The following is a 72,089-nucleotide window of genomic DNA, read 5'->3' as shown; positions in this document are numbered from 1 at the left end:
CATGATATGATGCATAAAGAGATCGAAGTCTATGTTGATGATATGACTGCTAAATTCAGTGATGGAGAAGAGCATGTTGACCATTTGTTGAAGTTATTCCAACGTTTGAGGAAGTACAAACTCCGCTTGAATCCCAATAAGTGTACATTTGGTGTTCGTTCTTGTAAGTTGTTAGGCTTTATTGTCAATGAGAAGGCTATTGAAGTTGATCCTTCCAAGGTCAAAGCAATACAAGAAATGCCTGCACCCAAAGTTGAGAAGCAATTCAGAGGTTTTCTCGACTGCTTGAATTATATTTCAAGATTCATTTCGTACATGACTGCCACGTGTGCACCTATATTCAAGCTTCTTCAGAAAGATCAGTCTTGTGATTGGACCGAAGATTTCCAGAAAGCTTTTGAGAGTATCAAAGAATATCTGCTTGAACCTTCGATTCTGTCTCTGCCTGTTGAAGGAAGACCGTTGATCATGTATTTGACCGTGCTTGAAGAAAGTATGGGTTGTCTTCTAGGCCAGCAAGACGAAACTGGAAAGAAAGAGTATGTTATTTACTACCTCAGTAAGAAGTTCACCGACTGTGAGACTCGGTATTCTATGCTTGAAAAAACTTGTTGAGCATTGGCTTGGGTTGCTAAGCGTCTGCGTCAGTATATGTTGAATCATACTACTTGGTTGATATCCAAAATGGATCCAATCAAGTATATTTTTGAGAAGCCTGCTTTAACTAGGAGGATTTCCCGTTGGCAAACGTTGTTATCTGAGTATGATATTGAATACCGATCTCAAAAAGAAATTAAAGGTAGTGTCTTGGCTGACCATTTGGCTCACCAACCAATTGAAGACTATCAGTCAGTGCAATATGATTTCCCTTATGAAGAGATCTTGTACTTGAAAATGAAAGATTGTGATGAACCATTGCTTGAAGAAGGGCCAGAACCTGGTTCCCGTTGGGGCATGGTATTTGATGGAGCTGTTAATCAGTATGGTAATGGCATTGGGGAAGTAATTATTACTCCTCAAGGCACTTATTTTCCATTTACAGCTAGATTGACTTTCAAGTCTACAAATAACATGGCTGAGTATGAAGCTTGCATTATGGGGCTTGAAGAGGTCATTGATCTTAGAATCAAATATCTTTACGTCTATGGAGATTCGGCTTTGGTTGTGAATCAAATCAAAGGTGAATGGGAGACAAATCAACCCGGTTTGATACCATATAGAGATTATGCAAGGAGGATATCAACTTTCTTCACATAGGTTGAGTTTCATCATATCCCTCGAGAGGAAAACCGGATGGCAGATGCTCTTGCAACTTTGGCTTCAATGATTGTGGTGAAATTATGGAATGAAGTTCCTAATTTGACTATGATGTGTCTTGATAGGCCAACTCATGTGTTTGCTGTTGAAGAAGTTAAAGATGAGAAGCAGTGGTATTTTGATATCAAATGTTTCCTCCAAAGTCAGATTTACCCACCTTGGGCATCTTTGAAAGATAAGAAGACTTTGAGGAGATTAGCTGGCAACTTCTACCTGAATGGTGATGTGCTTTACAAGAGAAACTTCGATATGGTTTTGCTCAGATGCGTGGATAGACACGAAGCAGACCTGTTGATGACTGAAGTCCATGAAGGTTCCTTTGGTACTCATTCCAATGGATATGCTATGGATAAAAAGATATTGAGAACAAGTTTCTATTGGCTGACAATGGAATCTGACTGTTGCAAGTTTGTGAAGAAATGCCACAAGTGTCAAATATATGCAGATAAGGTTCATGTTCCTCCGACGCTGTTGAATGTCATTTCCTCTCCATGGCCCTTCTCCATGTGAGGAATTGATATGATTGGCATGATTGAGCCTAAAGCTTCGAACGAACATCACTTCATTTTGGTGGCTATTGATTACTTCACGAAGTGGGTTGAAGCGGAATCGTATGCAAATGTAACCAAGCAAGTTGTTGTGAGGTTTATCAAGAATAAGATTATATGCCGGTATGGTGTGCCAAGTAAGATCAGTACTGATAATCAATCGAACTTGAATAATAATATGGTGGAAGCTCTTTGCAAAGACTTCAAGATTGCACATCATAATTCTTCTCCCTACAGACCTAAGATGAATGAGGTTGTTGAAGCTGCTAACAAGAACATTAAGAAGATCATTCAGAAAATGGTTGTGACGTATAAAGACTGGCACGGGATGCTCTCAGTTGCCTTACATGGGTATCGTACATCCGTTCACACTTCAATAGGGGAAACCCCATTCTCACTTGTTTATGGTATGGAAGTTGTGCTCCCAGTAGAGGTTGAGATCCCATCATTGCGTGTTTTGATGGAAGCCGAGTTGACTGAAGCTGAATGGTGTCAGACCAGGTATGATCAACTGAATTAGATTGAAGAGAAAAGGCTGACTGCCATGTGTCATGGTCAGTTGTATCAACAGAGAATGAAGAGGGCTTTTGATAAGAAGGTCAAGCCTCGTGTGTTTAGAGAAGGTGACCTTGTGCTCAAGAAGATTTTATCTTTTAAACCAGATGCTAGGGGTAAATGGACTCCTAATTATGAAGGCCCATATGTTGTTAAGAGAGCCTTTTCAGGTGGCGCCTTAATTCTTACAACTATGGATGGTGAAGAGTTCACTCGTCTTGTGAATGCTGATGCAGTCAAGAAATACTTCGCCTAGAAAATGAAAATAACATCTCGCTAAATTGAAAACCCGAAAGGGCGGCTTAAGCAAAAATGAGCGTCTCAGTGGGTTGAAAACCTGAAAGGGCGATCCAGGCGAAAATTAGAGACATAAAACAGAAAAATTTATCCCGATAGATTGAATACTCTACATTGGGGCAATTTATGCAAAATTAGGGATTATGGAAAGTAACTTCATTCGGTTGATCTTCAGTCTTGAAGACATTCTTGAGCATGTCATTTGATTCTGATTCGTCATCTTCAACCAAAGCTGAGAGCATAGTGGATATTGAAGTTGGTAGAAGGATTAGTGATCATTGTACTTAATGTAGCCCTTTTCCATGTAAATTACCATTTATCAACTTTTGTAAAGATCTATGGAGTCTTGTCATTTACAGACTACCATTCTATTAAATAAAGTTGGGCTTTTTATCCAATTGTTTCTACTCTTATGTTTCAACTAAATAGCATTGAATTTTATGATGATCATTTTGAAATTGAATTTAAAAAACCAAAATCTTTTTTCTTAAAATAATAAAGGCAATTAATTTTAAAGAGCAATCGATTTCATTTAGGAATATCAACATCAGTCTGAGAATAGGTAAGTCCTGAAATGCAAAGCATTGTTGTTCTGCCCCAAGCAGTTAGTTCAGCAAGTTGGTTTCCCCAACCGAGTTTTAAGATCGCTTCCTTAGCTGATTTATAGGCGCGTATTCTCAACAGTTTGCATATATTCAGTACAAAATTTTATTCTCCTCAAGTCGCCAGCAAAGTTCTCTCCTGATCCTCGCCGGTAATGTTGATTCTTGAGCAGTATTTTTGTTCCTCTCCGAGGTTGTCTCCCATTTGATATGATGTTGACCTAAAATTCCTAGCAGGGTTGACGATTCAAATCCTCAGCAAATATGTTCTCTTTCCCCATCTAGGGTCAAGCCCTTGATATGGATGGTTTATGACCATCCCTAACTCTTCTTCTCCAGTCGATGCCTACATCCTGTCGAGATTAGCCGAGTGTTGTATCAATGATTCATACTGTTGACATTTGTATCCTTCGTGATTATCTTTGTCAGCATAATCATATACATATACATATACATATACATATACATATACATTCATCAATTTCATCATTGCATTATTATGGCACTTTGTGATTCATTATTTTTCTAATCCTCTGCTATGGTGATATCATTTCCCCGTAAAGATTTGGTGTGTCTGTCCTCCCTCAATTGTAGAGTGTCATCCCCCTTAAGCAGAAAGAATTTGACCTTTCTCATTCCCCATTGAGTTATTTCCTCGTGGATGATTATTATTTCAGCTTCCTCCCCAGTCGATTATCTGGATGGAACTACTCCCCTTGAGTTATATCCTCATCGGGTCGAGTCTTTGATTGACCGTTTCTTTCTAGATTTTACTTAGATCGATGCTTTTGGTCCCCTAAGAGTCCATTACCCAGTAACTAGTAATATTCTTCTCAATTTGCAAGTACTTTACTCTTACCCAATACCCGATAATAGTGATCTACTTCCTCTTATTTTCCCTAGCAGATTCGTTTTACGTTTCCCCAAGTAGTTTATCCTTGATATGTTCATCTTAACCGATGACAGATATTCTTCCTTTTGAGTTTATCCTTGATATGTTCATCCTAACCGGTGACAGATATTCTCTTTGTGGTTTTCTTCCCAGTAAAAAGGTAGTTGTAATCCCTATTCCATTCCTTAGAGGGTTAATCCTTGATATGTTCATCCTAACTGATGACGGGTTTCCTTCTCTTTGCGGTCTTCTGCCCAGTAACCGATAGTTGTAAATCCTACTTTCTCCCCTTGGAGTTTATCCTTGATATGTTCATCCTAACCGGTGATGGATATTCTCTCTATTGGTATTCTATCTAGTAACTGATAGATGTAATTCCTACTGTTCCCCGACAGTCTATCCTTGATATGTTCATCTTAACCGATGACAAATTTTCTTCCCTTTGAGTTTATCCTTTATATGTTTACTCTAATAGGTAACGGATATCCTCTTCCTTCGGTCTTTTGCCCAGTAACCGATAGTTGTAAATCCTATTTGGATTTTCCCCAGCAGGTTATTCTTACTCAGTAACTGGTAATGAATACACCTCATATTGCCCTCAACGAGTCATCCTTGATATGTTTAACCTAACCGGTAGATGTCCTCTCTGTCAGATTATGTTATCTCCTTACCCAGTAACCGGTAATGGATAATATACTTCTGTTACTCCTGTGTTGAAGTTCATTTCTTCCCTAGTGAGTTTGAGTGCGTATTTCCTCAGTGAAATCACCGTCCCCTATTTGGATCGAGTATTTTAGTTTTGTCCTGATTTACCCGTTTCCCTTACACTCCACAACAAAATGGAGTCGCAGAAAGGAAGAATAGAACCATCATGAATATGGTTATAAGTATGTTGAAAGTCAAGCATATACCTAAATAATTATGGGGAGAAGTTGTGTCGACTGTGACATATATCTTGAACAGATGTCTGAAGAAGAAGCTAGAAGGAATCACGCAAGAAGAATGTTGGTCTGGTGTCAAGCTTAGCTTGAATCATCTGAAGGTGTTTGGATCTATAGCACATAGACATGTGCCACATCAGTTAAGAAGAAAACTTGATGACAAGTCGAGTCAGATGATCCTAATAGGATACCACTCGAATGGACGATACAAGTTGTTCAACACAGTGAATAAGCAAGTAGTGATCAGCAGTGACGTGATCATAGATGAGCTTAAGGAGTGGGATTGGACTGAGAATGTCAATAAATATTTAGTGAGAATCTTTTTTGATGAACCAGCCACTGAAGTCGAAAGAGAGGTTCGACAGGAAAAAGTCAGAGGTGAAGCAAGTACAAGCAGACCTCAAAGAACAAGACACGTGCCTGCAAGGTTGCAAGAATGTGTGATTACATAATATGATATGGTAAATGGAGAAGGTGAACTGGTACATTATTCTTTCCTCACAGATGTCGAACCTGTCAATGCAGTTGAGGCATTAAAAGATTCAAAGTGGATGAAAGTAATGGACGAAAAGCTAAAGTCAATCAAAGTCAACAACACCTCGTTACTTGTCAAATTTCCCCAAGACAAGAAGGCAATCAATGTGAAGTGGGTATATAAGGTGAAGTTAAATCCCAGAGGAGAAGTGACTCGACACAAGGCAATACTTGTGGCGAAAGGATTTCTTCAGGTTGCTAGGATCGATGAAGTTTTTGCACTTGTTGCTAGGATCGAAAAAATTAGGTTGGTTGTTGGTCTAGAAAACATGAACAACTGGAATATGTGTCAGATGGATGTGAAATTTGCATTCCTTAATGGCCCTTTAGAAGAAGAAGTTTATGTTTCACAATCAACTGGATTTGTGAAACATGGCAAAGTAAGAAAGGTGTACAGGCTGCATAAAGCCTTGTACGGACTTAAACAAGCCTCAAGAGCTTGGAACAAGAAGATAAATGGCTTTCTAAGGGAGAAGGAATTTGTGAAGTGAAAATCTGAACATGGAGTATATGTAAGAAGAAGGAAGAGTGAATTTCTTATAGTATACCTCTATGTCGATGACCTGTTGATAACAGGTAGTTGCAAGAAGGAGATCGAAGACTTCAAAGGTGATCTCAACAAGGAATTCGAAATTTCAGATCTGGGTGACATTTCATATTTCATTGGCATCGAATTCTACAAGAGTGGTAGAGGTTTGATGATGCATCAAAGAAGGTACGCAGGTGAAATACTCAAGAGATTTGAGATGCAAGATTGCAACCCAACTTTGACTCCAGCTGAACCCAGATTACAACTGTCGAAAGATTAAGATGGAGATGATGTCGATCCAACCCAATATAGAAGACTTATTGGGTCACTTCAATACCTTTGTCACACAAGGCCTGACTTAGCATACAGTGTAGGTATGGTGAGTAGGTTCATGCGGAAGCCAAAGGTATCACATCTAGCAGCGGCGAAGAGGATACTAAGGTATCTGAAAGGAAATCGCGATTATGGCATTTTGTTTCCTGCATATGATGAAGGAAAAGAATGAAAATTAGTGGGATACACCGACTCAAGTTGGTGTAGTGATGCTGATGACGAAAGTCCAAAGCTGGCTATGTGTTTATGCAAGGCGGTGCACCGGTTGCTTGGAGTTCGAGAAAAGAGCCAGTAATGGCATTGTTGTCATGCGAAGCAGAGTACATAGTTGCTTCTCTTTGTCCATGTCAAGCAACATGGATGGGGAATCTGTTCGAAGAGATAATAACAAAGAGTCATGGAGCAATTACCATAAAGATTGACGACATGTCAGCTATTAATCTGGCGAAGAATCCGATAGCACATGATCGAAGCAAGCACATCGAAATGAGTTTCCATTATCTTCGAGAACAGGTAGCAGGTGATAAGATGAATGTGGAACACTGCAGAACTGATAATCAGATTGCAGACATCATGACAAAGGGAATGCAGGTCAAAGTGTTCAGAAGACTAAGAGCTACAATGAATGTAGATAACTTAGACACAATGAATTAGGTAGTGTGTTGAATTGTAATTCCTTGTGTCAAAGCAGGTTGCTCGATAGAAGCAGGGAAGTGTCGAACCACCTAGTATGTTGAGTTGTGTTAGTGTGTCGAAGTGTCGAAGCATTTTGCTTCACATAGGATTTCGACTTAGGCCTATTTTAATAGTGTTAACTATTTTGGACTTTTATAGTTTTGGGTTTTGACTTGAGGTCCAAGTTAACCTAAATCTATAAATAGAGGGAGTCACCCTTATTTTTGTAAAGAAGTGAATAGAGAATTCATAACATTGTATTCACAGTATTTTGCAGTTGCAAAGTGAATAAGAAATTTTCCACAGTTTGTGGGCAGAGAAAACTCTGCAGAATTTAATTCTTCTTCTCTTTCATCGTTCTTTACTTTATTTCTTTTTCCATTGTTCTTTTCTTTTATTGTCATTGTGTGGGTGATAACAATCTTGTTCACCAAGATTGATTGAAATTCTTCATAGATTTTGGGGGATTTCCAACAAGAAATTGGCTAATCGTATTTAAAGTTTGGTTAATATAAACCCAAACATTAAATACATAAAAATTGGTAACACAAATTTAGTTAATACAATTCAAGAAGTTGGTTATTTTCGTTTAAAGTTTGACTAATATAGATTCAGATACTAAAACATAACAAAATTGAGTAAAAAATTGATTAAATGAGTGGAAGAAGTTCATTAATGATGTTTAAAGTTTGATTAATATAGACCCAGACATCAAAACACAGAAATATTATATAAAAAAAAATTGATTAATGCATTGCAAGAATTTGGTTAATGGTGTTTAATTGTTTGAGATGCAAATAAAAGAATGATGGGAGAGAGGTCAAAGAATGGTGTAGGAAAAAAATGGTAACAGTAAAAAGATTAATACCCCAATTTTGACCCTAAGATTCCTCATGCTATCTCATCATATACATTAGCATTGGGATCACACCTTGGCATCATCCTTACCCCTCATTCATTGGGTTTGCATTGGTAGATATCATCAAGCACATTTGATTGTATCATACTTCATTTTTCCTTGTTTTCTAACCAAAATACCAAAAATATGTCAATGTATAGTTTGTTGCTTTTGTAGGTAGTGTGTATGCTCACTTATTCTCCATCAAGCTCATATCTAGGGTTTAAGACCCTCAGTACAAGGAGTGTAATCAAGAAATGGTTCACATTGGCTCTAAGAATCATATATGGAACCCCATGATCTTCACATGTTACTTTGAGCAAGAAATCATCAAGAGTTTGGAGTTTGTTTGCCTTGGAAACCCTAATTCTTCTAGGTATCTTGTGTGACTTCTTCAACAAGTTTCTTCAACAATTGATCAAATATTTCAAGGGATACTTCAAATTACATCATCCTACACATGTATGATCCTCCATGAGTCCCAAAAGTCAAGATAATGTCAAGCTAACAAGATGGTTCATGATGGTTGACCAGAGAAAGTCAACTGGTCAAAATTGGGGTTCCCTACACCCTATCTCCTGCAATTTTTGTCATATGAAAATGATTCCAAAAGAAAGGTTACTCAAAATGAAATTACAAACAAATTTCATGTAAAAGTCAAGAGCTTGTTTTGCTTTGAAAGTCATTGTTTATGGTGAAAGATTATAGGTTATTTTGTCTGAACCCTAGTTTGGAGGTCAACTTCCCAAGACCATAACTTGATCAATTGTTATGAGATGAAAGCTATTAAAATTTCATGATCAAATTAAAGATGTCTAATTCAACTTTGATGTTTGGAGGAAGTTGAAATTCAACTTGAAAATGCATGGGCCAAGAGGTAACATTATAGGTCATTTTGAGCCAATACCATTGAACAAGTGATTTTCCTCAACTTCTAAAATGCATAAGTCCTTCATGCCAAATCCAAATGAGGTCAAATTTGTGACCAAATTTAAGTGTTTTTAAATAGATACAACTTTGATGAAGGAACGTTTCTCATTTAAAGTCCATAGAAAAAGTTATTCAAGACGGAAGAAGTGAACATTTGACTTGGGACTTAGAAATTTTTTCAAATATGTTTGATTTCCCAAACTTACACCTCAAAATCCATCATGATCCAAACTCCAAGTTAAAACTAGTTCAATAAGAAAGTTGATCCCCTTGATCTCACCTTTCCAAAAAGTCCAAGATCATCTCATTTGGATCAAAATTGAGGGACATGCACATGGCTCCATTGTGGAAAGTGTATTGGCATGTTTTGAACTCAAATGATCATTCTTCTTTGCATGCTTCCACATGATGAATTCAATACACTTTGCACACTAATTGGAAGTGGATTACATCATTCCTTAGGCCCAAACCATTTCCCATGCACCCATGCAAGAAGGTTTCCATATTTGGCCAAAATTCAAGTGGTGCAAAAATCAAATGCATTTCCTATTTAAAGAAGCTCAAAGCTTCAGAATCAACATCAACACCTTGCCCAAGCTTTGCTAGACTGATTCAAACCCTCACTACCATAGAATTTCTAAAGATTTCTCTTGAAATCGAGCTTGAACTTCATCTTCTGTTTGGATGTTCAAACTCCAGAAATTCACTCCCCTTTTCATCTCAATTGGCTTCTGCAAGCAAGAGGAAGAGAAAGCAATCAAATCCAGATCAAGATCAAGTGGAATTGGATCAACTCGAAGGTGATTTTTCAGAAACTTCATCTCTTCGATTCTCCCTCAATTCTTCACCATTCTTGTTGATTTTTGGTTTTCTGAATCCCTATCAATGTAGGCAAGAAGATTGAGTTGCTTTGAGGTCAAATCAAAGCAACTCAGTTCATGATCCTCACAATTCAAATCCCTGTATCTTTTTATATACTTGAAATTGGAGAAAATTGAGGCCAAATTCGTGCTCCTGAGCATTTTTCCTTCAAATTAGTGTATTCACTTTTCATTTTTCATAAGGTTTTGGTTGGACCAGTCTGGTGGTCCTCACCAGAGAAGATGACCGGAGCTAGGGCTCCGGTGGTGCGCTGGATCAATCCAGACCATATGATCCATTTGAAATGTTTTAATCTCACGTGTCCATTGTGATTACCATGCCTGCAGCGTGTTTGACTCATGTGCATGTGGAACGCTCGCTTTTGGCCATCTGATCTGCCACCTCAATTAATGAGGGAGATCAAATGACCCTTATTTCTTTTATTTTCGGTTTATTTCATTTAATCCCTTATTTTTAATTAATTCATATTAATTTCATTTTTAATCCAAAAAATATGAGACTTTCACAAAAAAAATTCAAATATTTTCCTCTTTCATTTTCTGAATTAAAATTATTTTTTTGGATTAATTTTGATATTTTTCATGATTTAATTGTTTTTGTGCATATTTTTAATTGTTTAAAAATACTTATGACTTTTCAAAAATCATGAATTTTTTTGTCTAAGGTCCTTTGACCTTGTTTGATCTAGGATAAACCTCTTGGCTATTTATTTGGTGTTTTTGAAGAGGTTTTAGGTTTTTGATCAAACATAATTTAATTTAATTGCGTTTTTATTAGGTTTTTAATTGATTAATTGTGTAGAAATTATGTTGAGCTATTTTTATTGTCTTGTGAAGTTTGACTATGTGTTTGGGGCTTGGTCAAGATTGATTTGACTTTTATTGGATTAAAATCATTAGAATTAGGGGATTGATGAAATGTACATTTCATCTCCCAAAATGAATGAATGATTTTAATTTGATAAAATTCTCCCATGACCAATTTGTGTTTGTCTCATCTCCCCTCCCTCTTCATCTTTAATCCCATTCTATCCCATCTCTTCCATTGACCAATGAAGTCTCAATATCCTAAGGCTAATTGGTTCATCAATAACTTTGTGTTAGATGAACCAATACAGGTATGGATGAGATTAGGTCCATCCTTTGATTATTTTCTTTTTTGTGTGTGGTATATTTTAGGAGTATGGTTTATTATACCACATCTCTAACATGCATTAACACCAAAATTTCTATTTCCCGGTCTCAGATAGTTGTGACTTCTACATAAGTCCAATTACGATTTCTTAACATAGCGCTAAATTTTGACCCTAAAGGCATATCATTCTAGTAAGTGAGATTGTAAGTATCCCTCCTTTCATGGTAATGTGTGGAAACTTGACCATTTTTCCTTCCTTTGGAAGATATCTTAATGCAAGGATCCATGATTGTGAATAGAGGGTTGAGTGTTCTCTAAAGAATGACTTAAACAATTGAAAAGCAAAAATATCACTAACATCTAATGAACTAACATTTGACTAACTTTTATTATTCTTGCTTTTAATTCCAAATAATTTACCTTATGTCATTTAAATTCAAGTCATTTACTATTTCATTTTCCATTTACATATCATTTCACTTGTTTATGTTTATGCCATTTTCACTTTGCTCACTTGAGCCATATACTGTGGTTGTATATATTTGTTTGTGTATCTTGTTTGTGTTTGTGGTCTTAGGACCTAAAAATACTTAATAAACAACAAAAGACCTAAAAAATGTTTGTATGGACTATTAGATTTGATCTGAGCTTTGGACTTAGAATTAGGCTACACCTGTGTGTAAAAAGGACATGGCCAATGCCAACATTTCTGAGAACAAGCTATTATGATTTGAGCTCTCATCTGGTGCAAGTATTGGGATCCATATGAATTCATCTGCTACATAGTCTTGATGAAAATGTTAATTTGAACCCGTGTCTAATGCCTTATTCTGAGCCAATCAAGGAGTATGCCATCTGATACATTCGAAGATTAAGAAGAAGACTGTGAAGTTGCTTGCTTGGATGTGGCTATCTTTATTTGATGCCTTGCTCTTCATATTGCAACTTGCTTAATGATATTGCTTGATTTAAAGTCCAAAAGAAAAGTGGGTTTCTATATGACATTCTTGTCTATTGGATTGCTTCACATTGGTCAGATCTTTTCAACTCTTAACTTTTAAATTTTTTCTTAGGATTAGTCTCTTCATCTCCTCCCATTCTCTTAAATTTCAAAATCTCTCCCCCTTTTCAAAAACCTTCTTTGCTTGTGATTTCTAAACTTAGACTTTATTGTAAAGTAGAAACTTTGGCCTTATGCCATTGCATTTTTAAACTCTTTTCTTAAATCACATTTGTAAATGAATCTAACCATATTGACTTAAAATTTCAAAAGACAAAAAGAAATGACACTCATTCAAACTATTTTAGGCCCTTTGTGCCTCTTTTAAATTTAAATTTTGTTTAAAAGCAATCCACTCATTTTGAAATTGATATCATGAACTACGAGGTTTTGATCCCTCATTTTTATGTTGGTACGTAGGCACAAGTCTGAAGGTCTTGTCAAACACAAAAATATAATTAATGAATTCTTTTCTCATCCCCACACTCTATTTATCGCGAACATCTTTTATATCAAAACACATACACATATAAAAAAGGGCTCCCTAGGAGTACCTAGGACACTTTGGGTGCTAACACATTCCCTCTGTGTAACCAACCCCCTTAACTGTAATCTCTGGCATTTTATTAGTTTTGATTTGAAAACTTATTATCTTTGAGTTTTGTTCGTACTTTTCCCTTTTCCTTTGAAAAAAATAAAAGCGCGGTGGCGACTCTGGTTTTATTGACGTTAAGTTTATCTATAGCTTAATGATCATGAACTTACCGCTACAAAACATAAGAGAGAGAGAGAGAGAGAAAAAATTATTACTAAAATTTGGCCCTATTATATTTGATCATAGTATATACGGTGTAGTGTAATTATAGGTGTCAAAATATCATTTCTGTTTTTCAAACCAAAATAGTATACAAAGGTATACCGTATACGCATATAATTTATAATTTAAAATAATAAAATGTAAAAAGTAAAATGTGCTTATTATGTAAGTCAATTTAAGGCCTTGTTTAAAGTGATTGTGAATTTTTTTCAATTTAAAACATTTTCATTTTTTTCACCAAACAATTATCACTTTATTTTAATTTTGACTTTTTTCAAAGTAGTTTTTTTTTTTAATTTTCAATTTTAATTTTATTTTTTAGTTTCAACAATAAAGTTATAATTAATTTAAATTTTCAAAAATTAAAACCAATTTCAATATAAAAATAAAACTAAATATCCATAAAAACAAATTATTATTCTCAACAATTTACTTCATTAAATTTATAAAATAATAAAAAAATCATAATTATATAATATATTTATCTACAAAATTTTAAATAATAATAATTAAAAATTTGAGTTTCCAAAAATAAAAATTATTATAATTAAAAGCACCACAACTTATGTTTTTTTTAAGTTCTTAACAATGTCAACTACAATACTATAAAAAGAATTGTAGGTCATACGCTTTATTTTATACTTGATAAATTTCTTTTAAGTCAAGATATCAAAATCCAAGCACACAATAAACCTAGTAAAAATGAATAAGATCGAATGATGTCAATTTTAAACTTATTTTATTTAAAATTTAAAAACAATATGAAAATCAACATGTTATAAGAGTTGTTGAAATTTAATATATCGATTTTTAATGTACTGATTTCATGAATGCAGAAAATACTAGAACACACTCTGTAGTTTTGTAGAGAGTTAATTCATTCACAAACTCAACAATATTCTTATCAAAATTTCCACCTGTTGGAGCAAGATTTGTTCAAGCTCCTAAAAGATTTTGAAAATAACAAAGTATTTAAAGAACAATACATTTTACTGATGGTTGTTCTAGTGTGCAGGATGAAAAGACATTAACCTTGATATAAATCAAGTTAATCACTCAGAAGAACCATTAAAGAGAAGCAAAGTTATTATGAATATGAAGGATCAGAACCAAGCTTTTAGACTCTGATGAGTCTACTTAAATCTTTCATATGTTGAACTTAAGCTTACTTGATATACAAAGATCAACAAAGCTCTGAGACTGAAGTCATTTGAAGCAAACAGACATTACTTTAAAGGAATGACTCTGCATCTTCTGAACAAGCTTCGTCAGCAATTCTGAAGATACTGCTTCAAAGGCATTTATTTACATCAAGTCATCAACCTTGAAAGTAAACATCCAGACTAGTTATGATCAAGACTCTGATGAAGGAAAGCTCAGAACCGGTGAACTCTAGACTCTGAAGTCTCATTCCAACCAGGTTCTGAAGACATACTTAAACTTCTAATCAAGCTTTAACTAATTATATAAAAAGTCTCTAATTTAAGATGTTAAGTATTAAGATAACAACGACTCTGAACAAGCTTCAACAAATGTCTACAAAAATATTTCAAGTCAGAAGTCATCCAAAGAAGATCACGTGACAATGGTACACTACTTTATGTCTAATCAACATAAAGTTATGTTGTCAGGATCTTATCTCTCCAATTGCTCTGAACTCTGTTATTCTCCTCTGAACTTCTTTATGCTAGCTGAGTTTTTAGCTCACTCTATTGTACAACGGCTAAAGACCTTCAACGACTACTTATAGCATTAGTAGCCTCAATCTTCAAGGAATCTATTATCAACATCTATTTAAAGAAAAATATTGAAAACATTTAAAGTTGCTCAAGAGCTCTGAAGAAGATTTCTCAAGGAAAATGAATGTGAGTTGAAAAATCCATGATTGTGTTCACATAGTTGTGATACCAGTTCCCAAAATGGATTGAGAGAGAGAATATGTGTTTATACAGAAAACACATATGAGAGAAACACATACTAAATAGAAAATATAACCATAAAGGTTAAGTGTGTGAGAGCATAATAAAAATGATCGAGGAGATCATCAGAATAGAAAGGCACAACAAGAAGAAAAGATGTGCAAGGAGGAAAGAATAATGAACATTTCATTCTTCAGCACTTAGGAGAAATCAACTTATATTCTTCTTAACAATGTGTAACCTTTGTGTAGCTTCTTAACCAAGAAGCACTCACATAAAACACAAGGTAAATACCCGACTCTTTTGTTAAGAGAATCTGAAGACTCTAGTTGTTGTGCTCAATGTAAGTCTCTTTCTGACTAGATTGAGAAAACAAGTCTCTTGCTGGGTGCTTGAGCATTTAAGTATCATGCTTGCGGGCAATGCAAAAAGTCCTGAATGGGTTATTCAGGCATTGAAGTCTCATGCTTGTAGGCAGAGCAGGAGGTCTCGATCAGGGTGAATGAGCATTGAAGTCTCATGCTTGCGAGTAAAGTAGGAAGTCTCGATCAAGGTGATTGAGAAATTAAAGTCCCATGCTAGAGGACATAGCAGGAAGTCTCAATCTAGTGTGATTGAGTAGGAAGACTTGAGCTGCTGGCTTATGCAATTGTAATCAGTTTGATTATAGTTAAAAGCTTTTGTGTTGAAACGGGACTGGACTACTCTCAATTTGAGAGGAACCAAGATATATTGCGTGTCTATTTATTTACTTCTGCATTTACATTATGCTGTGCAAATAAACTTTAAAGTCAAACTTAGTTCTGATTTAACCTCTTACTTGTATCATAATTTGAGGTTGACACCTTAGGTTCTGAAATAGAGTTAAGAAAAAGAAGTAAAATTTTCAATGTTGTTACTCACTCTGGTAACAGACTCTAAACGTGGTTCAAAATCTGATGTTCCAGAATCAATATTGAAAAGATATTTTTGGAATACACAATTCAGCCCTCCCTTCTTGTTCATTTTTCTCACCTTCAGTTGGTATTAAAGCTTGGTTGTGCTTATTTCACTTAAGAGTGAAACATAAACGATCTGGTGAGAAAAAGCTACTCAAGCAGTGATTCGACTTTCTTTGAAGTTTCCTCAAATAGTTGCAAAATGGAAACTACCGAAGGTAAAGAAAATTGAGATGAAGGAGATAAAGAAACTTGGTTCTACTCTAAGTCACTTATTTTGTGAGTATGAAAGGATTTTTAATCTTTAAGACTGACTCATAGGACAAGTGTTCTTATTGAAGAAATCAAGAAACCTTTTTTACTTTAAGTCATTTTCTTTATGAGTATGAAGGGATTTCTTAGTTCTTAAGACTGACTCGTGGGGTAAATGTGCTTGCTGCATGAATCAAGGTTAATCTTGATCTGCCTGTTTAAAAGGAAGACTTATCATATTTCAAGTTCCTTAAAAGTTAGGAAAACCAGAAGAAGCTTATGTTTGAGAAAATTCTAATGGAGATTATGACGATAAGGAAACTTTCTTCCTTTTCAAGATACTTCAACAACTAACCAAGAGTAACAAGATACTCTCTGGTAGAATCTCTAACTTTAAAGGCTTATGTTCCAAGAACAGAGAAGATGATCAGAAGATCTGTTACAATTGCAACAAACCTCATCACTTTTGAAATGATTGTCCTAATCTACTAAATGAAAAATCATTGAAGAAAAGCCTTCTGAAGGATGTTTTATAGCAAGTTCAGGAAAGGTCTCATGGAAACATAGGATGAACTTGATGATGAAAAATATGCATACAGAGAAGCTGAAGAATCCAACTTTGCACTAATGACTTTTACACTTTCTGATTCAGAGTCTGAGTTTGGTTCTTGCTCTGAATCTGATGGAGAAGATAAGGTATCTCTAACCTATCTTGTTCTTATATTATTCATGATTTCACGATCCTTTGTCAAGATTAGGCAAGGCACATGAAGACTGTTGAGAAACAACTTGAGTTTCTTAAAGAAGAATTAAAATCTTCTAAAGAAACTATTGAGACATTGGAAAGAAATCCAGTTGCTTCCTGGGCATGTTATGGCTCTCAAAGATTTCTTAACAATAGATCTTAACAAAAATCTTCTTCTCCATGATCTATGGAGTAAGAAAGAGCAAAAGAGATGGTATGGGCTTTCATGAAATGTGTGGTTTTTAGAACCTTGACATGAAAGAACCCTTTAGAACCATCTTCTTCAAGTCATGCCTATGATTGATTGGTGTATGACACTGAAGGGATCTCAGAGTCAATAACAGAAAAGTCAAAGGTTGTGATAGAGCCAGAGACCTCAAGGTCAAAAGTTCTGAAGAAGTCAGGACCCGAGATCTCAAAGTTAGTGATTTTGATTAAACCAAACACTATGATCCAAAAGTCAAAAAGTCAAGGGAATTTAGCACTCAAGACTTCTGAATCCAGGCATCTGAAATGATAAGAAGCTAATGTCAAAGCTTATCAATGACATATTTTATTTAAAAAGAAAGTATGGAATAAGGCTAGACATCACTCAAAGGTAATGGCACTCATTGAGAAAAGTCATAGAGTAACAGACACAAAAGGACTCATAAGATTATGGGTACCAAAATAATAAATTATGTTTGTTGGTATGCTTAAAAGTCAGTTCATCTATCATAATTTCTGGACAACATATGACTACATCCTACTACAATAGGAAAACATATTTTCTTATCCTAACTCTGAAAGAGGAAGGATAATTAAAGTCTGGAGAAAGGAAAAATAAGAGTACTATGGTCACTAGCACTACTTCAAGAATGTGTTGAACAAGGACCAGGTTCAATAACAAGAGTGTTTAATCATCATCAGTAAGAATATTGTTGGAACCAAAAGTTGTTCAGAAGCAACACCGATGTATGTCTAAACTCCTTCTTTCTTATTCAGACAACTTCTATGAAAGAGATATTATTTATTTTAGTCTATGTATCTATCTCATTGATGCATAACTATCTTAGATAATATGTCTGCATAAGAATTTTCAAACACATGGAAAATATCCTTTTATATCCTTATTCTTATTCTTTATTCAGATTCAAATAGTGTGAGCTGAAAAGTGTTGATCAGAAAAGTGTTTTTGTTTAAATCAACTCTTAAATGAGTTGTTTTTTTGTGTTTTACTCGTGTCTTTTAAAGACTCAATTCTTATCTAAGAAAGGGTTTCTAATCTTATTTTAACAAGGCTTGATTCTAAAAATAGAGTATCAAAGACTAATTCTAGTCAGAAGTAGCTTCATCAAAGTCTTGAACAGACTCTGATAACATGTAGCCTTTTAAAAGAATCAGGCTACAAGACTTAGAAAAAGAATAAAGATTATCTATAACTTTTTATAAAAAATCCACGTGTCTGAAAACTGCATGCTAGCTATGAAGCTATTTGAACATAATTTGTAGAGTAGTAATTCTTTACTCCTTGGATTCCATGTGCTCTCTCTCTTTCTCTCTCTCTCTCTCTCTCTCTCTCTCTCTCTCTCTCTCTCTCTCTCTCTCTCTCTCTCTCTATCTATCTATCTATCTGTCTATCTATCTATCTATCTATCTATCTATCTATCTATCTATCTATCTATCTATCTATCTATCTATCTATCTATCTATCTATCTATCTATGAATCTATCTATCTATCTATCTATCTATCTATCTATCTATCTATCTATCTATCTATCTATCTCTATCTCTATCTCGTCATTTCCTAATTTTACTTTGTACTTGCTTATTTGTTTCTATCATTTAATTGTTTGTTTTCTAAAGATAATTTGAATGGTTCTAAAGAAAATAATGGTGTCTTGAATCCCTCTGACAAAATCACCTTCTATATCTCTAGAAACATCTTTCTATTTGTTTGCATATTTTCTTTTTGCATCATTACTTGTCTGAGATGACTTGTTCTAATCTTGGTATGGAAAACCAGTGAGATGTTATCATTGAAGGACAAGTTGATTTTGAAGACACAATGGCTCATGGCCTTGATCTTCAAAGCACTGTTTCCCATAATGTCTGGGATAATTTCTTTGACATTCTTTATGGTCCTTGTTATCCTAACTTGGTCAAGGAGTTTTGGGTAAATGCTTATCTCCAAGATCTGCATCTAGAATATTCCATTCTTTCTGAAGTATATGGTGTTCCTATCACCATCACTCCCACATCTATTGTCAATGAAATAAATTATGAGGAAGAAGGAGTAGTTATGGATATGGTTTTCTGGGATTCTTATTTACCCTCTCATCTTATCTTTAAAGATCTCTCAGACCCATCCAAAGTCTCAAATCTCAATTCCAGGCATTATTCTGGTATCACTTGTTAATTTCAAACTTCTTTCCAAAGAACAAGTGTAAGACCCCAATTTTGACCCTAAGATCCATCATGATATCTCATCATATGCATTAGCATTGGGATCACACCTTGGCATCCTCGTTACCCCTCATTCATTGGGTTTGCATTGGGAGAGATCACAAGGCGCATTCATTTGTATCATACTTTGTTTTTCATTATTTACTAACGAAAATACCAAAAATATGTCAATGTATAGTTTATTGCTTTTGCAGGTGGTATGTGCGCTCACCTATGCTCTATCAAGCTTATATCTAGGGTTTGTGACCCTCAATGCAAGGAGCTCAATCAATAAATGGTTCACATTGGCTCTAAGTATCATATATGGATCCCCATGATCTTCACATGTTATTTTGATCAATAAATCATCAAGAGTTTGGAGTTGGTTTGCCTTGGAAACCCTAATTCATCTTGGTATCTTGTGTGACTTCTTCAACAATTGATCAAATATTTCAAGGGATACTTAATATTTCATCATCTTATGCATATATTATCCTCCAGGAGTCCAAAAAGTCAAGAGAATGTCAAGCTAGCAAGATGGTTCATGGTGATTAATCAGAGAAAGTCAACTGGTCAAAACTAGGGTTCCCTAGACCTTATCACCTACAATTTTTGTCATATGAAAATTATTCCAAGAGCAAAGTTATTAAAAATGACATTACAAACAACTTTCATGTTTAAGTCTAGAGCTAAGTATGCTTGGAAAGTCATTGTTTATGGTGAAAGATTATAGGTTATTTTGTCTGAACCCTAGTTTGGAGGTCAACTTCCCAAGACCATAACTTGCTCAATTTTTATGATATGAAAGCCATTAAAATTGCATGATCAAATTAAAGATGTATAATTCAAATTTTATGTTTAGAGGAGGTTCAAATTCAACTTTAAAATGCATGTGACAAGAGGAAACATTATAGGTCATTTTAGGCCAATGCCATTGAACAAGTGATTTTCCTCAACTTCTAAAATGCATAACTCCTTCATGCCAAATACAAATGAGGTCAAATTTGTGATCAAATTGAAAAGGTTTAAAATATCTACAACTTTGATGAAGGAACGTTTCTCATTTGAAGTCCATAGAAAAAGGCATATGTTTGATTTCCCAAACTTCCACCTCAAACTTCATCATGATCAAAGCTTCAAATGAAGAAGTGTTCAACATGAAAGTTGTTCCCCTTGATCTGACCTTTCCAAAAAGTCTAGAATCATCTCTTTTGGCCAAAGTATGAGGGACTTGCACATGAGTGTAAGTTAAGGGACCATTTGGATAATTTCAACTTCCATTTTTCATACACATTTGCATGGACTTCTAACATGATTTCAGCATGATGAACATTGAACTATGGATCAGATTACATCATCTCATGGGGTTAGTGCACGCCCATGCATCCATGCAAGAGAGAAATTCAAATTTTTCCAAAATTGGAAGTGTGCAAATGTCATTCCCATAGCATATAAATAGAAGTGCATTGTGATCAGAACTTCATCAACACCTTGCCCAAGCTTTGCTAGACCGATTCAAGTCCCCACTGCCATAGAATTTCTGAAGGTTTCTCTTGGAATCGAGCTTGAACTTCATCTTCTGTTTGGAAGTTCAAACTCTAGAAGTTCACTTCCCTCTTCATCTCAATTGACTTCTGCAAGCAAGAGGAAGAGAAAACAATCAAATCCAGATCAAGATCAAGTGGAATTAGATCAACTCGAAGGTGGTTTTTCAAAAACTTCTTCTCTTCGATTCTCCCTTAATTTTTCACCATTCTTTGTGATTTTTGGTTGTCTGAAGTCCTATCAATGTAGGCCAGAAAATTGAGTTGCTTTGAGGTCAAATCGAAGCAACTCAGTTCATGATCTTCAAAATTCAAATCCCTGTATCTTTTTATATACTTGGAATTGGACAAAATTGAGGCCAAATTCGAACTCCTGAGCATTTTCTCTTTAAATCCATGTCTTGCTTTTTCATTTTGGTGATGGTTGATGGTGGACCAGTCCGGTGAGGTTCACCGGAGAAGAAGACCAGAGCCCTGACTCCGGTGGTGTGTGGTCTTGCATCTCAGGCATATGATCCATTTGAATTGTTTTAATCTTGGGCGTTGCTTTTAATTACCACGCGTGTGTTTCAGTTGACCAAGACATATGTGGAACGCACGTTTCTCACCATCTGATCTGCCACCTCAATTAATGAGGGAGATCAGATGGTTCTCATTTTTTTGAATTCTGATTATTTCATTTAATTGCTTATTTTTATTTAATTCATATTAATTTCATTATTAATCTAAAAAATATGGAACTTTCACAAAAAAAATTCAAATATTTTCCTCTTTCATTTTCTAAATTAAAATTATTTTTTGGATTAGTTTTGATATTTTTCATGAATTAATTATTTTTGTGCATTTTTTAATTGTTTAACTATACTTTTGACTTTTCAAAAATTATGAATTTTTTTATCCAAGGTCCTTTGACCTTATTTGACCTATGATAAATCTCTTGGCCATTTATTTGGTGTTTTGAAGAGGTTTTAGGTTTTTGATCAAACATAATTTAATTTAAATGCATTTTAATTTTATATCTAATTGATTAATTATGTAGAAATTATGATGAGCCATTTTTATTGACTTGTGAAGTTTGACTATGTGTTTGGGCCTTGGTCAAGGTTGATTTGACTTTTGTTGGATTAAAATCATTAGATTTAGGGGATTGGTGAAATGTACATTTCATCTCCCAAAATGAATGAATGATTTTAATTTGATAAAATTCCTTCCATGACCAATTTGTGTTTGTCTCATCTCCCATCCCTCTTCATCTTCAATCCCATTCTATCGCATCCCTCTCATTGACCAATGAAGTCTCAATATCCTAAGGCTAGTTGGTTCATCAATAACTTCATGTTAGATGAACAAATACAAGTATGGATGAGATTAGGTCATCCTTTGATCATTTTCTTTTTTGTGTGTGGTTTGTTTTAGGAGTATGGTTCATTATACCATATCTCTAACCTGCATTAACACAAAAATTTCTATTATCCGACTTCAGATAATTGTGACTTCTACATAAGTCCAATTATGATTGCTTAACATAGCGCTAAATTTTGACCCAAAGGCATAGCATTCTAGTAAGTGAGATTGTAAGTCTCCCCCCTTTCATTGTATTGTGTGGAAACTTGGCCTTTTTTTCTTCCTTTGGACGATGTCTTGGTTCTAGGATCCATGCTTGTGAATAGAGGGTTGAGTGTTCTCCAAAGAATGACTTAATCAATTGAAAAGAAAAACTCTACTAACTTCTAATCAACTAACATTTGACTAACTTTTATTATTATTGCTTTTAATTTCAAGTCATTTACTTTATGCAATTTAAATTTAAGTCACTTACCATTCCATTTTCCATTTTACATATCATTTAACTTGTTTATGTTTATGCTATTTTCACTTTGCTCACTTGAGCCATATGTTGTGATTGTATATATTTGTTTGTGTATCTTGCTTGTGTTTATGGTCATAGGACCCTAAAATACATAATAAACAACAAAAACCCTAAAAAATGTTTCTATGGACTGTTGGATTTGATCTGAGCCTTGGACTTAGAATTAGGAAACATTTCCTATGCAAAAGGACTTGGCCAATGCCAACATTTCTAAAGCCAAGCTATTGTGATTTGAGTTTTCATCTGATGCAAGTATTGGGATCCACTTGAGTTCATCTGCTACATAGTCTTGATGCAAATGATACTTCGAACCTGTGTCTAATGCCTTATTTGAGCCATTCAAGGAGTATGTCATATGATACATGGGAAGATCAAGAAGAAGATTGTGAAGTTGTTGGCTTGGATGTGGCTATCTTTATTTGATGTCTTGCTCTTCATTTTGCTACTTGCTTATTGATATTTCTTGATTTAAAATCCAAAGGAAAAATGAGTGTCTATATGACATTCTTGGCTGTTGGATTGCATCCCATTGGTCGGATCTTTTCAACTCTTAATTTTTAAATTGTTGCTTAGGATTAGTCCCTTCATCTCCTCCTATTCTCTTAAATTTCAAAATCTCTCCCCCCTTTTCAAAATCTTCTTTGCTTGTGATTTCTAAACTTACACTTTATTGAAAAAATTAGAAACTTTGGCCTTATGCCATTTCTTTTTTTACACTCTTTTCTTAATCAAACTTGTAAATGAACTTAACAATATTGACTTAAAATTTGAAAAGACAAAAAGAACTAACACTCATCCAAACTCTTTTAGGCCCCTTTGTGCCTCTCTAAAATTTAAATTTTTGTTAAAAGCAATCCACTCACTTTGAAATTGATACCACGAACTACGAGGTTTTGATACCTCATTTTTATGTTGGTACGTAGGCAAAAGTTCAAAGGTCTTGTCAAACACAAAAATATAATTAATGAATTCTTTTCTAATCCCTACACTCTATTTATTGCAAACATCTTTTATACCAAAAACACATACACACATAAGAAAGGGCTCCCTAGGAGTACCCAGGAGACTTTGGGTGCTAACACCTTCCCTGTGTGTAACCAACCCCCATACCTGTAGTCTCTGGAATTTTATTAGTTTTGATTTGAAAACTTCTTATCTTTGGGTTTTGTTCATGCTTTTCGCTTTTCCTTTGTAAATAATAAAAGCACGGTGGCGACTCTGGTTTTATTGACGTTAAGTTTATCCATAGCTTAATGGTCATGAATTTACCGCTACAGAAATTAAGTGGCGACTCTGCTGCGGAGTAGTCCTCAGTGGGTTTAGCCTACTTTTTTATGTGTATATTTGTATATTTGATGTTTGTATATTTGTTTGTGTGATATAATCTGCTTGTTGTGCTTGGTGATCTCTGAGTGGTGAGATAAGTTCTAACCCGAACTTGAGTGCAATTAAGATAGGAGGATGGTATAGTCATGTTCGACTTGTGTGGAGTAGTCCTTGACAAGTTGGCTTGAGACCCATCTACTCAGTGGAGATCCTTTTGGAGTTATTGTTGTCACACACGTTATTTGTGGTTAGGCATTACTTTCTTTGATTTGGGGTCCGAGAAGCTGAGAACCGTAGAACATTTAATCCAACTTGGCCTATTTTGGACGTAGTGTGGAGACTGTTCAGGTGTAGACTTGATAACAGTTGTTACGCGATACTACACTCAGACGAGTTTCTCTTGAGAATATTATGGGTTGATGAGTCAGTCATCCTAACCTGTAATATCTAATAGATGAAATTAAGACTCTGGGAACTTTTTAGAACATGATCTACATGATTTTATCCTTAGTACACTTCTTTGGGATGGTCCTTAACCTGACTCCATGCTCGTGACTCACAATAAACCCTTGATTCTTGGTTGATCCAATCAAGTCTTGTCAATATCAATGGAACTTGGGTGTTGATAAGGTGAAAACCATAATCCTCCAAAATGGATGATTGATCTTGACAATGACTTGATTCGTCCCTGACCTTTGTTTGTTTTCCTTGTGTGTGATCCCTTATTTGTGATTGTTGCATTCATGCATTCATGCGCATCATGACATTCGTCACACGAAAAATAACTTCAAGGAACTGAGGTTTTATTTGCAAATATTTTCAGACCATGGATTATGGACGAAGGAACACTAAGAAGTACAGTTTCAGATGTCCCGACTTGAAAGAGCTAAGGAAGCTATCATCTTTTGTACTAGATCCCTTGGACTTCAAGAACCGTCATGGGAAGCTTTTGTTTATGTTATCTACTGATGTGGTTGAAGGACTCTTGAGCGTGTTGGTTCAGTTTTATAACCCTCTCTATCGTTGCTTCACTCTTCCCGATTATCAGCTTATGCCTAGTTAGAGGAGTATGCTCATCTCTTAGGAATACCTATTTCTGACAAGGTGCCTTTTAGTGGATTGGAGGAGATTCCCAAATCTCATATTATAGCTGAAGCTCTTCATCTGAAGAAGTCTGAGATTGAGGCTCATTGGGTGAAGAAAGGAGGAATGTTTGGGATGACTTCTGAGTTTCTCATTGGGAAAGCTACTGCCTTTGCTCAAGCTGGTAGTTTTGATTCTTTTGAAGCCGTCTTTGCGTTGCTCATCTATGGTTTGGATTTGTTCCCTAACATTGACGGTTTTATTGATGTTAACACCATTAGGATCTTCTTGATTGGGAATCCTGTGCCTACTCTATTAGGTGATATGTACTTATCTTTGCATCTAAGGAATTCTAAAGGTGGTGGAACTATCGTGTGCTGTGTTTCTCTTTTGTACAAGTGGTTTATTTCACACTTGCCTTAGACGCCTGCTTTTGTGGAGAACAAACAATGTCTACGGTGGTCTCAGAGACTTATGTCTCTCACTAATGATGATATTGTTTGGTATGATTCTATGATGAGTAGCTTGGATATTATTGATTGTTGTGGTGAATTCTCTAATGTGCCTTTCACTGGTACACAAGGAGGAATTAACTACAACCCTGCTTTGGCTCGTCGTCAACTTGGGTTCCCCTTGAGAGACAAACCTAATAACACTCAGTTAGAAGGTCTTTTCTATCAAGAGGGTAAAGATCACCAACATTTTAAGCAGAAGATGATGCATGCTTGGCATAATATGCATAGAAAAGGAAGATCTGAGCTTGGTTCGTACAAATGTGTAGCTTTGGAAGCTTACACTACTTGGGTGAAGAAGAGAGCTTTGGAGTTGAAGATGCCTTATGCTTGTGAGAGACTTATGTCTATGGTTGTGGTTGAGCCATTAACTCTCCCTAACCAAGATATAGAGGAGTTGGAAGACGCACTTGCCAAGATGAAACAAGAGAAGGATATGTGGGAAGAGCGGTTCCATGCTTTAAGCCGAAAGCATGAGGAATTGCAGCTTGAGTCTAAGGATAAAGATGCACTTATTGAACTTCTTGAAGACCGAGCAGTGAAGAGACAGAGAGAGCCAGAGGGTCCATCTTCCTCTAGTATGCCTCAGCCTTCCGGTGCTTGGAAGAAGATTATTGACCAACTTGTCCTTAAGAAGGCTCAGATGAAGACTTCTTTTGAGTCTGAGATCCGACGCATCCGAAGAAAGTACGCGCCAACAGCTAGATCATCTGACACTGTTGTTAGGGGATCCTTAGGATGATTAGTTTCCTTTTCTCTTGTATTTGTATTTTGGTTTCTCTAATTGTACTCGGTGTAATCCTTCCAAAATTTATATGAATAAAAGAGATTTTTATGGTCAATCAAATTGTTATTATTGTTATTATATATTTGCAAATAAAATAGTATATTCCTTGAAAATAAAAATAAAAATAAAATTGCATTTCATGCATCATTTGCATAGCAGGTTTTCTTCCGCCAGATGTCTTATCAGTTATTCTTCTGTGCTTCAGCCAAGCTGACTCACCGATACAACACTCGTGCCAGTCAACCGAGAATCATGGAACATTTGGAGCAAGAGAACCGAGAGTTGAAAGATGAGATTGCTCGTCTAACTGCTACGATGGAGTCTGTTCTAGCTGCTCAGAATCAGTCTTCTCCAACTCCTGCAACTCATACTCCTCAGAGGATTGTTATCTCAGAGGTTGCTACCTCAACTGTTCATGTGGCTTCCACTCAATCTGGTCTGAGCATGCCTGATGGATTCCCGTGGGGAATGCCAACAAATTTCATGGCTGAAGGGTTTGCACCCACATTTGCTTCTATGCCGGCATCTATCCCGGTCATGTCTGTGCCGCCTCCAGTCGTTCACACCTTACCTCGTGTTGAGGACACCATCTACCATTCCGAGGCGTCTGAGGGCCCCGGTGTTTATGAGAAGATGGATGAGATAAAGGATCAATTCCTTGAGTTACAAAAGGAATTGAAGACATTGAGAGGAAATGACTTCTTCGGTAAGAGTGGTGCTGAACTTTGCTTGGTGCCGAATGTCAAAATCCCGATGAAGTTCAAAGTCCTTGACTTTGAAAAGTATAAGGGAAATACTTGTCCACTTAGCTATCTCGTCATGTATGCCAGGAAAATGTCAACGCAAACTGATAATGATGAGTTATTAATTCACTACTTCCAAGACAGTATGACTGGTGCCGCTTTGAGGTGGTATATGGGGCTAAATAGTGCTAGTGTTTGCACATTTAATGATTTGGGTGAAGCTTTGGTGAAACAGTATAAGTACAATATGGACATGGGGCCTGATAGAGACCAACTGAGGTCTATGTCTCAGAAGGACAAAGAGACATTCAAAGAGTATGCTCAGAGGTGGAGAGAGCTTGCTTCTTAGATCAATCATCCGTTGGAAGAAAAGTAGATGACCAAGATTTTCCTCAAGACCCTGAGTTCGTTTTATTACGAGTGCATGATTGCTAGTGCCCCCAGTGATTTTACCGAAATGGTAAACATGGGGATGAGGTTAGAGGAAGGAGTCCGAGAGGGACGTCTGTCTAAAGAAGAGGTGTCATCAAATAAGAAGTATGGAAGCAATTTCTCCAGAAAGAAGGAAGGCGAAACTAATGCAGTGTCAGTAGGGAGGCAGAGGAGGCCTCATGTCAAAAGAAATCCGTAACCGCGTCAACATCATCATCAAGTTTCACCAGTTATTCCAGTATTTTCTAACAATCAATCAATGTCAGTTCAACAACAACGTCAACAACATCCACAACAAAGAACCAACAACTACAATAACAACAACAATAATCAACAATAACCAAACTTCGAGAGGAAGAAGGTCTCTTTCGACCCTATTCCTATGACATACGCCAAACTTTATCCGTCTTTGGTTCTCAAGAACCTACTTCAGCCAAGGAATCCGCCTCAAATTTCAGACCCACTTCCATGGTGGTATAAACCCGAACTCCACTGTGCCTTTCACCAAGGAGCTGCTCCCGACCATGATACCAAAATTTGTTACCCATTGAAGTATGAGGTCCAAAAGCTAGTGAAAAATGGGATGGTGTCCTTTGAGGACCGTGCCCCGAATGTGAAAGCTAACCCATTGCCCGCTCATGGTAACTCCTCTGTTAACATGGTGGAAGGTTGCCCAAGAAATTTCCGAGTCTTCGATGTGCGACGTATCCGTAGGTCCTTGGTGGAGATGCATAGTACTTTGTGTTTGATCAGTGATTGTGAGCACGACCATGATGGTTGTGCAATTTGCAGTGTAAACCCTCGTGGGTGTTTGATTGTCAAGAGAGATATCCAGAAGTTGATGGATGAGAATGTAATCAAGATTCAACAATCGAGGGATATAAATGATGTCAATGTAATAGTACTAGTGTTTAAAACCCCTAAGCGGGTAGTCATTCAGTTTGACAGCAACAACAGTAACAACGTCAATAAATCGGTATCGCCGTTAGTAATACAGTTAGCGGGCCACGTCCCGTATGCATCCGATAGAGCTGTTCCTTACCAGTATAATGCTACCATGATAGAGAATGGTCAAGAGGTTCCGTTGCCTACGACCAATTCTGTTGTGAATATTGCAGATATTACGAAGGTGACCCGTAGCGGTCGCATTTTTGGACCTGTCTTTTCGAAAGAGGTGATAGAAGATGTGTATGTTAGTTAGAAGGTTGAGGTACCCGCAGTGAACCCAATTAGTGCTCCAATGTGTCAGTCTGGTGAATCCAGGAAATTGAAGCCTAATGATGATGATGAATTGTTGAGATTGATTAAGAAAAGCAAATTTAATGTGGTGGAGCAGCTGCTCCAAACGCCTTCGAAGATTTCAGTGTTGTCTCTGCTCATGAATTCTGAAGCGCATAGAGAAGCATTGCAAAGAGTGTTGGAGCAAGCTTACGTCGAGCATGATGTAACTGTGGATCAATTTGACCATATTGTGGATAACATTACTTCCTATAACAACTTGAGCTTTTGTGATGAAGAACTTCCCGGGGAAGGAAGAAATCACAATCTAGCACTGCATATATCGATGAACTCTAAGGAGGATGCATTGTCAAATGTGTTGGTTTATATCGGTTCCTCTTTGAATGTACTCCCCAAGTCAACTCTATCCAGATTATCCTATTAAGGCGCCCCGATGAGGTATAGTGGTGTAATTGTGAAAGCTTTTGATGGTTCTCGCAAGACCGTCATAGGAGAAGTGGACCTTCCAGTAAAGATAGGTCCGACTGATTTTCGGATTACTTTTCAAGTAATGGATATCCACTCGGTCTATAGCTGCTTCTTGGGAAGGCCATGGATCCATGATGCTGGAGCTGTGACATCTACCCTGCATCAGAAACTGAAATTTGTGAAGGATGGCAAACTTGTCATTGTGGGTGGAGAGAAAGTGTTATTGGTCAGCCATCTCTCGTATTTTTCATATGTGGAAGCTAAGGAGGAGGTTGGAACTCCGTTCCAAGCTCTATCTATTGCTGAAGTGAAGAAAACTGGGGTACCCATGTCCTCTTTCAAAGATGTGCATAAGAAAATTATTGAAGATGGCGGTTCAGATCAGTTAGGCCGTATGGTAGAGGTCGCCGAGAACAAGAATAGAGCCGGTTTGGGATTTCAGCAAGGGCTGTCTAATGTTAAAGCTGAAGATATGCAACCGAGTTTCCGTAGCGGAGGGTTCATCCATGGTAATGAACAACACTCAGCTTCTATAATTGAGGGTGATGAAGATGAAGACTGCGCCAATTTTGTGATGCATGGAAAGGCTTGCAATATTTGGGTTGCTGTTGATGTTCCTGTTATTGTTCATCGCTCTAAGTAATTTGTTTTCATTATTTTGAGAAAATCCTTCTCCTATGCCTAAGGGAGAAGTGAACATTGTTGGGCATTTTCAAATTTTTATCATCAATAAAATGCAATTCTATTCATCCACATCTATGATGTTTTATTTTTACTTTTTGCTTTTCTGAAAATGGTAATCACAGAAACATGATTGAATAAATAATAAATTGTCCATCTGCATAATATTTGGTCACAATTCACTTCTCTAAAATCAAAATATCAAATTATTATGCAGGTTGGTTTCTAAACCCATTGAATACAATGATCCTACTCCTTCTCCAAACTTTGAATTCCCCGTGTTTGAGGCTGAGGAAGAAAGTGATGAAGAAGTGTCTGATGAATTATCTCGTCTATTGAGCACGAGGAAAAAGCCATTCAGCCATTCGAAGAGCAGATTGAGTTAGTCAACTTGGGTTCCGAAGATGATGTGAAGGAAGTAAAGATTGGGTCTCAACTGTATCCAGAGGTTAAGAAGGGGTTGATTGATCTTCTTCGAGAGTATTCGGATGTGTTTGCTTGGTCCTATCAAGACATGCCTGGTTTGGATTCTGAGATTATGGAGCATAGATTTTCGTTGAAGCCAGAATACCTGCTAGTCAAACAGAAGTTGAGAAGGACTCATCCTAATATGGCAGTAAAGATCAAAGAAGAAATGCAAAAGCAGATTGATGTCGGTTTCCTTGTTACTGCTAACTATCCACAATGGGTGGCCAATATTGTACCTGTTCCAAAGAAGGATGAAAAGTCTGCATGTGTGTTGATTATAGAGATTTGAACAAAGCTAGTCCGAAAGATGATTTCCCTCTGCCATACATTGACATGTTGGTAGACAATAAAGCTAAATTCAAAGTCTTCTCGTTTATGGATGGATTTTCCGGTTATAATCAGATCAAAATGGCACCCGAAGATATGGATAAAACAACATTCATTACACCTTGGGGAACATTCTGTTATAGAGTGATGCCTTTCGGTTTAAATGATGTTGGTGCAACATACTAGAGAGCTATGACTACTCTTTTTCATGATATGATGCATAAAGAGATCAAAGTCTATTTTGATGATATGATTGCTAAATCCAGTGGTGAAGAAGAACATGTTGAGCATTTGTTGAAGTTATTCCAGCATTTGAGGAAGTACAAACTCTGCTTGAATCCCAATAAGTGTACATTTGGTCTTCGTTCTGGTAAGTTGTTGGGCTTTATCGTCAGCGAGAAGGGTATTGAAGTTGATCCCACCAAGGTCAAAGCAATACAAGACATGCATGCGCCCAAAACTGAGAAGCAAGTCAGAGGTTTTCTCGACTGCTTGAATTATATCTCAAGATTTATATCACATATGACTGCCACATGTGCGCTGATATTCAAGCTTCTTCGGAAAGATCAGTCTTGTGATTGGATCGAAGATTTCTAGAAAGCTTTTGACAGTATTAAAGAGTATCTGCTTGAGCCTCCAATTCCGTCGCCACCTATTGAAGGAAGATCGTTGATCATGTATTTGACTGTGCTTGAAGAGAGTATGGGTTGTGTTCTAGGTCAGCAAGATGAAACAAGAAAGAATGAATATGCTATTTACTACCTCAGTAAGAAATTCACCGACTGTGAGACTCGATATTCTATGCTTGAAAAAACTTGTTGCGCATTGGCTTGGGCTGCTAAGCGTTTGCGCCAATATATGTTAAATCATACTACTTGGTTGATATCCAAAATGGATCCAATCAAGTATATTTTTGAGAAGCTTGCTTTAACTAGGAGGATTTCCCGTTGGCAGATGTTGTTATCCGAGTATGATATTGAATACCGGACTCAAAAAGCTATCAAAGGTGGTGTCTAGGCTGACCATTTGGCTCACCAACCGATTGAAGATTATCAGTCAGTGTAGTATGATTTTCTTGATGAAGAGATTTTTTACTTGAAAATGAAAGATTGTGATGAACCATTGCTTGAAGAAGGGCCAGAACCTGGTTCCTGTTGGGGCATGGTATTTGATGGAGCTATTAATCAATATGGTAATGACACTGGGGTAGTGATTATTACTCCTCAAGGCACTCATTTTCCATTTATAGCTAGATTGACTTTCAAGTGTACAAATAACATGGCTTAGTATGAAGCTTGCATCATTGGGCTTGAAGAGGCCATTGATCTCAGAATCAAATATCTTGACGTCTATGGAGATTCAACTTTGGTTGTGAATCAGATCAAAGGTGAATGGTAGACTAATCAACCCGGTTTGATACCATATAGAGATTATGCGAGGAGGATTTCAACTTTATTTAAAAAGGTTGAGTTTCATCATATCCCTCGAGAGGAAAACCGGATGGAAAATGCTCTTGCAACGTTGGCTTCAATGATTATGGTGAAATTTTGGAATGAGGTTCCCAATTTGACTGTGATGCGTCTTGATAGGCCAACTCATGTGTTTGCTATTGAAAAGATCAAAGATGAGAAGCCGTGGTACTATGATATCAAGTGTTTTCTCCAAAGTAAAATTTACCCTCCTGGGGAATCTTTGAAAGATAAGAAGACTTTGAGAAGATTAGCTGGTAACTTCAACCTGAATGGTGATGTACTGTACAAGAGAAACTTCGATATGGTTCTGTTCAGATGCGTGGATAGACATGAAACAGACTTATTGATGACTGAAGTCCATGAAGGTTCTTTTGGTACTCATTCCAATGGACATGCTATGGATAAGAAGATGTTGGGAGCAAGTTACTATTGGCTGACAATAGAATCTGGATGTTGCAAGGTTGTGAAGAAATGCCATAAGTGTCAAATCTATGCAGATAAGATTCATGTTCCTCTGACACTGTTGAATGTCATTTCCTCTCCATGGCCCTTCTCCATGTGGGGAATTGATATGATTGGCATGATTGAGCCTAAAGCTTCGAACGGACATCGTTTCATTCTGGTGGCTATTGACTACTTCACAAAGTGGGTAGAAGCGGCATTGTATGCGAATGTGACCAAGCAAGTTGTTGTGAGGTTTATCAAGAATCAGATTATATGCCGGTATGGTGTGCCAATTAAGATTATTACTGATAATGGATCGAACTTGAATAATAATATGGTGGGAGCTCTTTGAAAAGATTTCAAGATTGCACATCATAATTCTTCTCCCTATAGACCTATGATGAATGGGGCTGTTGAAGCTGCAAACAAGAATATCAAGAAGATCATTCAGAAAATGGTTGTGACATACAAAGACTCGCATGAGATACTCCCATTTGCTTTGTATTGGTACCGCACATCCGTCCGCACTTCAACATGGGCAACCCCTTTCTCACTTGTCTATGGAATGGAAGTTGTGCTCCCAGTAAAGGTTGAGATCCCATCATTACGTGTCTTGATGGAAGCCAAGTTGACAGAAGCTGAGTGGGGTCAAGCCAGGTATGACCAGCTGAATTTAATTGAAGAGAAGAGGCTGACTGTCATGTGTCATGGTCAGTTGTATCAACAAAGAATGAAGAAAGCTTTTGATAAGAAGGTCAGACCTCATGTGTTTAGAGAAGGTGATCTTATGCTCAAGAAGATCTTATCTTTCAAACCAGATTCTAGGGGGAAATTAACTCATAATTATGAAGGCCCATATGTTGTGAAGAGAGCCTTTTCAGGAAGTGCTTTGATTCTTACAACTATGGATGGTGAAGAGTTCACTCGTCCTGTGAATGCCGACGCAGTCAAGAAATACTTCGCCTAAAATGAAAAAGAACAACTCGCTAAGTTGAAAATCCTAAAGGGAGGCTTAGGTAAGAATGAGCGTCTCGGTGGGTTGAAAACCCGAAAGGGCGATCCAGGAAAAAATTAGAGACATAAAACAGAAAATCTATCCCGATAAATGTAGTACCCCACCTTGGGGAAATTTATGAAAAAATTAGGGATTATAGCAAGTAACTGCATCCTAATCTTCAGTTTTGAAGACATTCTTGAGCATGTCATTGGGTTCTGATTCTTCATCTTCAACTGAAGCCAAGAGCACAATGGATATCGAAGTTGGTAGAAGGATTAGTGATCATTGTATTCAATGTAGCCATTTTCCATGTAAATTACCATTTTTCAACTTTTGTAAAGATCTTTGGAGTCTTATCATTTACAGACTACCATTCTATTAAATAAAGTTGAGCTTTTTATCCAATTATTTCTACTCTTATTTATTTCAGCTAAATAGAATTAAATTTTATGATGATCATTTTGAAATTAAATTTAAAAATTAAAATCATGTTTTTCTTAAATAATAAAAGCCATTACTTTTTAAGAGCAATCAATTTCATTTAAGGAATATCAACAGTAGTCTGAGAACCGGTAAGTCCTAAAAAGCGAAACGTTGTTGGTTTTCCCCAAGCAGCTGGTTTGGTCATATATTTTTGAACGACAACTCAACGTCTCCGGCCGAGTTTTGTTGGTTTCCCCATCCGAGTTTTTAATTGCCTGCCTCGAGTTGTAAGCGCGTTATCTCAGCGGTTTGCATAGATTCCACACAGATTGTTATTTCCCTTAGGTCGTCGACAGAATTTATGCCTGATCCCTGTTAGCACTGATTCTTGAGTAATATTTCTGGTCCTCTAAAAGGTTGTCTCCCATTTGATATGGTGTTGACCTAAAATTCCCCACAGAGTTGATGATGCAGATCCCTAGAAAATTTGTCCTCTTTCCCCTAGCCAGGGTCGAGCCTTTGAGAAGAATGATTCACATTCATCCGATTCATCTCTCTCTCTAGTTGTTGCTTCTCTCATGTTGAGATTGGCAGAGTATGGTATTGATGATTCATAATCAGTGACATTCGTATCCTTCGTGATTGTTTTGTCAGCATAATCATCATATATACATATGCATATACATTCATAGATTTCACCATTTGCATATTATTGCATTTTTGTAATTCATCCTATTTCTGATTCTCTGCTATGGCGGTATCCTTTTTCCCCCCGCGCAGATTCAGTGTGTCTGTCCTCTTTCAATTATAGAGTGTCAGCCCCTTAAGCAGAAAGAATTTAACCTTTCTCATTCCCCACCAAGTTATTTCCTCGTGGATGATTATTATTTCAGTTTCCTCCCCAGTTGATTGTCTGAGTGGAACCACTCCCCCTGAGTGATATCCTCTTTGGGTTGAGTCTTTGATTGACCTTTTCTTTCTAGCTCTTACCTAGATAGACGTTTCTGGTCTCCCGAGAGTCTATTACCCAGTAACTGGCAATATTCATCTCGATTTGTAAGTACTGTACTCTTGCCCAATACCCGGTAAAAGTAATCTACTTCCTCTTATTTCTCTCCAGTGGATTCATTTTCACGTTTCCCCAGGAAGTCTATCCTTGATATGTTCATCCTAACCGATGACGGATATTCTTTCCCTTTTGAGTCTATCCTTGATATGTTCATCTTAACCGATGACGAATATTCTCGTTTTCATATTCTACCCAATAAAAGGTGGTTGTAATCCCTATTTCATTACCCAGAGGGTTAATCCTTGATATGTTCATCCTAACCATGACGGGTTTCCTCCTATTTGCAGTCTTCTGCCTAGCAACCGGTAGTTATAAATCATGCTTCCCCTTGCGGAGTCTATCCTTGATATGTTCATCCTAACCGGTGACGAATATTCTCTTTTTGGTATTCTATCTAGTAACTGATAGATGTAATTCCCATTTCTCCCCTCGGAGTCTATCCTTGATATGTTCATCCTAACTGGTGACGAATATTCTCTCTTCGGTATTCTATCCAATAACTGATAAATGTAATTCCTACTTTCCCCCTACAAACTATCCTTGATATGTTCATCCTAACCGATGACGAATATTCTTCCCTCTGAGTTTATCATTGATATGTTCACTTTAACTAGTGACAAATATTCTCTTTCTTTGAGGTCTTCTTCCCAGTAATTGGTAGTTGTAAACCCTATTTGGCTTTTCGCCAGCTGGTTATTCTTACCCAGTAACTGGTAATGAATACGCCTCCTATTGCCCTCAGCGAGTCATCCTTGATATGTTTACCCTAACCGGTAACGGATGTCCTCTATGTCAGATTATGTTATCTCCTTACCCAATAATCGGTAATGGATAATGTACTTCTGTCACTCCTTTGTTGAAGTTATTTTCTTCCCCAATTGAGTTTGAGTGCATATTTCCTCAGTGAAATCGCCTTTTCCTGTTTGGTTCAGGCATTTCATCTTTATTCTGATTTACCTGTTTACCCTGTAGATTTTTCCTTTTATCCCCAATTGAGTCTGTCTATTGATTTATTTTCATGGAATCTCTCATGTCCCCCAGCAGTTTTAAGTCGTAGCCTGGCCTACGCACAACTTTTTATCCCCTAGAGTCTCTGTCTCCCCAGTAAGTTTTCCTCAAGGAATGCATTATACTCTTATGGACTTTCAGTCTCTCTAGATTCTTTTCCTTTGTGGCAACATTTTCCCCATAAAGATTATTTTAGCATTCATATCATATGCATCATGAGGTCTCTTAGGGACCAAAATTTGTTTCTATATGTTGTTATTTAAGTCCATTCTACTGAGTCGATACGAAGATTTTAACCTTCATATCCTCAGTTAGAACATCCTTAAATAGGGGCAGCTGTAAGACCCCAATTTTGACCCTAAGATCCCTCATGCTATCTCATCATATGCTTTAGCATTGGGATCACACCTTGGCATCCTCCTTACCTCTCATTCATTGGGTTTGCATTGGGAGAGATCACCAGGAACATTTGTTTGTATCATTCTTTGTTTTTCATTATTTACTAACCAAAATACCAAAAATATGTCAATGTATAGTTTGTTGCTTTTGCAGGTGGTGTGTGTGCTCACCTATGCTCTATCAAGCTTATATCTAGGGTTTGAGACCCTTAATGCAAGGAGCTTAATCAATAAATGGTTCACATTGGCTCTAAGTATCATATATGGATCCCCATGATCTTCACATGTTATTTTGATCAAGAAATCATCAAGAGTTTGGAGTTGGTTTACCTTGGAAACCCTAATTCATCTAGGTATCTTGTGTGACTTCTTCAACAAGTTTCTTCAACAATTGATAAAATATTTCAAGGGATACTTCATATTTCATCATCTTATGCATATATGATCCTCCATGAGTCCCAAAAGTCAAGAGAATGTCAAGCTAGCAAGATGGTTCATGGTGATTAATCAGAGAAAGTCAACTGGTCTAAACTAGGGTTCCCTAGACCCTATCTCCTACAATTTTTGTCATATGAAAATGATTCCAAGAGAAACGTTTTTTGCTAGAGCTAATTTTGCTTGAAAAGTCGTTTCTTATGGTGAAAGATTATAGGTCATTATGAGATGAAAGCTATTAAAATTGCATGATCAAATTAAATATGTCTACTTCAACTTTGATGTTTGGAGGAGGTTCAAATGAAACTTTCAAATGCATGTGCCAAGAGGAAACATTATAGGTCATTTTGGGCCAATTCCATTGAACAAGTGATTTTCCTCAACTTCTAAAACGCATAACTCCTTCATTCCAAATACAAATGAGGTTCAATTTATGACCAAATTGAAGAGACTTTAAATATCTACAACTTTTATGAAGGAACTTTTCTCATTTGAAGTCCATAGAAAAAGTTATTCAAGATGGAAGAAGTGAACTTAGAAAATTTTCAAATATGTTTTATTTCCCAAACTTTCACCTTAAAATTCATCATTATCCAAGCTTCAAATGAAAAAGTGTTCAACATGAAAGTTGTTCCCCTTGATCGCACCTTTACAAAAATTCAAAAATCATCTCATTTGGCCAAAATATGAGGGACTTGTACATGGCATCAAATAAAGGTAGCCACATCCAAGCAAGCAATCCCAAAAGCTAGCAGTCTTCTTGGCCTCCTTATGTATCAAATGAAACATTCCTTGATCAACTCAAAGCAAAGCATCAGACACAAGGTCAAAATAACAATTAACACAAAGACAGAGTAGCAGATGAATTCAAACAAAATCCAAGGCTTGCATCAGATGAAGGCTCAGTTCGCAATAGCTTGGTCTCAAAATGTTGGCATTGGCCAAGTCCTTTTGCACAAAGAATGTTTCCTAATCCTAAGTCGAAAAGTTCAGATCAAGATCAACAGTCCATCAGATGTTTTTTTAGGGTTTTTTTATTAGATGTTTTAAGGTCCTAAGACCACAAACAAAAATCAAAGTACACAAACAATATATACAATCACAAAATATGGCTCCAATGAGCAAAGTGAAAATGGCATAAACATAAACAAGTTAAATGAAATGTAAATGGCAATGAATGAAATTTAAATTGCATAAAGTAAACGACTTGAAAGTAAAGCAATATTAACAAGAATTAGTCAAATGTTAGTCAAAAGTTAGTCAAGTGTTAGTGGTGTTTTTTAATTGATTAAGTCATTCTTCGGAGAACACTTAATCATTCATTAACAAACACGAATCCTTAAACCAATACATCTTCCATGAGAAGGGCTCCAACTTAGATAATTTAACAAGTATGCCACTAGCTCTCATGAAAGGAAAAGAAGGCCAAGTCTCCATACAATACCATGAAGAATAGGAGACTTACAATCTCACTTACTAGAATGTTATGCCATTAGGGTCAAATTTAGCTCTATGTTAAGCAATCGTAATTGGACTTATATAGAAGTCACAACTATCTAAGATCGGGCATTAAGAATTTAGGTGCTAATGCATGTTAGAGATTTGGTATGAAGAACCAAACTCCTAGATCTTCATGATGTCTAGATATTGCTAATTGCTCATTGATTATTGTTTGATTAAAGTCCAAGCGAAAATGGGTTTCTATATGACATCCTTGTCTGTTGGATTGTATCCCATTGTCAGATCTTTTCAACTTTTAACTTTTAAATTCATGCTTAGGGTAGTCTCTTCATCTTCTCCCCACTTATTAAATTTCAAAATCTCTCCCTCTTTTCGAAAACCTTCTTTTCTTGTGATTTCAAACTTAGACTTTGTTTTAATGATTAGAAACTTTGGCCTTATGCCAATGAATTTTCAAACCTTTTTCTTAAATCAAATTTGTAAATGAACTTAATCATATTGACTTAACATTTCAAAAAGACAAAAAGAACTAACACCTTCACTCAACTTTTGGCCCTTTGTGCCTTTTCTTATTAAACCTTTATTAAAAGCAATTCACAAACTTCTTTGAAATTTTTGCCACGAACTACGAGGTTTTGATCCCTTATTTTTATGTTGGTACGTAGGCGCAAGTCCGAAGGTCTTGTCAGACACAAAAATATAATGAATGAATTCTTTTCTCATCCCCACACTCTATTTTTCTCAAACATATTTTATACCAAACAAATATGCACACATAAAAGGGCTACCTATGAGTACCTAGGACACTTTGGGTGCTAATACCTTTCCTCTGTGTAACAAACCCCCTTAGATGTAATCTCTGGCATTTTATTAGTTTTGATTTGAAAACTTCTTATCTTTGGGTTTTGTTCGTACTTTTGCCTTTTCCTTTGGGAACAATAAAAGCACGGTGGCGACTCTGGTTTTATTGACGTCATGTTTATCCATAGCTTGATGGTCATGAATTTACCACTACAATGTCGTTTACAAAATCAGCAAAGATCGACATCATGCATCTCTAAAATGTTGCAGGGGCATTAGACAGTCCATGTGAATTTCGTCGATAGGAAAGTGTACCATAAGGACATGTGAAAGTAGTCTTTTCTTGGTCATCAATATGGATAGGAATTTGAAAGAATCCTAGTATCTATCTAAATAGCAGAAGTGGGAATGTTTAGCCAGTCGTTCAAGCATTTTTTCAATGAAGGGTAGTGGAATGTAATCTTTGCGAGTGGCTTTATTTAGTTTTCTCTAGTCTATGCACATTCTCCATTAGGTTTGAGTTCTTTTTGCAAAGGATTCACCTTTCTCATTACTAACAACGGTAACAGCTCCCTTCTTTGGAATGACATGTATCGGGTTGACCTAGTTGTAAGACCCCAATTTTGACCCTAAGATCCCTCATGCAATCTAATCATATGCATTAGCATTGGGATCATACCTTGGCATTCTCGTTACCTCTCTTTCATTGGGTTTGTTTTGGGAGAGATCACCAAGCACCATGTGATTGTATCATACTTGTATATTATCATTTCAACAAGCTTCTTCACCAATTGATCGAATTTCTCAACGTACACTTTAAATTTCATCATCTTATGCATCACCTAAAAAGTCAAGAGAATTGCAAGTTAGCAAGTTGGTTGATGGTGGTTGGCCAGATGGATTCATCTGATCAAAACTGGGTCTCCCTAGACCCTATCTCCTACAATTTGCATTATATGAAAATGATTCCACGAGAAAAGTTACTCTAAATGACATTCCAAACAACTTTAATGTTGAGTTCTAGAGCTAATTTTGTTTGGAAAGTCATCTTCTATGTTGAAACATTATAGGTCATTTTGTCTAAACCCTAATTTGAAAGTCAACTTCCCAAGGCCATACATGCTCATTGTGTATGATATGAAAGATTTCAAAGTTGTAAAATCAAATTCAAGATGCCTACTTCAACTTTGATGTTTAGAGTGAGAGCTAAATCAACTTTTATGAGCATGTGATATGAGGATACATTATAGGTCATTTTGGACCAATACCATTGAACAAGTGATTTTCCTCAACTTCAAAAATGAATAACTCACTCATCCTAAATCCAAATAATGTCAAATTGGTGACCATTTTAAAGGTCTTTGAAATAGCTACAACTTTGGTGAAGACACTTTTCTCATTTGGAGCTCACATAAAACGTTAGGCAAGGTGGAATAATTCAATATGTGACTTGACACTTAGAAAATATTTTGACATGTTGAAATTTCCAAACTTCCACCTCAAAGTTCACCATGATAAAAGTTCCAAATGGAAAAGTGTTCAAAATAAGAGTTGTTCCTCTTGATCTAAGCTTTCCAAAGAATCCTAATTCACTCATTTTGGATAAAGTTTGATGGGTCTACGCATTGCTTAAACAAGCCTGTATCATTTGGCAAGATTCATGCTTCAAATGTTCAAATAACTTTGCCTTGCCATCCAAGCTTCATGCAGATCTCATTTCCGTTGATTGTGGACCTAATTGGATTGCTTCATGGGCCTGCACACGCCCATGCATGCATGTGCATTGCATTGTCAATTTTGGAGAATTTTTCAAGTGTGTAAATAACACTTATCATTGCTATAAATAGAGGTCCAATGTCTCAGTTCAAAGGACATTGCACACCAACTTTGCCCCTAATCATTCAAACCCTCTCAATTCAAAGGAAAACCTGAGAAATTTCAATTGAAATTTGAGTTTGAATCTCACTGTTTGGAGATTCAAAAACTCCAGGATCCAAAGCTTTGCATTACTCTTAACCTACTTCCACAAGCTCCATAAGAAAGATCAAGCACGAATTGAAGGAAGAGAGATCCATTTCTGCACAGCATTGAAGGTATTTTTCCAGATTTTTCTTCTCTTCAATTCTCATCAATTCTCTTGGATCCTTGGTTATCTGAAGTCCTACCAATGTAGGCAAAAAGATTGAGTTGCTTTGAGGTCAAATCGAAGCAACTCAGTTAACACACCTTAAAATTCAACTCCACGTATCTCTATATATATTTAGAGTTAGTTTAAATTAAGGTGATATTCGTGATCTGCGCCATTTTTTATTTAAGATCGTGTCCTCTTTTTTCATTTATGATATGGTGATGATTGAACTAGTCCAGCCAGGGTCATCGGAGAAGATGACCGGCCTTTGCCTCCGGCGATGCACTGGAAGTGTTTAGAGCCATTAGATGAGTTCAAAATGTTTTAATCAGGAGCGTACATTATGATTACCCAGCGTGTGATGAGTTGACTCAAGCGCATCATGGAACGCGCGCTCTCCACCACTTGATCTACCACCTCAATTAATGAGGGAGATCAATTGGTCCACGTTTTTTTGATTATCTGATTTTTATTTTTATTCCTTTGATTTTCATTAATTTATATTAATTTTAATATTGATCCAAAAAATATGATAGTTTCACCAAAAAAATTTAAATAAAATCCTCTTTTATTTTGTGAATTAAAATCATTTTTTGGATCACTATTAATATTTTTCATGATTTAATTGATTTTGTGATTATTTTAATTGTTTAAAAATACTTTTAAGTTTCCAAAAGTTCTGAAATTTTTCCTCCAAGGTCGTTTGACCTTGTTTGACCTATGATAAATCTCATGGCCATTTATTTGGTGTTTTGATGAGGTTTTAGGAAATTGACCAACCATACTAATTTAATGCATTATTTTTAATTGTTTAAATGCCAAATTAATTGTGTTGAGCCTTTTTAATTGCCTTTGTGAGCTTGACTTGTGTGGTTGGGCCCTTGTCAAGGTTGATTTGACTTTGTTAGGTTAAGATCATTGGATTTAGGGGATTGATGGAATGTACATTCCATCTCCTAAAATGAATGAATGATCTTGACTTGGTAAAAGTCCTCCTTTGTCCAATTTGAGTTTGATCCATTTCCCCTCCCTCTTCATCTCATTCCTCTTCTTTATGCATTCATGTCATGGACCTATGATATCTCTATATCCTAAGGCTAGTTGATATCAAAATCAACATAAGTATGGATTAGATTAGGTCCCCCATTTTGCATATTCTTTTTGTGTATGGTATGTTTCATGAGCATAGTTAATCATACTATGTTTCTAACATGCATTAACACCATAATTCTATTGTCCAGCCTCAAATAGTTGTGATTTCTACATAAGTCCAATTACGATTGCTTAACATAGCTCTAAATTTTGATATAAAAGGAATGTCATTCTAGTTAGTGAGATTGTAAGTCTCCCCTCTTTCATGGTATTGTGTGGAAACTTGGTCTTTTTTCCTTCCTTTGGAAGATGTCTTGGTTCAAGGATCCATGCTTGTGATAAGTGGGTTGAGTGTTCTCAAAAGAATGACTTAAAACAAAAGAAAAGCAAAAGCAATACTAACTTCTAACTCATTAACAACTAACATTTAATTTCAAGTCATTTACTTTTAATGCAATTTAATTTTTGAGCTTTATTCATTTTCCATTATTCATACCATTCTAAATGTTTATGTTAATGTCATTTTCACTTTGTCCATTTGGACCATATTTTTTTGATATATTTTGTTTGTGTATATTGTGTTTGTTTGTGTGGTCTTTGACCATTAATGTACATAATAAAAACAAAAACCCTAAAAAATATCTTGTGTGGACTGTTGTTTTGATCTGAGACAATTGGACTTAGAGTTTAAGCAACATTCCCTATGCAAAGGGCTTGGTCAATGCCAACCTTCATGAAACCAAGTGCTTGTAATTTGAAACTTTATCTGATACATCATTAAAGATACATTTGAGTTCATCTACAACATGATCATTGTGAAGTTGTTATTTTGAACTGGTGATTTATGCATTGTGGAATTCATCTTCTACATGGGCAAATTTGAAGAAGATCATGGAGTTGCTAAGCTTGGATGTGGCCATCTTTATTTGATGCCTTGCTTTTCAAGTTGATATTTTGTGCATTATTTGTTGCTTAATTCTAAAGTCCAAGGGAAATGTGGGTTCCTATATGACATTCTTGTCTATTGGATTGCAGCCCATTGGTCAGATCTTTTCAACTCTCAACTTTTAAATTTTTGCTTAGGATTAGTCTATTCATCTCCTACCCACTTATTTGATTTCAAAATCTCTCCCTCCTTTTAAAATATTATTTACTTGTGTTTGTTGACTTCTAAACTTTGGCCTTATGCCATTGTATTTTCAAACTCATTTTCTTAATCAAACTTGTGAATAAACTTAACTATACTTGACTTAAAATTTCAAAAGCCAAAAAGAACTAACACTCATTCAAACCATTTTTGGGCCCTTGTGACTTTTAAACATAAAATTTTGTTAAAAGCAATGCACTCACTTTGAAATTGATACCACGAACTACGAGGTTTTGATCCCTCATTTTTATGTTGGTACGTAGGCACAAGTCTGAAGGTCTTGTCAAACACAAAAATATAATTAATGAACTCTTTTCTTATCCTCCCATTCTATTTATTTGCAACATCATTTGTACAAAAACACATATACACACAAGAAAGGGCTCTCTAGGAGTACCTAAGACACTTTGGGTGCTAACACCTTCCCTCTGTGTAACCCACCCCCTTACCTGTAATCTCTGGAATTTTATTAGTTTTGATTTGAAAACTTCTTATTTTTTTGGGTTTTGTTCATACTTTTCTCTTTTCCCTTGGAAACAATAAAAGCGCGGTGGAGACTCTTGTTTATTTGATGTCTAGCTTATCCATAGCTTGATGATCATAAATTTACCGCTACACTAGTTACTGTCGGATATCGGGTATATGATTCATGCTTCTAATAGCTTTTTACCTCCTTTTTAACTACATCACTCAAAATGGGATTTACTCTTCTCTTATGCTCTCTAGAGGTTTTACAGTCCTCCTCTAGCATAATGCGATGCATACATATAGAGGGACTTATCCCTTTTAAGTAGGAGATGTAATAGCCTAGAGCTGTCAGTTACTTTCTTAAGATATGGGGTAATTTTTCGGTTTCTATTTGTCCTAAGTCAACATTGACTATAACTGGTCTTTCAAGCTTGGTATCTAGGAATTCATAGCTTAGATCTTTGGTAGTGTTTTAAGTTCCATTGAAGGTTTCTCGGGGCATGGTATTGGATTGGGTGTTAGTGTTAGACATTCTCTCAGACTGTCATTTATGTACGGCTCACTTCAATCATAGTCTTTGAATATAGGAGGTGTTGGAATCTTCAATACTTCAGTATACTTAAATGAGTCCTTCACCATTTCTTTCATACATTCTTCGATGACGTCTAAGAAACAACATGATTCATCTATAGCTGGTGCTTGTAGGAATTTAGCTAAGAGAAATTCAACTTTTTCTTCTCCGACTTTGAATGTTAGCCTTCCTTTCTTCACATCTATGATGGCTCCGACTGTGGCTAAAGAGGGTCTTCCTAAGATAATAGGTATGTGGGAATCCTCTTTTATATCCATTATTACAAAGTCGGTAGGGATATAGAATTGTCTTATACGAACGGGAATGTTCTCTAGCATACCTACTGGAAATTTAATGGGACGGTCAACTAGTTGTAGAGATATCTTCGTTGGTCTTAATTCTCCTAGATTGAATTTTTCGCATGTAGATAAGGGCATTAAACTAACATTAGCTCCTAAATCTCATAGAGCTTTCTCTATGATAAACTTTTCGATCACACATGGTATGGAAAAGCTACCAGGGTCTTTCAGTTTAGGAGGCATGTTGTTTTGAATGATAGCGTTGGATTCTGCAGTAAGCATAACGGTTTCATCATCCTTAAGCTTTTTCTTGTTGGATAGAATCTCTTTAAGGAATTTAGAATATGAATGCATTTGTGTAATGAATTCTGTGAATGGTATGGTTATGTTATGTTGCTTCAGAAGTTCTACGAATTTCTTGAATTATCCTTCATTTTTTGATTTAACAAGTCTATCGAGATAAGGTATAGGTTGTTTGCATGGTGGCGGTGGAACATAAGGTGGTTCTTTATCTTTTGCCTCTCCGCTTTCGTCTTTCTTTCTATCATTGGTTAGTTCGTTTAAATTTTCGGATCCCTTACCAGAATTTTGATACACGGCCAGATTTTGGATTATGGGGTCAACTGGTTCATCTAATTCTGTTCCACTCCGAAGTGTGATAGCGTTAGCGTCGCCTTTTGGTTTTGGTTGAGGTTGACTAGGAAATGCTCCAGTTGGGGATGCTATTGCGGCTTGTTGTTGGGCTACTTGGGAGATCTGGGTTTCTAATATTTTGTTATGGGTAGCCATAGAATCAAACTTATTTGACAATTGTTTCATCACTTCACTCGTATGAGCATTTTAATTTGCAAATTCTTTATTTTGTTGAGCTTGGGCATTTATGAAGTTTTCCATCATGATCTCCAAATTTGACTTTCTAGGTGCTTGTGGAGCAATAGGGGCTCCTTTCTGATAGCCAGGTGGAATAGAAGGTGTTGGGCTTGGTGGAAACAAAGCATTGTTACTTTTATAAGAAACGTTTGGATGGTTCCTCCTACCAGGATTGTAAGTGTTCCAATATGGGTTTCCTTGAGCATAATTTACTTGATCGGTGGCAACACCAGCCAATAACTGACAACCAGCATTAGTGTGCCCAGGGGTTCCACATAATTCATAGTTTGGTGTTATGGCAGCTACGGTAGCTGCAGGTGTTATGGCCAAGCTTTCAATCTTCTGAGTAAGCGCATCCATTTTAGCATTGACGCGGTCTATGCCATTAACTTCATACATTCCACTTTTCGGAGTTGATTTTTCTACATCAACATGTTCTCTTCCCCATTGGAAATTATTTTGGGCCATGTTCTCTATGAGTTCATAAGCTTCGCCACAAGGTTTGTCCATTAGAGCTCCGCCAGCGGTAGCGCTTAAATTCATCTTAGTGTTATACAACAGACCATTATAGAAGGTATGGATAATCAGCCATTCTTAAAGTCTATGGTGTGGACAAAGTTGCATCATGTCCTTGTATCTTTCCCAAGCATCGAAAAGAGATTCATTGTCTTTTTGCTTAAATCCGTTGATTTGAGCTCTTAGCATAACTGTTTTGCTTGGTGGAAAATATCGGGCTAAGAAGACTTTCTTCAACTCGCCCCATATGGTTACTGAGTTTGAAGGTAGAGACTAGAGCCAAGCTCTATCTCTATCTCTTAAGGAAAAAGGGAAAAGACGTAGTCTAATTGCTTCTTGACTGACACCATTTTCTTTCACAGTATCTGCGTATTGCACAAATACTGACAAATATAAGTTAGGATCGTCTGTAGGACTACCTGAAAATTGGTTTTGTTGAACGGCTGATAATAGAGAAGGTTTCAACTCGAAATCATTCAGATTGATGGCAGGGGCAGCAATGTTATTATGTGGTTCTTCTTTCGATGGAACAACATAATACTTCAACGGACGGTTTTGTGGTCTTTCGGCTATAATTGGTTCTAGTTCTAAAATTGGGGTGTTAGGATCTAGAAGATCATATTTGATACAAAAATTATTGATTCGGCGTTTTAGATTAAGATAACGCTCGATATCATCAATTGGTTGCTCTAACTCCTTGCTCTGAGAGTTAGTCTATACTGCGCAACAAAGGGATCATAATATTGACTACGTGATAATGGCGAACGCTATTAAGGGAATGGCGAATGCCATTCCTTCAAATTTAAATGATGTGGCGGGCACTTGGGATGGCGAACGCCATATACCAGGTGGAGAACACCATTTGGACATAATGGTAAAAAATGACTCTTTTTCTCCTTTTTTAGCTCCTATTTCGCTCCTTTTCCCTGAGGCTTCAAAAACTCCAATGAAATCGGATAGTAACTGCAAAATAAATATAACGAAAGTAAAATGCGATAAAATGCATAAAAAACATAAACGTAAAACATGTGAAATAAGCCTAAAAACACGATACGATTTCTCATTATCACCTTCATTCAACATCATTTCATGCCATTACAATCACAATCAACCATTTAAACATCCATCCCATCCATGTTACAAGTAATTGGTTCACACTTGATTTTTCAACTTTCCATGACTTGATCCACCCACCAATTTAACCAAAAATCATCCACAAAGGCCCAAACTTCATTTCCCATCATGATATGATAATTTTCGGTCTAAACATCCATCAGTGTGGCTTAAAAAGCAAGAAATCACAAAATCCCTAAAATTAGGTCATGTTAGTTGGTCACATTTTGGCAAGAATGGCTTAAGGGAAGTTCCAAAGACCATAAATTCTTCGTTTTTCAAGATTTTTAAATTCCACATCGAGTCAAATTTCCTAAATAACTTCCTCTCCAACTTTGTTTCAAGGTCCAATACCTAATTCACTGAGGAAGGGGTTCAATTTTGCTATTGGTAAAGCTGGTCTAACATGCCTACCATGCCCTAAAATTATGTAATGACCACTACTTTGACATGTTGCCATTTCCAAACCACAAACCCTTTTGACCTGGTTATTTTTGCACTCAATCAAGTTCATGGCAAGGAGCATATGGCCTAAAATTTAAGCAAAGTGCACTAGGTAATTTCATTTGGCCTTGGTCCAAACATGCGTGACCACCCTGATGCACAAACCAGGCATGTCTCGGCCAGAATTTGCATAATCATGCACCAAGCCCTTAAACTTGTGTATTGTGATCCCTTTTGGCCCAAGACATATTACAAAACACTTCAAGACAAGAATGGAAGTCAACTTTGTTGGAAAACCCACTCACATTGTAAAACTCGGCCCCATGTGCAAATGCTGACTTTTCCTAAAATGCCAAAATGGAAATTGCATAGCAGGCCACTTCTTTTCCCATGTCTGTTCCTAATTAATTCAAGGGACCAAGACAAAGTGATATGAGGTGCAAGCAAGCTCAGACAACAGCCACCCTTATCCCCCATTGATCATCCAAAGCATGCTTCGAGCCACTCATCAATCTGAAGCAAACCTCCATCTCTTTTCCTCCAATACATCCACATACCTTCCTTATAAATAGGGGAAGGTGTCTCCTTCATTTTTTATGCTTGAAAGCCCCCAAAACCTCTGATACATATTTGAACCAATGCCTCCATAACAGAGGTCGTGTTTTTGAGTTTCAAAGTGTTTCAATCCAAAATAACCACCCGAAGATCTTCACTAACCTTTATTTAAGTGTTTCCAATACCTAACTCATCCTCCCCAAGCCTCATATAAGCTAAGCTTAGTCGTTAAAATCCTTCCCTGTGTTGTTTATGACCAGGTAGAAATAATCATCTCCTTCACTCAAACAAGTTATCCTCTTGCTTGAAATTTATCCTTGATCATTAACCCCAAACTTTTGGCTTCGATTACTCCATTTCCATTATTTAATTTTTAAATTAGGTCAAGTTTGTTCATCTGGATTGTTCATAAGAACTCCACACTCAGAGCCAATCAATGGCTCATGAGTGTGGAGGTTAGTTTGTTTTTTATTGGGGAAGATGATTCCATGGAAAAATCTGACTAAAAACACGTGTTTTTGAGGTTTTATTTTGGGACGATTCGAGGTTGAAGATGAACGTTGCTTCATTTTTTTAATTTCAAAACTTTGGTTGTCCCAATCTGATTAACTGGGGCGTGCGCGAAATCCATTTATTTATTGTTTTTTATTATTTATTCAAGTCATCATGTTTTGTTATCCCAACTGGGCTATTGGCCTAGTGGGTGAGGGTATGGACTCCCCCATGACCCCAAGGTCATGGGTTCGAGCCATGCTTTTGCACGCTGACCATTTTCCTTTTTTCACTTTGTCACTTTTATTTATTTTATTAATTTTATTTTCTCTTTTGATTTATTTTTTTATCCTCTTATTTTTATTATTTTGGAAAAATGTTGAACACCAACCCCCATTATTTTTATCCCTGGAATTTAATGGTGATTTGATTTATTTTATTTGGATCATTTTTTATAGACTTTTGGAGCCTTGAAATGAATGACTAATGAAAATCACTTAAGTCATGATATGCTTGTTTTAAGGTTGATAAAAACCTTCCACACTTCATACCTACCATTAGATGACCATGAGTTCATCCATGGTACTTTGAAGTATGGATAGGTTTCCCCTACTTCAAGCAACTTGGTCATTTGACTTGTGATTGAAGTTCAATTTGGTTAACATGGATTCATCTGATACATTGCCTTTTCATTTGGTTTATACTAACTCAATAACCCTTATATACTTTGTTTATTTATCATTTTGACTGGTTTATACTAACCCTTTAAGTTGTTAACTTTGCCTTATTCATTTAACTTGTTAGTACCTCATATGGGTCATTATAAGTTGCTAACCATAACATCTAAAATCAATCATTTAATTTTGGGTTGTATAGTCTTCTTTTTTGTCAATCTATTGATAGATGGACTTGAGGTTGAACAACTTTCATCGTTGCAAATCTAGGGTAAGTTGATCCATTAATAACCTTCCATACTTTGCATCAATGATAAGTTATCCCTCGATGCGCCATATTTTGAATCTATTGACCTAAAGATAGATAATCCTCAAAAGTTATCCATAACCCTAACTTTGACTTTTTCAACTTTGATTACTACTAACCTTTTTTTATTGTTATTATCATTGTTATTATTTTTATTTACTTATTATGTCATTTACATTTAAGTATTAATTATCATCATAATCATACACATTTTAATATTTTTCTTTACTATTGTCATCATACAAAAACAACCAAAATATGATAAAATCGAAAGACCAAAAACACTTAATCACTTGGACTTAGAGGATTCCATTTAGGACCTTTGCTTTAAGGCCTTTCATTACTCTTTTGTGATACTTTGTAAACACTTAAGTTTCATCTATAAATTACATTCCGGTTGTAAGAATGGCATCATGGCACCATCTTAGGGGGGAATGTTTGAAAGACCATTATCATTTGTTTAGCATTGGTCACACTTTTACACACACAAGGATTTCTCTTAATCAAACTCAAAATACTTAATAACTACGATTAGTATTATGCTCCGTGAGCCTTAAATGGTGGAGAATGAGTGAGAATGGAGCATTCCTATCCCCACTCTGATTTTTTTGGATGGAATTCGCTTGGCTTGTTGTCTGGAATAATCACCTCTGCCCATAGGCTTTAGTGCAATCTAATCACAAACTCTTTTCTTAAACCCTTGTTTAAGGTAAATCAACAAAAACCATCAAACCTAATTTTTTGCCTTAAGGCATCACCCTGAAAACAGTTTGCTCAAAGGAAAAATCAACCAAACACACAAACATTTTCTACTCTGAACTACAGAGCTCTGATTCCTCACCCCCTAATGAGTGATATGTAGGCACAAGGGCCCCAATCCTCGGAAAGCACTATAATAACAAAAACACCCCTCTTTCACACATTCTTTTAAAAAATAAAACAATGACAGATAAATTCTCACGTACGTAAAACAACCCAAATGGTTGCCATGGAATACAATGGACGTGAGGGGTGATAATACCTTCCCCTTGCGTAACCGACTCCTGAACCCTAATCTCGCTTGGGAGACCGATTTTGTTTTCTTTTTTGTAGCACTTCCTGTGCGCTTATTTTTTTGATGGTTTTATCGACTATTTCCCATCGCTTCTCCGATGGAGGCAGATCAAATAAAACTTGGTAGCGAATCTTCTGATCCAACTCTAGTTTGGAAGTCTATCCAGTTTTTTTGTTACCCCAGTAGTGACAGTTGGCGACTCTGCTGGGGACCCAGTTTTCCCTGAGCTAGTCTAGCCTAGTTTGGGATTGTTTATTTTTTTCAAACGTGGAGATTTATTTGTTATTTACTTTTGCTATATATATATATATATATATATATATATATATATATATATATATATATATATATATATATATATATATATATATATATATATATATATATATATATATATATATATATATATATATATATATATATATATATATATATATATATATATATATATATATATATATATATATATATATTGCTTTTTGTTACTAACATGTACATATTTCTCTTTGTTTCTAGATCTGAATCCCAGGTTTCGTGACGAAGAAATTTGGAAGTAATAATGATTGCAAAGAAAACCTTGTGTGAAAGATTCTCCACTAGAGTCTGAGACTTTGCTTGAGATAGGAGAGGTTGATTAGTATTGGTCCATGAGGTTCCTTCCTCGTTAGGGTCGTATGAGAACCTCACTTAGTGGTAGATTCTCTTAAGAGGATTGATGATCGTCGTTCTTTCGGCGTAAGCATCCTTTCCTTTACTAGAGTCAGTGACCCTAGGATCCCTTTTTATAGAACCTTTAACCATGGCAAGCCTAGAACGATGGTCGCGTAGTATAGGCCACCGAGGTGCCTTCCTCGTAAGGATCGATACAAAGATATCACTTAGACTAGATGACCTTGACGGAGCAGTCGTTTGGCAAGTAACTTGACATAAGCGGCTAACAGTCAAGGAAGTCCATGACTTTAGGGGAAGTGTCTTACATCCAATTTTCCAGAAGGCCTAGATCATACAAAGGGAGAACCTTAGTTTTCAAAGCAGTCATTATTAAACTCCATGCTTCCTCACAATGGTCCAAAACCTTGAACCCGTTCCTGAAACCTGTGGAAATAAATAAAAACCAATCATTCATTCATACATACATTCATCATCAAAATAATAAGCAAAACTCTTAAAGATTTTTGTTCGTTCAAACGCAGAATTACAAAACCTTTTCTCGACACAATCATGGATAGTTCAACAAGGAAAAAAAGATCTACCTTCCAATTCAAAAGTCCTGACATCAGCTCATTAAAGGTCCTCAGCTCAAAGGTGATAACCCTCGAGGAAAACAAGTTTAGATCCAATTTTGGGAATATCATAGATCTTCTGACTGAGAAGGTTGATTATGGTGTTATCACTATAATGGCCCAATACTATGACGTCCCCTTAAGATGCTTCAATTTCACCGACTTCCAAATCTCTCCAACCTTGGAAGACCTCGACAGGCTCCTCAACCGATCAATCAAAGAATATAACACCTTTCACAAGCTTGAAGAAGGCTTGTGTTTGACCGAGCTCTGACTCGCCTTGGGTATCAACGCCAACAAGCTAGTGGCTAACTGGGGAATTAAGGGATCAATCAAGAGATTGACCCAAAAATTCCACGAAGCCCATGCCTGGGAAATGTTCAAGGAAAAAATACCTGAATTCTGTAGTGCAACCTTGGCACTCCCGATTCACAGAATTGTTCTCTTCCCAAATGTTGAAAAGTTAGTGGATCACTTGTCGGTTGAAGTCTTTTTAACAAAGAATCTGATGCCTTTTCTACTTGTTAACTTCTATCATACCTTTCATACAAGGAATGAGAAAAAGGGGGGTACTTTCCTCTGTTGTGCTCCTCTACTCCATCTATGGATGAGGGACCGCATGCCTCAACATGAGACTTTTACTCAAAGCAATCTGACATGGCCTCATAAGTTTGCATCTCTCTTCACCAGCTCAATTTTATGGTTCAAAAGAGAATGGGATACGAAAAACGTCATTACAAGATGCGGATGGTTCCCAAATGTACCGTTAATAAGAACACAGGTTGCATCATCTATAACCCTATTATACTAAAAAGACAACTGAGGTAAGCCATGTTGAGTCCCCTAGAGGAAAGAGACTTCATTCCTTTCGTCGTCAATACTGTATACCCACTCAATTCAAGTATGAAGAGAGTACGAAAATCTTGGACGCGCATAGTCCGTATTAACCAAGAATGGGGTAAGAAAAACATCCTAGCCAAGGAACCCTGCTTTGTGTGGGTAAAAGAGAGGGATAGGGTTGTTAAGATGTCGTTTCTATTTGATCCTTCTTTATTCCCACTAATGCCCGAGCCCGATCCTATCCTACAAGAGGACATGGACAAGCTTACCAACCAAATCAAAGAGCTTGAGTTGGAGAACACTCAATTATGAGTCCAACTCAATCGTGCCAAGAAACGTAATCACATCTTGGAGGATAACGGTAAGAAAGCTTGTGAAAAATTCAAGGATAGGAAGAAGACGCTCTGGATAGCCGAAGGATAGAGACTTTGGGTTGGTGGAGCTCTACAAGGAGCTAACTCAGAGCTATACTTCCACAACGACAATTTGGATCAAGTGTACTAAGTCATCAAGGACCTTGAGAAGACTGTCAAGAGGTTAAACGCAATGAAGAAAGAAGTGAGGGAAGACTATGAAGCCCGGATCCTTGAACTGAGGACCACTCTCAAGGAATATAAGGACCTCCTAGCTAAGGTACAGATGTAGAAAGAACTGGTTCACCGAAGCTTCTTACGCGAGCAGTTCAACCTTGGACGGGCTTGCGAGAAAATCAAGAATCGGAAGAGGGGGATCTATGACCAAGCCTATGTGGAGTTAAAAACAACTGTATAAATTGGGAGGAGCATTGTCGTGGAGCCTAAGCTACCATTGCTCAAAGGGATGGAATCATCCACAACCTCCAAACCCTTTACAACGAGTGGAGGAACAAATACGCCAACATGGTGGTACTGACTAACTATTCCCTTCAAGACTTTCCTGATAAGTTGAAGGAGGTTAATATGATCATGTGCCCAAATAATACCCCTGAGGAGGTCTATCACTTCGTCAAATTCTGCAAGAAGACGATGGTTGAACTCATTACTGACATTGAGGCTCTTCGCAAGTCTCAGGGGGTCACTTTCAGGGTTGACATCTAGTTATTTTATTTGTTTCCACTACTTGTACTTTGCAACTTCCATGTATTGTAACTTGTTTTCCCTTCAAAGGATGAATAAAAGCTTTGTGATTCTCTCTATAGTGTTTCCCTTTATCTTTGATTATGAAAGTAAGTTGTTAAGTAATTCTTGCAATGAATAAACACGATTAACTAAAAGAGATTTGAATAAACAAAAAAACAAAGTTCATGCATCATTTGCATTTTTCAAAACAAAAAAACATAAAAAACCCATCCATCCACCCTTTTTCGGATCAGAACCATACTTCCAAAGCTGACTTTCCAGTATAATACACGAAGACACCAACAAGCAGTCATGGAGCAACTTCAACAGAATCAAGCTGCACTTCAGGAAGAGGTATCCTAGGTACGGTCCCAGATGGGGAAACTGATGAATACTATACAGGCGTTTGCAAGGGGCCAAGAGATCATGGCGAAGATGCAGGAAGATATGAGCCAGCGGGCTAATGCTACAAATCCTCTGGTTCCTCTGGTGGTTGAGACTCTGACTCCTCCTCCTCAGGTTGACCCTCCAATCCACATCGGTGAACTCGACGGTGTTCCACATGTCAACCTTCATCCTCCTCTATTGAAATAGACGACCAACACGATGCTTTCTTTAGGCCTAGGGATGCCTCTCAGTATGAGGCCTTCGGTCCGGTGACCAATGAGATGGAGAATAGGGTAAAGGCTATTGAGGAGAAGCTCAAAGCAATGGAGAGTACAAACACGTTGGGTCTTGATGCGGCAGAAATGTGCCTAGTGTCTGATGCAAAGGTCTAGGGAAACATTTAAGGAGTATGGCCAAATGTGGAGGGAATTAGTGGCTAGGGTACAACCCCCATTGCTGGAAAAGGAGTTAATAGACATGTTTATGGGTAACCTACAAGGCCCATATCTTGACAGATTGGTGGGAGCACTTCTTCGGGTTTTTCTGACCTAGTCTTAGTCGGCGAAAAGATCGAAAATATGATCAAGATGGGAAAGATCCAAAACTCTCCAAGTGCATTAGGTGCATCAAAGACTCCTTTTATTCCTTACAGAAAAAAGAGAGAAGACGAGACCAGTGCCGCAACCATCATCCGAACCAGAAATCCAACCTATCAACAAGTAGCCAATGTGGCTCCCATTCAACAATAACAATAAACTCTTGTTATTCCCATTCAAAAACCACAATAGCAACAGTAGTATCAACCACGTCAACAACCACACTCAGATGCCTGTTGTTAGTTCCACTTTGGCGCTCCCGGGAACTCTGTTGAAAATTGTACAGCGTTGAAATACAAAGTCCAGGATCTGATCGACTCCAAGGAAATTACGTTCGCGCCTAACGGTCCGAACATAAACAATAATTCTATGCCTCCCCATGATAAGACAAATGTAAACATGGTGGACCTGGACATGGGAAGGAAGGTCATAAACTTTGTCAATGATTTGAAGACTCCACTTTTGGAAATAAATAATGTACTATTGACAAGCGACACGTTCTCTTTTTGTGCTCGGACTTGTGAATACTGTTTAAAAGACCCACAACAATGTGAAGTTTTGAAGATTTATATTCAAACTCTCATGAACCAAGGATACTGATAATTGATTGACCCTCCACTATCAAGGATGTCTCAACCCTTGAGAATTTGTACGACGAAGTTCCTCGCTTGAAAATTCCCTATAATCTTTCTCATTTGACTCTTTCGGTAAACCTTGTTACTTCAATGATCATAACATCCCAACACCATTTCCATACAATGATACCAGAGCAGTTTCTTAGATGTATGATACATCAGTCTATATCCACGGCCAGAAAGTACAAGTAGAACCAATCAAGTATGATGACCCGTTAATAAGCATTGTCAAAACTGGCGGCGTAACCAGAAGCGGAAGAATCTTTGCACCAGCACCACCTTCAATCGAGAATGGTGGTCCATCAGTCCTGGATAGGGGCAAGCAAGTTGATAATGCCCAACCAAGGCAAGACCCTCTAGCAACCAATGAAGTAGATGAGTTTTTATGTATCATCAAGAGAAAGTGACTATCGGGTGGTTGAACAACTCAACCAAACACCCTCCAAAATTTCAATGTTATCTCTACTGATGTGATCAGAGGCCTAAAGAGATGCTCTGGTAAAGTTTTTAATGGCTTCCCACATACCCCAAGAAATCTCGGTCTTCCAGTTTGAAGGTGTAGCCAACAATATAGCCATTAGCTTGTGTTTGGGATTTAATGACACGGAGCTCCCCACTGAGGGAATAAACCACAACAAGGCCCTCCACATCTCCATTGAGTGTGTGGATATAGTTCTCTCCAGAGTTTTGGTGGACACTGGTTCCTTCCTTAATGTGATGCCCAAGGGCTCTTTGGCTAAGCTGATTATTACATGACTTGTCGTGAAACCAAGCGAACTGGTGGTGAGAGCGTTTGACGGGTCAAGGAGGACCGTAATTGGTGAAATAGATATGCCCATGAAGATAGGTCCCCATACCTTCTTCATCACCTTCTTTGTAATGGATATCCATCTAGAATACAGTTTCCTACTTGAAATACCGTGGATTCATTTCCCTGGAGCCGTCACTCTGACGCTCCACCAGAGGCGGAAATTTATAGTGAACAACAAGCTGGTAGTGGTAGGAGGTGAAGAAGACTTTTTGGTAAGTCATCTGGAGTCGTTCCACTAGATTGAGGGAGAGGGAGTGATAAAGGAAATCCCATTTCAATTGTTTGAGGTAGTCAACATTGAAATGGTTTTCCTGATAAGGGATGAACCTAAGAAAGCCGAATTTCCAATGGCCTCTCTCCAGGATGCTCTAACTATCATACAGAATGGACACCCTTTGAGTTGGGGAAGGATGCTTGAGCTTCCTTCCAACAAGGACCGTACTGGTTTGGGATACAACTCCCAGAATTTGAAGAAGCATGCGCCGATAGTTACAAAGGGATCAGTGCTCCCGTTATCTGAATACTTCTCAAGTGTTGGATACCTTGATGATGATCGTGTCTTTGCTATGGGAGAAGAGGTTGAAGATGCATGATTGGTCTTCACAAAGACTAATGGAAGGGGTGCCACCAAGTGGACCAAAATTGAGATACCAGAAGTAACTTTGATAAAAATGTAGTTTCCGCTGTTTGTTTCCATTTTTATCAAAATAAAAAAGAACTCGTGTCAAGCCCAAGGCATGGGGGAACCATTTGTAGGGCCCCGTTGAACTTCCTCTTTAATCATTAATGAAAAGATCCATATTTCGCAGTCAATCTTGTGATCCTTGTCTTTCATTTATTATTTCACCTTTCAAAATGGCAATTTTCTTTTTGTTCTAAAAATTATTTTTAAATCACCTTTTCTTTCATATCAATAAAAGCATGAACCTTAAATCGTGCAGATCACCCTCGACAACCACCAATGACAATTCTTCTATAGTCTCATACGACTTTGACAACCAGATTAATCAAGCCATGAAGATTTTGAGGAAGATGTCGAGCTCCCTGGAGAATTGGCAAGACTGCTCAAGCAAGAGGAAAAGGTCATCCAGTCGCACGAAGAATCAGTCGAAGTGGTTAACTTAGGAACAAACGAGGAAAAAGAAGTATGAGTCGGCTCTTATCTATAAGACGAGATGAAGACAAAAATTGATCAAGCTTTTGAAGGAGTACATGGATATATTTGCATGTTCATATGAAGATATGCATGGCCTCGATACTGACATTGTGGTCCACCATTTTCCTTTAAGGAAGAATGCCCTCTAGTAAAGCAAAAGCCACGAAAGACTCGTCCCTATATGGCTATGAAAATCAAGAAGGAGGTATAGAAGCAGCTTGACGCCGGTTTCTTAGCGGTCTCCAACTATCCCCAATGGATTGCCAACATTGTACCCATGCCCAAGAAGGAAGAAAAAGTAAGAATGTGCGTAGATTATAGAGATCTGAATAGAGCGAGTCCTAAAGATGACTTTCCACTATGTCACATTGACGTGTTAGTGGACAACGCTGCTCAGTTATATGTTTTCTCTTTTATGGATGGTTTCTCGGGTTATAACCAGATCCGAATAGCTCAAGAAAACATCGAGAAAACCACTTTCATAACCCCGTGGGGGGCTTTTTTCTACAAGGTTATGCCTTTTAGATTAAAAAATGTTGGTGCTACATACCAACGAGCCATGGTCACTCTCTTTCACGACTTGATTCATAGAGAGATCAAGGTCTACATTGAAGATATGATAGACAAATCTCAAACCGAGGAGGAATACCTTGTCAATCTGGAAAAGATGTTTGAGAGGCTAGGGAAGTTCAAATTGAGGCTTAATCCCAACAAATTCACATTTGGGGTAAGATCCGGAAACTTACTAGGTTTTATCGTCAGCCAACGTGGCATTGAGGTAGATCTTGAGAAAGTGAAGGCCATACAAGATATGACTCCATCCAAAACTGAAAAGGAAGCCTGAGGGTTCTTAGGTAGATTGAACTATATTGCTAGGTTCCTATATCACCTTACGGCCACTTGTGAGACTATCTTCAAACTTCTCCGAAAGGATCAAGTCGCCATTTGGAACGACGATTGCCAAAAAGCTTTTGAAAAGATCAAGGAGTACTTGCAAGAACCTCTTATTGTAATGCCTCATGTACCTGGAAAGTCATTGATCATGTACCTTACCATCCTCGAGGGGTCCATGGGATGCATCATTTTCCCACATGATGAAATTGGTAGAGAAGAACACGCAATATACTACTTAAGCAAGAAGTTCACCGATTGTAAGAGTAGATGTTCATTGCTTGAAAAGACTTGCTACATACTAGCATGGGCTGCCAAACGCTTAAGACAGTACATGTTCACTCATACAACACTGTTGATCTCTAAGATGGACCCTGTCAAGTACATCTTTGAGAAGTCTGCTCTAATCGGTAGAGTAGCCTGATGGCAAATGGCGTTAACCGAGTACGACATCCAACATGTCACTCAAAAGGCCATCAAAGGGAGTGTATTGTCCAACTATCTCGCAACATGACAATGGCATTGGGGCAGTAATCACCTCCCCAACTAGTTTTCACCTCCCCTTCACCACAAGGTTGTGTTTTCAATGTACAAATAATATGGCGGAGTACGAGGCTTGTACCTTCGGTATCGAAGCTACTATTGATCTTAGGATCAAAATCCTTGAAGTTTACGGAGATTCAACCTTAGTAATTAGCCAAGTCAAAGGATATTGGGATACTATAGATCATAAGCTCATACCTTACAAGGAGCATGTCTTGAAACTAGTCTCCTACTTTGATGAGATCACATTCCATCACATCCCTCAAGAGGAGAATTAGCTAGCTGACGCCTTGGAAACTTTGGCGTCCATGTTTAAGGTCAAATAGAAGAATGAAGCACCATCCTTTCACCTGAACTATTTGGACGAGCCTGCTTACTGTTGGGTGGCCGAAGACGAAGCCGACGATTATCCTTGGTTCTATGACATCATGAGATTCCTACAGTTCCAAGAATACCATAAGTACGTATCCATTACTGACAAGAAGTACCTTCAGAAACTTTCTTCCAAGTTCTTATTAAGTGGAGGGGTACTTTACAAAAGAAATTATGATTCAATTTTTCTAAGATGTGTGAACAAGCAAGAAGCAAACCAAATCATAATGGAAATCCATGAAGGATCCTTCGGGACGCATGCCAGCGGACACAGTATGGTAAAGAAAATCTTGAGGGACGACTATTATTGGATGCCTATAGAGGTTAATTGTCACTGCCACGTCCAAACATGCCATAAATTCCATATTTGTGTCGACAAGATCCATGTACCGCCAATGCCACTCAATGTCTTGACATCACCTTGGCCTTTTGCCACGTGGGGCATTGATGTAATCGGACGAATGGAGCCAATTGCCTCGAATGGACACAGTTTCATCCTGGTAGCCATTGACTATTTCATAAAATGGGTGGAAGTAGTCTCATACACCAACGTAACCAGACAAGTGGTGGCTCGATTTATAAGAAAAGAAATCATTTGTCATTATGGGGTCCCCAACAAGATCATTACTGGTAATGGATCTAACCTCAATAACAAGATGATGAAAGAGCTATATCGAAGCTTCACAATTGATCACCACAACTCATCGCCTTACATGCCTAAGATGAATGGAATTGTCGAGGCAACTAACAAAATGTTTAAGAATATCGTGCAAAAGATTGTAGAAACCTACAAAGATTGGCACGAAATGCTCTCGTTTGCATTACATGGCTATCGCACTTCAGTATGTACTTCAACTTGGGCAACACCCTTCTCTCTTGAGTATGGCATGGATGCAGTCTTGCTAGTTGAACTAAAGATTCCTTCCTTGAGGATTTTGACCGACATCAAGCTTGATTAACCCGAATGGGTCCAAGCCCGACTTGACCAGCTGAACCTTATTGATGAGAAGTGCTTGGCATCCATATGCCACAACCAGCTTTATCAAAAGCGCATCAAGAGGGCACACGACAAGAAGGTCTTCCCCCGCAACCCTGAGGTTGGAGACCCTATATTGAAGAAGAGTATTCCCACACACACCGATCCGAGGGGCAAATGGACGCTGAATTACGAAGGCCCATACATTGTGAGAAAGGTCTTCTCTAGAGGAGCCTTAATCCTTGTAACTATGGATGGTGAATATCTTACATCCCCTGTGAATACAGATGCAATCAAAAAATACTACGTCTGGAAAAAAAAGAGAAGAAAAATGAGCTCGATAAGTTAAAAACTCGAAAGGGCGACTTATGCAAAAATGGGTATCCCGGTAGACTGAAAACCCGAAAGAGTGGTCTAGGATTTTTTTTTATAGATTTTAACAAAAAAGAGAGGCTGCATCCCATCAAGAATCCTTCTTTAATCCTCAACAAGTCAATCCCGTGGCTTCCCCAGCAAACCAGTCTCGTGACTCTCCTTCTGAAAGCAAGATCGAAGGACTACCAAAGGCATAGAGACTATAGCAGAATTGGAATTTGGTGGAAACCCGAGATGTTTCATTGTCATTACAGTTTTTTTTCAATTTCTTTTCGCAATCACCTCTTTTAGGAGTTGCTTCTTTGTACAAAATCACCCATTTTTGGGGACCATTTATCAATAAAATCAGTTCCCTCATATGTGCTCAATATTTTTACTTTTCCTGCTTTGTCTGTGAAATGTGATTTTTCTCAAAATGATATTAAATTAGAAGTTTCTTGTTGAAAAAAAACCCTTTTTAAAATAAAAACTTTAAATGGAAACAACATCGAATTACATTTCTTTCAAAAAATTGCTAAAGGTAACAAAAAACGCATTTTGGTATCCCCAACATAAAAGCGCCATGCAGTCCCATGGACTTGGCCAATCATTTCTTCCCCATCAGAGATCCTTAGCCATTACGCTCAGTGATTTCTTGGACATCAAGCCCCAATTTTCCAAGTACCGAAAAGTCAGTACAGTTTCCTCAATCACCCTTTTAAGCCCAATCGCCATTGGCACCCCTCAGATATATTCCCCGCAAAGTCCAATCATACTTGGCATAACTTGCGAACCTCGCATCTGCATAATTCACATACAATAATCCAAACATGCATTAACATTTTGCATACATAACATCACATCATAAGTATCTTCTGAAGACTCATACTCAATTGATTCACCGAAATTCTGAATTTCCCAACCGTTGTTAGGAATTTCCACAATACAGTCAATTTCCAATATCTCCCCAAGAAGAATCAGGTATTTCTAGCCGTTGCTAGGAATCGTCACTGAACTGTCATTTTCTCTCTCAATTGGGTTCCCCGGAAGAGTAAGGTATTCTTAACCATTTCTAAAAGAATCGTCGTTGTACTTCTTTCATCCCCAGAGAGTCATCACAAGATTTTTATCCCCGCATCGCCAAAAAAATTTAACTGTTGTTAAGATTCGTCATTGAACTCTCCCCTTTTATTAAACACGAGGTATTTTGGGCTCATTCCTCAATCCTAGTCAACTTATTTATAGTCGTGGCTAGAAATCAACTTTGAAATCCTTTCCCCAGCACGAGTCAGGTATTCCGATCTTCATAAGGAATTGTCACTGACATGCTCCTTCTCCCCAATAGATGTCAGGTATTCCAGTTGTTGTTAGGAATCATCACTGAGTTTCTGTACTTTCCTCAGTATAGTCACGTATTCTAGTCGTCACTAAGAATCATCAATATAGCTTCCTGAGAAGTTTACCCCTATCTAAGTTAGGTATTCCAATCCTTGCTAGGAATCATCACTGAACGACTTCTTTCCCCAGAAACTCGAGCATTCTAGCCGCCACTAAGAATCGTCACCGTACCTTGTTTTCCCCCAACTAAGTCAGGTATTTCAGTCGTTGCTAGGAATCATCGTTGAATCTAGTTGTTTATTTCCCTCTGAGTCAGGTATTCTAGCAGTTGTTAAGAATCGTCATTGAATTCACTTGGGTCGTTTCCCTAGTAGATGTTAGGTATTCCAACAGTTGTTGGGAATCGTTGTTGAATCTATATTTCCCCATCAGAGCTAGGTATTCCAATCGTTGCTAGGAATTAACTTCTTTTCCTCCCCAGCCGTTGCTAAGGGCAGTTGTCTTTTCTCCTTTTTCCGAGATTCTCATCTCCCAATGGAGTTTCTCACCCCGTCTTCTTGGTACTTTAATGTCAAGAAGATACTTATGTTGCATAATCATCATAAACATGCATAATGAATTCATATCACCATTATCCCTGGCAAAGCAAATTTTCGGTTTCTCCTAATAATATTTAATCCCCTCATACCATGAATGTATTGGAAGTTGTTGTTATCCATACCTTCATGTCTGAGGTGATTAAATAGGGGCAATTGTCATACCTTCAAATTTTCCCTACCCTATATCATGTTTTAGGGTCTTAAACCTTAAGCATACATGCCTTACATTACCTCATATGCATTTATGCTTAATAGTCAATATAATCCACAAGTCCAAGGCATGGGATTCAGTTGTAAAACCCCGAGATCCTCTGGTCATGTTGAGGTGTGCCCAAGCCACCTTAACCCTAATCTCATCCTAAAGCATCCCACAAAGCTTGGAGGATTATTCAAGACATCTCACTCACTCCCCAATTCCAATTTGGAGGGTGAGTCCTCTTTGAAGAAGCTTCAAGATTCATCTGGTCATCCAAGGACCAAACCCTAGATGTTGGCCCTCCTTTTGGATTTACATGACATGATTCACCATGTATCTTGACCATACCATTAAGGACCCCTTAAATCCAAAGTTTCTTCATGCCTCATGACCTTTAAACATCTAAATTGGATCCCTACAACTCAAACCCTAATTCATCTGACCATGGTTCTTGATGAAACTTATGGCTTAGGAAACCCTAATTTGGGGACCTCTAGACCATTGAGCTTGATCATTTTTGGCCATCCAATCAACATACCCTTTATTCAACATCATTTCATTCCCATTACAATCACAATCAATCATTTAAACATCCATTCAATCCATGTTGCAAGTAGTTGGTTTACACTTGATTTTTTGACTTTCCATGACTTGATTCACCCACTAATTTGACCTAAAATCATTTCACAAAGGCCCAAACTTTATTTCCTATCATGATATGATCATTTTAGGTATAAACATCCATCACTGTGACATAAAAGCAAGAAATCACAAAAGCCCTAAAACTAGGTCATGTTGGTTGGTCACATTTTGGCAAGAATGACCTATGGGAAGCTCCAAAAACCATAACTTCTTCATTTTTCAAGATTTTAAATTCCGCTTCAATCCAAAATGTCCTAAAAAACTTTCTCTCCAACTCTTTTTCAAGGTCCAAGACCTAACTCATTTAGGAAGGGGTTTAATTTTGCTATTGTCCAAGCTGGTCCAACATGCCTACCATGCCCTAAACTCATGCCATGACCACTACTTTGACATGTTGCCATTTCCAAACCACAAGCGCTTTTGACCTGGTTCTTTTTTCATTCAATCAAGTTCATGGAAAGGAACAAATGGCCCAAAGTTGAAGCAAAGTGCACGAGCCAATTTCATTTGGCCTTGGTCCAAACACGGGTGATCACCCTGATGCACAAACCAGGCATGTCTTAATAAGAATTTGCATAAACATGCACCAAGCCCTTAAACTTGTGTATTATGATCCCTTTTTTCTCAATACACATTACAAAACACTTCAGGACAAGAATCGAAGTCAACTTGGTCGGAAAAACCCCTCACATTGCAAAACTCGATCCATGTGCAAATGCTTACTTTTCCTAAAATGGCAAAAAGAAAATTGCATAGAAGGCCACTTATTTGCCCATGCCTTTTCCTAATTGATGCAAGGTACCAAGACAAAGTGGTATGAGGTGCAAGGAAGCTCAGACAACAGCCACCGTTATCCCCCATTGATCATCTAAAGCATGCTTCGAGCCACTCACCAATATGAAGCAAACCTCCACCTGTTTCCCTCCAAACCATCCATACACCTTCCCTATAAATAGGGGAAGGTCTCCCTTTCATTTTCCATGATTGAAATCCCCCTAAACCTCTGTTGCATATTTGAACCAAAACCTTCATAACAGAGATCATGTTTTTGAGTTTCAAAGTGTTCCAATCCAAAATAACCACCCATAAACCTTTACTAACCTTCACTCAAGCTTTTCCAATCCCTAAGTCACCCTCCCCAAGCCTCATCTGAGATGAGCTCAGTCGTCGGAATCCTTCCCTGAGTTGTTTCTGACCAGGTAGAAATACCCATCTCCTTCACTCAAACAAGTTACCCTCTTGCTTTGAATTTATCTCTGATCATTAACCCCAAACTTTTGGCTTCGATTACTCCATTTCTATCATTTAATTCTTAAATTTGGTAAATTTTGTTCATTTGGTTTGTTCATAAGAACTCCACACTCAGATCCAATCAATGGCTCATGAGTGTGGAGGTTAGTTTGTTTATGATTGGGGAAGATGATTCCATGGGAAAATATGACTAAAAACACGTGTTTTTTAGGTTTGATTTTGGGATGATTCGAGTTTGAAGATTATCGTTGCCGCGTTTTCTCAAATTTAAAAACTTTGGTTGTCACAATCTGATTGGCTGAGGCACATGCGTAATCCATTTTTTTATTTATTATTTATTCAAGTCAGCATGTTTTGTTATCATAATTGGGCCATTGGCCCAGTGGGTGAGGGGATGGACTCCCCCATGACCTCAAGGTCAGGGGTTCGAACCATGCTTGTGCACCCCTGGAATTTAATGGTGATTTTATTTATTTTATTTGGATCATTTTTTATAGACTTTTGGAGTCTTGAAATAGACTAATGAGAATCACTTAAATTATGATATGCTTGGTTTGAGGTTGATAAAAACCTTACACACTTCAAACCTACCAGTAGTTGACCATGAGTTCATCTATGGTACTTTGGAGTATGGATAGGCTGCCCCTATTTCAAGCAACTTGGTCATTTGACTTGTGACTGAAGTTTAATTTTGTTAACATGGATTCATATGATACATTTCCTTTTCATTTGGTTTATACTAATTCATTAACCCTTCTATACTTTATTTATTTATCATTTTGACTTGTTTATACTAACCCTGTAACTTGTTAAATTTCCTTATTCATTTAACTTTTTAATATCTCATCTGGTTCAATATAACTTGCTACCAAAATAACTAAAATCAATCATTCAATTTTGGGTTGTATAGTCTTCTTTTTTGTCAATTTATTGATAGATGAACTTCAGGTTTAACAACTTTCATTGTTTCAAATCTAGGGTAAGTTGATCCATTGATCAACTTTCTAATTTTGCATCAGTGATAAGTTATCCTTCGATGCGCCATATTTTGAATCTATTAACCTAAAGATAGATAATCCTCAAAAGTTGTCCATAACCCAAACTTTGACTTTTTTAACTTTCATTACTACTAACCTTTTCTTATTGCTATTATCATTGTTATTGTTGTTATTTAATTATTATTTCATTTACATTTAAGTATTCATTGTGATCATCATTGTACAAATTCATCATACATACTTTACTATTGTTATTCACTATTGTCATCATACAAAAATAACCAAAACATGATAAAATCAAAAGACCAAAAAAGACTTAATCACTTAGACTTATAGGATTCCATTTAGGACCTTTCCTTTAATGCCTTTCATTACTCTTTTGTCATACATTTTGGTGGTAAGAATGGCATCATGGCACCATCATAGGGGGGCATGTTTGTAATACCATTATGCTTTATTTAGCATAGTTCACACTTTTGCACACACAAGGCTTTCTCTTGGGCTACCTTACAATGAGACCCTTTTATTTTCTTGTTGGTTACTTTGCATTCATGTTGCATAAGCCACATTTTTCATAATAAAATAAACAAACCCTTGATCCAACGTCAAACGGCTTTTTCTTAATCAAACTCACTATACTTAATAACTACGATTAGTATTGTGCGCCACGAAACTTAAGTGGTGGAGAATGAGTGAGAATAAAGCATTTCTACCCTCACTCTGATTATTTTTTATGCAAGACGCTTGTCTGGTTGTCTGGAATAATCATCTCCGTCCCTAGACTTTAGTGCAATCTAATCACAAACTCTTTTCATAAACCCTTGTTTAAGATAAAATCAGCATAACCCATCAAACCTAATTTTTTTCCTTAAAGCACCACCTCGACAATCCTTTTCTCAAAGGTAAAATCAACCAAACACACAGACATTTTCTACTCCGAACTACAGAGCTCTGATTCCTCATCCCCGAATGAGTGATACGTAGGCACAAGAGCCTCAATCCTCTGTGAGGACTATAATAACAAAGACACCCCTCTTTCACACATTCTTTTAAAAAATAAAACAATGATAGGTAAATCCCCACGTATGCAAAATAACCCAAATGGTTCCCATGGAATATCGTGGACGTGAGGGGTGCTAATACCTTCTCCTTGTGTAACCGACTCCCGAACCTTAATCTCGGTTGCAAGACCAATTCTTTTTTCTTTTTTGTAGTTCTTCCCATGCGCTTATATTTATGAGGGTTTTATTGACTATTTACCCTCGCTTCTCCGACTGAGGCACATAAAATAAAATTCGATGGCGACTATTCTGATCCGACTCTAGTTCGGAAGTCCATCCGATTTTTCGTTACCCCGGTAGCGACAAACTACAATGAAGGTTGAATATATATGCCTTCAGGGTTAATAGAGTGTTGAAATTTGTTAACTTCTTCATGTGCAATTCAGTTGCGGTTGGCAACTCTGTTAGTGTGAGAGTTAGTTTTTGTTCAATCTAATTTTCTATTATCAGTTAGTTATGAACTGTTAATTGTTAGCAATTATATTAAGGTTGGTTAGAAGATATTATTCTGTTAGAAATTATATTAAGTGTTAGTTGCTATGAATGTTGTTATTAAGTTCTTGCAATGTTAAAATAAAAAATGCTATGAAGGTTTATTGTGATTGAAAATTCTGCTTTGGTTTATTCTCTTAGCCTCTCGATTTTGTCATCAAGTGGTTAGGTTAGAGAGTTGTGAAATAGAGTGGTTATTTTGTGAATGGGTGAAATTTAATTTTGTTAATTTTCCATCTGCAGGTTAAGGTCAAGTCATGAATTGTTAATGAGTGGAGTTAATAATGTGAATGGTTTTGCTTGTGGAACGCAAATTGGAATTTGGCTTGTTAAACTTAATGGCTGCATTTTGGATCCTTTTTGCAGGTAAACAAATTATGACTGAGTTTGGATGTATTTGGAAGGTGCTTGGATATGTGAAAATGAAATACTTGGAATTCAAATTTTGTATTGGTTGAATTTGTAATTTTTGCAGTTGAAATCTGTGAATTGGATTGGCTATTGTAACTTGAATGGTTGTAATGTAATGAGTATAATGAATGTGGAAGGTTGAAGTTTGAGATTTGAATGGATTGAATTGTAATTGAAAGGTTATGAAAAGCTTGATGGAATTATAATGGAAATGTGTAATTGAACGTAATGAATTGAATGAAAGTTGGAATGTAATGAATTGAATGAAAGTTTGAATGAATTGTTTGGATAGTTATGGAAAAATTTGAATGTGTGTTTATGGAGTTTGAATGATTTAATGGAAAGTTAATTATGAATGTTAAATGGATTTATAAGAATTGAATATAATTATTATAAGTTAAAAGGTGGATTGAATTTTGAAATTTGAATGAAAATGTAAAATATTGGAATTTGAATAAAGATGAATGTAATTTTGGAATTAAAAATGTTGGATCAAGATGTTTTTCAAAATGTTCGAATTGGCATTGAAATTGAATTGAACTAATGATTGAAAATTGAAGGTTGAAATTGTTTGGTTTAAAATGCAATGTGGTTTAAAAGTGAAATGAAATAAGGTTTAAGAATAAAATGAGGTTAAAAAAATGTAAAACGGTTTTAACAAATTAATTAGAAAGGGTTAAAAGATATATTGAAAATTGTTTCTTGTAGAAATATGTAAAGTTTTACGTATCTTGTAAAGAATACATAAGAGATATTTATAGACTATAAATCTATCTAAATAAGGGAAGGGTAATTATTCTCCTTATAACCTATAAATGCTAATCAAGTTATAATGAGCTGTACAGGACATCAGTTCATAATGAGTTGTATGATATTCAACATATTCTAATAATAATAATAATATTAATATTACAACACTCCCCCTCAAGTTGGGGAATCGATATTTATCATCCCAGCTTGCACGTAAGATCTCGAAACCGCTCCAAGGGAAGTCCTTTGGTGAGCACATCAACTAACTAATGTCCTGATGGGAAATACTGTGTAGAAATAAGACCATTATCCAATTTATCTTTGATGAAGTGTCGGTCTATCTCTATATGCTTTTTTCTGTCGTGTTGGACCGGATTGTGAGCAACACTAATGGCAGACTTATTATCGCAGAAAAGTCTCATAGGAGCTTCATACTTTATTTTCAAGTCATCTAGAATGATCTCCATCCACAACAGTTCATAAACTCCTTGAGCCATGACTCTAAATTCTGTCTTTGCATTTGATCTGGAAACTACATTATGTTTCTTGCTCCTCCATGTCACTAATTTTCCACCTAGGAACATACAATGTCCAGTGGTGGATCTCCTATCAACAATCGACCCTGCATAATCTGCATCAGTATAAACCTCCATAGACAACTGCTCACTTTTCTTGAATAGTAGTCCTCTTCCTGGGCTCATCTTTAGATACAGCAAGATTCTATCCACTGCCTGTAAGTGCCTCTCCTGAGGGTCATGCATGAATTGACTAACAACACTAACCAGATAAGCTATGTCAGGCCTTGTGTGAGATACATAAATGAGCTTTCCCACAAGTCTCTGGTATTGAGCTTTATCAACCCTTGGGTTTTCCTCATCACTCCCAATCCTGAGGTTTTGCTCTATAGCCATTCTAGTGGGTTTACAACCCAACTTTCCAGTCTCTTTGAGAAGGTCAAGGACATATTTTCTCTGAGAAATGAAAATGCCTTGCTTTGAGTATGCTACCTCCATACCTAGGAAATATTTCAACTTTCCAAGGTCTTTCATTTCAAACTGAGCTGCCAACTCCTTCCTCAAGTTCTTCTTCTCAAAATCATCATTACCTGCTATGATCATATCGTCTATGTAGACTAACAAAAGAGTGAGTTTACCATTTTGAGCATGCTTTATAAAGAGAATATGTCTATTGGAATGAGTACCAAAGGACCCTTCATGGTCTTCAGTCATTAATAGGCCTGCTTCGTGTCTATCCACGCATCTGAGCAAAACCATATCGAAGTTTATCTTGTACAACACATCACCATTTAGGTAGAAATTGACGGCTAATCTTCTCAAAGTCTTCTTATCTTTCAAAGATGCCCCAGACGGGTAAATCTAACTTTGGGGGAAACACTTGATGTCATAATACCACGGCTTCTCATTTTTTACCTCTTCGACAGCAAACACATGAGATGGCCTATCAAGACGTATTACAGTCAAATTGGCAACTTCATTCCAATATTTCATTACAGTCATTGACGCCAACGTTGCAAGAGCATCTGCCATCCGGTTTTCATCTCGAGGGATATGATGAAATTCAACCTTTGTAAAGAAAGTTGAAATCCTTCTCGCATAATCTTTGTACGGTATCAAACCGGGTTGGTTCGCCTCCCATTCACCTTTGATTTGATTCACAACCAAAGCTCAATCTCCAAAGACATCTAAATGCTTCATTCTGAGATCAATGGCCTCTTCAAGCCCCATAATGCAAGCTTCATATTCTGCCAAATTATTTGTACACTTGAAAGTCAATCTAGCTGTAAATGGAAAGTGTGTGACTTGAGGAGTAATGATCATTGCCCCAATGCCATTACCATACTAATTAACAGCTCCATCAAACACCATACCCCAACGGGGACCAGGTTCTGGCCCTTCTTCAAGCAATGGTTCATCACAATCTTTCATTTTCAAGTACAATATCTCTTCATCAGGAAAATCATACTGCACTGACTGGTAATCTTCAATTGGTTGGTGAGCCAAATGGTCAGCCAAGATAATACCTTTGATTTCTTTCTGAGATCGGTATTCGATATCATACTCTGATAACAACATATGCCAACGGGAAATCCTCCCAATTAAAGCAGGCTTCTCGAATATATACTTGATTGGATCCATTTTGGATATCAACCAAGTGGTATGATTCAACATATATTGACGCAGACACTTAGCAGCCCAAGCCAATGCGCAACAAGTTTTATCAAGCATAAAATACCGAGTCTCATAGTCGGTGAACTTCTTACTGAGGTAGTAAATTGCAAATTCTTTGTTTCCAGACTCATCTTACTGACCTAGAACACAACCCATACTATCTTCAAGCACAGTCAGATACATGATCAATGGTCTTTCTTCAATAGGTGGAGACAAAATCGGAAGCTCAAGCAGATATTCCTTGATACTGTCAAAAGTTTTCTGGAAATCTTCGGTCCAATCACAAGACTGATCTTTCTGAAGAAGCTTGAATATAGGCACACATGTGGCAGTCATGTGTGAAATGAATCTTGAGATATAATTCAAGTGGTCGAGAAAACCTCTGACTTGCTTCTCAGTTTTGGGCGCAGGCATCTCTTGTATTGCTTTGACCTTAGCAGAATTAACTTCAATACCTTCTCACTGACAATAAAGCCCAACCACTTACCAGAACGAACACCAAAAGTACACTTATTAGGATTCAAGCGGAGTTTATACTTCCTCAAACGCTAGAATAGCTTCAAAAAATGCTCAACATGTTCCTCTTCATCAATTGATTTAGCAATCATGTCATCGACATATCTTTCAATCTCTTTATGCATCATATCATGAAAAAGAGTAGTCATTGCTCTTTGGTAAGTTGCACTGGAATTCTTTAAACCGAAAGGCATCACTCTATAACAGAATGTTCCCTAGGGTGTAATGAATGTGGTCTTCTCCATATCTTCGGGTGCCATCTTAATTTGATTGTATCCGGAAAATCCGTCCATAAACGAAAAGACTTTGACTTTAGAAGTATTTTCTACCAACATATCAATGTGTGGCAGAGGAAAATCATCTTTTGGACTGGCTTTATTCAAATCTCTATAATCAACACACATGCGGACTTTTCCATCTTTCTTTGGTACAAGCACAATATTCGTCACCCATTACGGATATTCAGCGGTCACAAGGAAATCGACATCAATCTGCTTCTGCACTTCTTCTTTAATTTTCACTGCAATATCAGGATGCGTTCTTCTCAACTTCTGCTTGACTGGCGGGCATTCTGGCTTCAACAGCAATCTATGCTCCACTATCTCAGAATCCAAACCAGGCATGTCTTGATAGGACCAAGCAAACACATCTGAATATCCTAGAAGAAGATCAATCAACCCCTTCTTAACATTTGGACACAGTCGAGACCCAATCTTGACTTCCTTCACATCATCCTCGGAACCCAAGTTGGCTAGCCCAATCTGCTCTTCGAATGGCTGAATGGCTTTTCCTTCATGCTCAAGAAGACGAGACAATTCATCACT

At 37.1% G+C, this 72,089-nt stretch overlaps 1 protein-coding gene and 1 non-coding gene across 2 annotated transcripts; one reads left to right on the top strand and one right to left on the bottom strand.

The window, feature by feature from the left end:
* Positions 1-44,550: 44,550 nt before the first annotated feature.
* LOC127099956 (uncharacterized) lies at positions 44,551-45,210 on the bottom strand. Its single transcript, XM_051037416.1, has 2 exons — positions 45,075-45,210; positions 44,551-44,960 (listed from the first exon to the last, which is right to left on the bottom strand). Exons 1-2 carry the CDS (start codon positions 45,208-45,210, stop codon positions 44,551-44,553), a joined length of 546 nt encoding a protein of 181 aa, XP_050893373.1.
* Positions 45,211-46,324: 1,114 nt separating this feature from the next.
* On the top strand, positions 46,325-46,431 carry LOC127116286 (small nucleolar RNA R71). The gene has a single exon (XR_007801243.1). It is a non-coding gene; the product is annotated as a small nucleolar RNA R71 (small nucleolar RNA).
* The last annotated feature ends 25,658 nt before the right edge of the window (positions 46,432-72,089 follow it).

The sequence above is a fragment of the Lathyrus oleraceus genome, chromosome 1, assembly GCF_024323335.1.
Source record: "Lathyrus oleraceus cultivar Zhongwan6 chromosome 1, CAAS_Psat_ZW6_1.0, whole genome shotgun sequence".
In the NCBI taxonomy this organism is placed as follows: Eukaryota; Viridiplantae; Streptophyta; class Magnoliopsida; order Fabales; family Fabaceae; genus Lathyrus; species Lathyrus oleraceus.
This window is presented reverse-complemented; position numbering and strand designations above follow the sequence as displayed.

Coding starts and splice junctions, on each gene's coding strand:
- LOC127099956 (XM_051037416.1), bottom strand. CDS start 45,210: ATGCATTCATATTCTAAATTCCTTAAAGAGATTCTATCCAACAAGAAA. Junction 44,961..45,074: donor TCCTAAACTGAAAGACCCTG/GTAGCTTTTCCA, acceptor AATTCAATCTAG/GAGAATTAAGACCAACGAAG.